Source organism: Giraffa tippelskirchi, chromosome 12 (genome assembly GCF_054371585.1).
Source record: "Giraffa tippelskirchi isolate mGirTip1 chromosome 12, T2T-mGirTip1v1.2.pri, whole genome shotgun sequence".
Taxonomy (NCBI): Eukaryota; Metazoa; Chordata; class Mammalia; order Artiodactyla; family Giraffidae; genus Giraffa; species Giraffa tippelskirchi.
In genome coordinates, this window is record NC_137286.1 from 51,120,519 (window position 1) to 51,192,607 (window position 72,089).

The 72,089-nt window shown below is 41.0% G+C and overlaps 2 long non-coding RNA genes across 2 annotated transcripts; one reads left to right on the plus strand and one right to left on the minus strand.

Moving 5' to 3' along the window:
- Positions 1 to 2,513: 2,513 nt before the first annotated feature.
- On the minus strand, positions 2,514 to 35,166 carry LOC145529177 (uncharacterized). Its single transcript, XR_014070987.1, has 5 exons — positions 34,988 to 35,166; positions 34,802 to 34,901; positions 33,965 to 34,179; positions 23,957 to 24,037; positions 2,514 to 3,505 (listed from the first exon to the last, which is right to left on the minus strand). It is a non-coding gene; the product is annotated as an uncharacterized LOC145529177 (long non-coding RNA).
- On the plus strand, positions 29,900 to 33,184 carry LOC145529178 (uncharacterized). The gene is made up of 3 exons (XR_014070988.1): positions 29,900 to 29,990; positions 32,039 to 32,398; positions 32,825 to 33,184. It is a non-coding gene; the product is annotated as an uncharacterized LOC145529178 (long non-coding RNA).
- Positions 35,167 to 72,089: the final 36,923 nt, after the last annotated feature.

Genomic DNA, 72,089 nt, shown 5'->3' on the forward strand with positions numbered 1-72,089 from the left:
CTTTTATGCATTCCTCCTCTTCTTCCCATTGGTGGGTGGGATTTTCGCTCCAGGGTTATGGAGGTGGCTTGAATACACAACATCTGACACTGGACAGTTGAGATTGGCTGCAGTGTATTAGTTACATGAACTCACAGCCTAGGAGTGGAGGACTTCATACACCATGCAGGGCTATACAGGGCTGTACAGGAGGAGGGGCTATGGAGGCAGACTTTGTAGTATCAAGATGGTGAGGTGCTCCACGGTTCCCACAAGAGAATGAGATTGATTTGCTTGAATAATTCTGTGGGCTGGCGGGGCACTGAAACCTGCTAGTCAGGAACAGGTAGGCTCTGTGCCTGGGCCCCATAATAAGGAGAGGTGTTTGGCAAGAAGACATTATCCATAGGAACGGAATGGGAGGGGAATTGGCTGAACACTGAAAAATTGATGCTTTTGAACTGTGGTGCTGGAAAAGACTCTTGAGAGTCCCTTGGACTGCAAGGCGATCCAACCAGTCCATCCTAAAGGAAATCAGTCCTGAATATTCATTGGAAGGACTGATGCTAAAGCTGAAGCTCCAATACTTTGGCCACTTGAACCGAAGAGCCGACTCATTGTAAAAGACCCTGATGTTGGGAAAGATTGAAAGCAGAAGGAGAAAGGGATGGCAGAGGATGAGATGGTTGGATGGCATCACTGACTCAATGGACATGAGTCTGAGCAAACTTCAGGAGACAGTGACTGACAGGGGAGCCTGGTATGCTGCAGTCCAGGGGATTGCAAAGAGTCAGACACAAATTAGCAACTGAACAACAACCACAACACAAAGCCCTCCCAGTTTTGTCAGATATCAAGGTAGCACAACATATGGAGCCTTAATCTTGGGCCTTACGTCACAGCACAGCACCACCAATGAATGCCAAAAAGTAGTCTCATTTCGATCTACAGAACAGAACCCAGGCATCCCTGGGCCTCCCAATTATAGGATATAAAGCACAATTAATGATGGCATTCTTAGCTGTGTAAACCCATGAAACATTTGGCTTTTTAATGTTCCTTTGTGGCTTAAATATTTCTTTATTGAGATGTAATTGATACTTCACATAGTTTAGATTTAAGGTGTACAATGTTCTGATTTGATGTATTTATACATCATTTATAGATCAAATTTTGCAATAGAATTGCCTTAAGGTGCTAGCATTAGCTAAAACCCTTGTCATGTCGTGTAATTATCAGTTCTTCTTTGTGGTAAGAATAATTAAGGTGTAAGTCTCTTAGAAACTTTGAAGGTTATGAATACAGTATTGTTGCCTATAATCACTACGTTGTGCATTAGACTTCCGGAACTTACTTACCTGCTAGTCGAAAGTTTGTGTGCTAAAATAATTTATTCCAGTTTCCCTTCTCCCATGCCTCCAGTCCCTGGTAACTACCATCCTGCTGTTTCCATAAATTCAGATTATTTGGATTTCACATATGATCCACTGTGAGATCATACAGTACTTGTCTTTCTCTAACTTATTTCATTTAGCATAATGCCCTTAAGGCCCATCCATATTGTTGTATTAATAAATGCAAGATTTCCTCCTTTCTCATAACTTAATAATATTCTATTGTGTATAGATATCACATCTTCTTTATCTCTTCATCCACTGATGGACAATTAGGTTGTTTCCATATCATGGCTGCTGTGAATAAGGCTGCAATATCTAGCACCTAGGTGCACATGTGCTAAGTTGTGTCTGATTCTTTGTGACCCCATGGGCTGCAGCCCACCAGGCTCCCCTGACCATGGGATTCCCCAGGCAAGAATACTGGAGCAGGTTGCCATTTCCTACTCCAAGTGATCTTCCTGACCCAAGGATCGAACCCACGTCTTCTCATCTCCTGCATTGGCAAGCAGATACTTGACCACTGAGCCACCTGGTAAGCCCTACCTACTACTTAAATATATTATTCAAGAGCAAGAAGGACCAGGTGTTTCTTTAAAATAAAACCTTCTGACCTGGAAAGGATAAACTGATAGAAAACTTTGTTGGCATGCTTTACTGTTGATTTTTCAAAGTAGTGAGAGCAATTTGGGGGAAAATACTTTTCATAAAAGAAATAAAAACATATGGACCTAATTGATAATACCAGAATATAGATGAATAGAGAGAAAGTGAGCGCAATACAATAAGGGCAAATTTAGTTTAAACTTGATAAGTCAAAGTTTAAATAACCCATCGATGAAGTGATGTTGAGTTTATTAGACCTTTTGCAGGGAGGGAAAGTAGCACCATGACAAAAGCCCTAGTGTTGACTCAAAATGGAGAAATTAGAGAAAAATATTTAAAGGATTTTAGGGCCTGGGCTGGATAATTTAAAGCAGCTCTGCAAGGTGGGGAACTGGTGGGGATAGGGCATGTTTCATGGTGTTGCAGCTCTGGATTATGGTCATAGCCTGCTGACATGAAGAGATCTGAAATACAAGTTGTAAGTCTTAATAAACAGTACAAACAAAATTAAGAAACTCACTTACAAAAGTGCTCCATAATGTTTCAGTTCACTTTATTTGATTTAAAAAAGAAATAGATCTAAGATCCATGCATTTCTCAAATGTGGCTTTTGGTGAGCATTAGAAAGTGAAAGCACAACTTCCATGCTGAAATAGATTCTAATTCAACTTCATATTCAAAATCATGTGGCTTGTTCACCCTGTGTACATGTAAAATATTTATCGGTGTTGTCAGCTCCATCTTCTTTGTGATTGAGAAAGTATCACTGCTTATCTGGAAATAATTATGGATTATTTTCACCACAGCCAATTCAAATAGGTCCCTTAATTTAGAACAACACTATTTTTTACAATGCCATCCTCCACTAAAATTTGTATTTGTACTATCATTACCTGAACAACTTTTTCTCCCTGTTGAATTTCTAAAATTGAATTTACAGCATATTTTACAGAAATTTCAGGTGTTTCACTTTAGTGACAGGATGAGCTTCAAAATGTTTTGTAACAATTTCACAAAGTAAACGGAAAAATTGAACCACTTATGGAATCAACTTAATTTTTTATTTAAAACATCTCATGTTTGCAAAGTTCTCATCCTGCTAATTGTACTGGCATGTTAAACAGCTGTTACCTTATTTTATTACAAGTAAAAAAAGATTTAGGATAAAGAAAATTATTTTAGAAGTGTCTAAATGATCTAAACTTGGTCATTTTCCTTTGATCTAAATGACAAGTCATGCTCCAGTTGTTGCTCAGTCACTAAATCATGTCTGATCCTTTGTGACCCTATGAACTGCAGCACACCAGGATTCCCTGTCCTTCACCATCTCCTGGAGTTTTCTCAAACTCACGTCCATCGAGTCGGTGATGCCATCCAACCATCTCATCCTCTGTCATCCCCTTCTTCTTTTGCCTTCAGTCTTTCCCAGCATCAGGGCCTTTTCCAATGAGTTGGCTCTTCACGCTTCAGAACAATATGTGGATATAGTTTCCACAGAACAGTATGTTTGACTAGAAAATGAAACCCTTGGAACAAATGCAAAAATAGACAAGATCTAAGGACAACAGAAAATAACTGGAACTGTCCTGGGCAATCCAAGTAATTACATCACCTACCGACAGCTATACCTACATCCATCTCTTTCTATAAAGATCACTCCACCCCCTTAAGACTTACATTCGATAAGCTCAATTTCTTGACTCGTAAAAGCTCAATGCCCTTTCCAAAATGTCTGTGGATACCAGGGCCTTGAATTTTCATGATAACCTCTGGCCCTAATTTTCTGGTTTTTTTGAATTATTGTTCACATATCTGTTTTTTAAATTTACACTTTGGCAACAAAGGAAATTCAAATCCTTTCTTGATTTCTACAAAACAATAGCTTGTATAGCAGATATCATGTGACACATTTAGATGTGAAAAGAGGAGCAAATGACTTACATCCCAGGTGACTTTAAAATGAATATTTTATATCTGTTTGCTCAAATTCCTTGAGTCCTTCTTTCATGAAGCTTGCCCCTTCCGTCCCTTCTGACCCCTCCTTCACAGGACACCCCCTTCCCTCTACCCAATTCATAACATTTTGTTAAGTAGTGTGATGTAACTCATTAGATTTGATTCATGCTCAATTCCAGGTCTCCCTTAGAGTTGAGAGAAATCTTGAAATTAGCACTCATAAGAAAGTCCTAGTTAAATACTGCTGCTGCTAAGTCACTTCATTCACGTCCGACTCTGTGTGACCCCATAGATGGCAGCCCACCAGGCTCCCCCGTCCCTGGGATTCTTCAGGCAAGAACACTGGAGTGGGTTGCCATTTCCTTCTCCAATGCATGAAAGTGAAAAGTTAAAGTGAAGTTGCTCAGTCGCGCCTGACTCTTCGCTACCCCATGGACTGCAGCCTACTGGGCTCCTCGGTCCATGGGATTTTCTAGGCAAGAGTACTGGAGTGGGGTGCCATTGCCTTCTCCAAATTAAATACTAAGCAAAGAATATTTTATTTCCTAATTTTTGCATAGTTGGTGAGAATGGTTTTGTTATTACATATATTTATATAGAGAGCTTCCCTGGTGACTCAGATGGTAAAAAAAAAAAAAATCTGTCTGCAATGTAGGAGATTTGGGTTTGATCCCTGGATGGGAAAGATCCCCGAGAGAAGGAAATGGCAACCCACTTTAGTATTTTTGCCTGGGAAATTCCATGGACAGAGGAGCCTGGTGGGCTATAGTCCATGGAGTGGCAGGAGCTGGCCATGACTTAGTAACTAACCATCACCACCATATACCTATATACAAATATTATATATATATACATATATATATATAGAGAGAGATGTAAAAATGTTTGTGTATATTTATGTACATCTATTCAAAAATATTTCCCTAGTCTATGAGTTTGGATGAAGTCACATTAATATTAATACTCAGGTCTCACAGGCTCACAGTAGCCACTTCTACACAGGATCTCATGTTTAAACTCACTCCAGTTATAATGGCTTCCCTGGGGTTCTATCACACACACTGCTCTACTGGGTCCTACCCTGATTCCATCAGGGAGCCTCATCTTCTGTGAGCTTCCACTGATGATCACCGTACTTTCCGGGCACTGTGGTCCCTCTGGGGCTTTGCCGCAGTTCCTGAGATCATCACCAGAGCAGTGGAGACTGGCCAGGCACAGCACTGAAGCAGGGACACATTATCCCTAGAGGTGGGACAGGAGTTCCTCTCCCCAACTGTGTTACAGCTCCTCACCTGGAGACCCACACGGCATGGCTCAGGGCTCACCCATCTTCCTCTGACCCTGACTACAGGCATCTGCTCAACGAATTTTTCCAGGAAGACTTCTCCCCTCACCCCATTGCCATGTAACCCAATTGACACAGACACTGGTGAGCCCCTGACCCCATGCACAGCTGAATATAAGTTCATGTAAGAATCTGACCCTGGTGCCTATTTTGTTTTTCCTAGATTCCTAGAGGTACAGAAGATTAGAGCTGGAAAGGGTGCATTTCCTTATTAACAAGCTGTGGTCCAGAGATGCTGGTGATGTGGCAAAGGGACAGAAGCTGGTGTGACTGAACAAGATATGCTCAGTTTCCTGCGTCTCTATCCACTACACTGCATCCAAAGGAAAATAACGTGTGTTGGAAGTAGTCATTTTATCATCAGAAGTTTTGCCAAAAATCAGTTTTGCAGTTATTTCATTTACTGAAAGAAGTGAAACAGGTACTTAATTCTTTGGAAGGTGAGCCATCTGTTACTCAGTAAGAGAAGGTAGGAAATATTTTTATCTTACTAATTTAGTAGGACAGCTGTAACCAAAAGCAATATTTTATAAATATTGAGTGTGTCTTACTAACAATGTGGAATTGTTTTTAATAAAATAAGCACATAAATGTTTAGATATATTTTACATAATAAAATAAATATGAGGTAATGTAAAAATCAAAGGCTATTTCAGCCAGATTTATATGAGAAATTAAAAATATTGGATTATACAACATACCTTGGGCTTTTAGCTTTTCATTCATCTTTCTGATGGATTCGAACAGAAATACAATGAAAGAAAATTCACCATAAAATTACTAGTATGAATAGGAGACCTCTGTAATGTAGATGGATGATGCAATAATAAATAAAGGTTAATAATTTTTCTTTTTGTTGTAATAACCAGTTATGAAAAATAGTGAGAAAAGATCTGATTAATAAAATCAATATAAAAATAACTAAAATGAATGTCATACAAGAGGAATTCATTTGGCTGCAAGAAGCAGAAAGCTGAAGTAAGATAAGTTAAATTAAGGAAGTATGTCGCATGTTTAAAACAAAAAATATTTCAGAGATAGACAGTGAAGAGTTAAAGCGGTGGTTCCATAGGCACCCAAATTTCTTTCCCCTTTCTATTTCACCATCTTTGGCTGCAAATTCTGTCTCTACAGTTGCATCGTGGGTCCAGGATAACTGATCAATTTCTTCCCATCACATCACATTTGCACTAATCAGTTTCCAATTGTAGGTAACTGAACCCACTTTAGCTACTTTACATACAAATAGTTACATTAGAGAGTGCTAAAGGGCTTAGAGAATCATAGGTAAGGCTGAAAAAACAAACTCTAGGTTAAGATTTCTGGAATAACTCCCCAAATCACATGAAAGAACTGGGCCATCAAGGGAGCTGCCATCCTCTTTTTTCTTTTGCTATCCCTTCTTTGATTGAGAAGCTGTTTGCCTGGTTTAAAGCTGCCACGCCACTTGCTGCCTCCAGCACCACATGGCTACTGCACAACAAGAGAGGAAATTCAATTACAGGAAGTCATATAATCACAAAGCTGCAATGATTGGGAAGTTTGTACCACTGTTGGTGTCCTCAAAACCAAACTGTTTCTGCTACAACCTGCACCCACGAATTCAGTGACTGGAAATGAGGTCCTTGGCTAGTGCTTCTCCAGCATAACTAGATCCCACACAATTGGGCTTGCCAACAAAAACAGTACAAGCAGCACTTTGCTTTATTTCTGACTTCCAGATCTTCCACTTATGCATTAGATGGGTTGAACATTCACCGTATCCAGAACCACAGCTTCAAGGAGATATGGAGAAAGTTGTTTTCAGATTTCCGGTCTTTGAAATGGAGAAAGACACACTTGAATGTTGTCGTGGTAGACTGTAAGAGCCAATCCATCATTCCACTGAAACATTGGAGTCAAAAGAAATGAAAAAGGAAGGGGGAGGCTCAAAGGACACCCTCCTTCACTACATGAGCTGATTTTAAGATTCACCCAGTGATGTCCATTTTCCTCTCATTATCTACTCCTAGCTTCTAGGGAGGCTGGAAACAGTGGGAAATTAAGGAGTGGTACCCAACTTGAGGGCCTCCCCAGGTGACTGAGTGGTAAAGAATCCACCTGACAAGCAGGAGATGCGGGTTTGATCCTTGGGCCAGGAAGATGCCCCTGGAGAAGGAAATGGCAACCCAGGACAGTATTCTTGCCTGGGAAATCCCATGGACAGTGGAGTGGGGCAGACCACAGTCCATAGGGTTGCAAAAGGATTTGGCATGACTTAGGAATTAAACAACGGCAACAACAACCCAACTTGAGACAGCATAATTCTTAGCCTTCCAGTGCCATGCAGTTTGTCTCTCCTAGTGGATTCCAATCTACCTGGGATTGGGGCACCTCTACATTGTGAGCACTACTCTGTTTACATCAGCACTATCATTCAGACCAAGTTTCCACTACATGCGTATCATAATAGACAATCTTACCACATTTCTCCTTCTAAATTATTCACTTTTTGGAATAAGATTTTTCTTGCTTTTCTTGCACAGTAAGTGGAAGATCCTCCCCAGAGCAGGAGTCCAGGAATATATGAGTCCAGGAATATACCACCTCTTGGTAACATCTTGCCAATCAACTTGACATTCTTATAGATGTATAAGAGCCATCAAAGCCTAGCCTTGGAATATTCTGTGGTTTGACTTTACTGAAACTGGATGAAGCCAAGTGTCATGAAAGACAGAGAGCTTGTCTTTCTCATATGTTACTTGCAGAATAGAACATTAACATTTGGAATCTTGAAAATGTAAGAGAGAAAAAAAGGAAGTGAGAAGCGTACAGATGCAATTATCCCATCTTTCATTAGAGGGAATAAGTAGATACAATCTAAAATTAAAATGTGTCTTTCAATTTATTTGTTTTTTATTCTAGTTTTACAACATATGATTGATTTTCTAAACATTTTTGTTGGTTTTGCGAGATTTTGAACTTCCCATAATTATATGTGTATAATAATACTCTATTATTATTCTTCAGTCACTTGGCTTTTTGCACTGAATAGTGAAAATTTTAAAGTCCATTAATTAAGCATGTTCTTTGTGTTGATGAAAACTTTTGAGTCTCCACTGATTTTTGTTCCTTTGGTCTTTTAGCTACTGAGAGGGTAGCCAAATTCTCCAACACAGTGGCAACTTTGACAGTTCCTCTTGTGATTCCTTCAACATTTTCTTTTATATATATTTTGAAGCTAAATTGTTGATCCATACCAGTTTAAATTTTAAATATCTTCTCCATGAATTTAACCTTTGACATTTTGCAACTGTCAGTTTCACTTCTCCTTAGTACTGCTTGCCTTCGGGTCTCCTTAAGTTGCTATTAATACAGGTAAATTAGCTTCCTACTGTTAGTACTTAACTGGTCTATTATTCTTCATTCTTTAATTTCAACTATTCTAAGTTTTTATGTTCTGTTTCTCTTTTAAACAACATTGAACAAGGTTAATTTTTTTACTTATTTCCTCAATATTTGTTTTTTATCTACCAGGTTTGTTATTGTTATATCATCTATAATTATTGATACATTTGAACCTATTTTCACCATCTTATTTTGTGCTTTTCATTTGCTTCAACCCTTACATGTTTCTTTTCATTTCTTGATTTCTGTTAGACTGAGGAATAATTTTCATCATTCCATGTTTGTTCTTTACTCTGGAAATAATATACTTTATATTTTTTCATCATGTTTCTAGGAATTTTATGTGCACACTTGACTGCTTCTATCCTCTAGTATCCATTAAGACTTTCTTCCTCTTATTACAAGGTCCCCTTCACAATTCTTTTGTATGGATTTACCATTATTAACATTTGTCAGTTTCTGTCTTTGCTAATTACGGCCTTGTGACTAGATTTTGATCAACAGGATATAAGCAGAAGGAGCATGTGCACCTTCAACTTTGTATCTTTAAACACAAAGTTGCTTCATCTTCCTGTGTTCTTTCTTTGTCTTCAATGAGTAAAATGCAGATATGGTGATTTCAACACTGTAAGTCAGGAAAGTCAGAGCAATTGTCTCAGACCCAATGATGGAAATTGTGTTGAGTTTCCATCTCTGGTCACTAGAGGACCTTGTGGAATAAATTCTGTCCCTTGCATTTTATTTGTGTTTCTTTGATACAAGATCTAAACCTCTACTCCTATTGATAGAGAAATATCAGAATGGGGGGTTGTCATAACACAAAATAAAATATCTGCTGTTGATTCAACACTCAGACAATAGGATGCAAGAAAACAGATACTGAAGGCTACAAACTTGATGACTCTTGTTTGTTGAAGGGAAACATTGGGATAAAATACTTGGCAACATTCATCTGGAAGACAGACAACTTAAATTTTCAGATGCAAGAAAGTAGTTGGAAATAGCCACAATGTTAGTGTGTACTCATTGTTCCTTGTTGTTTTCAGCAAGTTTTTATAAAGACAAGTTAAGAGCTGTTATCTCCTTGCATACAATTTCCCTTCTTGTTTTTAGTCATCCCACACTACGATACTCTGGCAATATATTTTAGTTGCGTGTGTGACCACTCAGCTAAGGACTACATTTCCCAACATCTCTTGAATGTAGGTGTGAGTATATCACTATATTTTGGCCAATGGGAGAACAACATAAGTGACATTGGTGAATTCTGCTTCATGCTCTTAAAAATTATGTTGTTTATTCACCATATTTTTTAAAGATTTTTTTTTTATGTGGGCCACTTTTTAAGTCTTCATTGAATTTTTTTACAATATTGCTTCTGTTTTACATTTTGGTTTTTTGGCCTTGAGGCATGTGGGATCTTCCCAGACTAGGGATGGAACCCAATTTGCATTGGAAAGCAAAGCTCTGACCACTGGACTGCCAGGGAAGTTCCTCGCCATATTAATTTACTTTGTTTTATTGGTATGAAGTCTACATAACATAATTCATCATTCTAACATGTTCAATTCAGAGGCATCTTTTGTATTTACAATGTTGTGCTATCAACATCTCTTTCTACTTTCAAAAAAATTTCATCATCCAATAAAATCACCCTACACCCCTAATCACAAATCATTTCCCCCTTTCACCAGTCCTGATTCATTTCTGTCTCAATATTCTGGATATTTCATACGTAAGGAATCATAATATGTGAGCTTTTGTGTCTGACTCCTTTCACTACTATAATGCTTTTGAGGTTCATCCATGTTGTATCAGTACCTCATTCCTTTCTGTGACTGAATTACATTCTCCTTTGCATGGATGTGGTCCATTTGTTTATCCATTCACCTGAATGGATACTATCACCTCGTGCTTGCTAGAATGACTATAATAAAAAGGAAACCAAACAATAAATGTTTGCAAGATGTGGAAGAAAAGGAACGCTTATCAACTTTTGGTGGGAATGTAAATTGATGCAGCTACTATGAAAACAGTATGAAGATTCCTTAAAAAAATCAAATATATTTCCATCCCACTTCTGGAAGTATATCCAAGGCATTGGAAATCTTGATCTTGAGCAGATATCTGCACTTTCACATTCATTGCAGCAATATTCATAATAGCCAAGATATGGAAACAACCTAAATGTGCACGGATGGAGGAATGAGTTTTTTAAATGTGATATATATGCACAGTGGAATGCCCTTCAGCCTGACAAGGAAGACAATCCTGCCATTTTCAACAACATGACTGGATCTGGAAGATGTTATGCTGAATGAAGCAGGTCACAGGAAGACAAATACTGCACGGTCTTATTTATATGAGGAATCTAAAAAAGTCTAAATCAGAGAAGCAAAGAGTAGGATAGTGGTTACCAGGATCTGGAGGAAGGAAGAGCTGAGTAGTTGTGGTCAAAAGGTACAAGCTTCAGTTATGAGAGGTAAGTTCTGGAAGTCTTAGGACCTATGAACTATGATTAACAATACTGTAATCTTAGCACTCTGCTAAGGTGGTACTTTATGTAAAATGCTTTCACCACAAAAGGAAAAACAAAGCAAGCATAACAACAAATAAAGGGAACAGGAAGAAACTTCTGGAGGTGACGGATAAGTTTACGGCAGTGAGTGTGGTGATGGTTTCACAAGTGTATATGGATCTCAAACACATCCAGTTGTATACACTAAATATCTACTGCTTTTAATAGGTTAATTCTACCCCAATAGGGCAGTTTTTTGGGAGAGATATCATTCACAACAGCATAAAAAATAACAAGTGCCTTAGAACAGGTAAGTTAATAGATGCATACAAGATTTCTAGGAAAATTTTATTGAGAGAAAATAAGACCTAACTAATTGGAGACATGAATTGTCTTCACAGAGAGGAATGCTAACTTTTATAAAATTTTCAATTCTCTTTTTAAAAAAGTGTCTGGTCCATGTGCTTATGCAATGATCCACAGGTATGAAATAGGAATGAAGATTCCATATGTACTGATATGGAAACATCTTTAACATATACTATAATGCAAAAGACGCAAGATGCCAAAAACATGTATAGAGAGCTACATTTTATGGCTGAAAGGAGTAAAATAAATATAATTGTTGCATTTACTGATTTCACATAAAGAAATACTGGAAAGATTTTTAAAAACTCACAAAAGTTCCCAAAATGAAAATAGAATAAGATTGATGGAAAAAGTAGTGGAAGCAAAACTTATAAATGGATACCTTTTAATATAATTTAGATTTTTAACCCTTGTGACTATATTTACTATACAAATATAATAAAATTTTAAGTAATAGTATAATAAGTCTGAGTAAGGTAGTAAGATTAGTTTTTCTCAAACAACATTTTTTTTCATTGAAGTAATAGTTGATTTACAATATTATATTCATTTTAGGTGTACAACACAGTGATTCAATGTTTTTATAGATTATACTCCATTTAAAGTTATTATAAAATAATGGCTGTATTTCCCTCTGCTGTACAATGTATCAATATCTTTGTTGCTTACTTTATGCACAGTAGTTTATATCTCATAATTCTTTTAATTTCATATCATTTATGTTTATGGTTTCAATTAGTTCTTATACCATTTTTTTCCTTGCGTGTGTGTTTGTGTTAAGTTGCTTCAGTCGTGTCTGACTCTGCATGACCCAATGGACTATAGCCCCCCAGGCTCCTCTGTCCATGGAATTTTCTAGGCAAAATTACTGGACTGGATTGACATGTCCTCCTCCAGAGAATCTTTCCGACCCAGGAATTGAACTCGCATCTCTTAAGTCTCCTGCACTGGTAGGCAGGTTCTTTACTTGGGTCTTGTTAAACATCGCTCCATTGTTACTTGGTATTGGCTGTTTTTGGTGAAGAAATATGAGGTCAACTTGAACTTTTTTCTCCTTGATGTGACAGGAGTTGTCTATCTGGTTTGTTGGAAAATTTACATTTCATACTCGAAGTTTAGCAGTTTCAAGAAGCTGTGTCTTGGTATTTGGTCTCCCTCATAGCTCAGTTGGTAAAGAATCTTCTTGCAATGCAGAAAGCCCTGGTTCGATTCCTAGGTCAGGAAGATCTGCTGGAGAAGGGATAGGCTACCCACTTCAGGATTCTTGGGCTTCCCTTGTGGCTCAGCTGGTTAAGAATCTGTCTGCAACGTGGGAGACCTGGGTTCAATCCCTGGGTTGGGAAGATCCCCTGGAGAAGGGAAAGGCTACCCACTCCAGTATTCTGGCCTGGAGAATTCCATGGACTATATGTTTAACTCAGATGACCATTATATCTACTACAGTGGGCAAGAATCCCTTAGAAGAATTGGAGTAGCCATCAACTAAACAAGAGTCTGAAATGCAGTACTTGGATACAACCTCAAAAATGATAGAATAATCTCTGTTCATTTCCAGGGCAAACTATTCAATATCACCGTAATCCATGTCTATGCCCCAACCAGTAATGCTGAAGAAGCTGAAGTTGAACGGTTTTATTAAGGCCTACAAGACCTTCTAGAACTAACACCCAAAAAAGATGGCTTTTCATTATAGGGGACTGGAATGCAAAAGTAGGAAGTCAAAAGATACCTGGAGTAAGAGGCAAATTTGCCTTGGATTACAAAATGAAGCAGGTTAACGGCTAACAGAGTTTTGCCAAGAGAATGCACTGGTCATAGCAAACACCCACTTCCAACAACACAAGAGAAGACTCTACACATGGACATCACCAGACGGTCAATACCAGAATCATATTGATTTTATTCTTTGCAGCCAAATGTGGAGAAGATCTATACAGTTAGTAAAACAAGACCAGGAGCTGACTGTGGCTCAGATCATGAACTCCTTATTGCCAAATTCAGACTTAAATTGAAGAAAGTAGGGAAAACCACTAGACCATTCAGGTATGACCTAAATCAAATTCCTTATGATTATACAATGAAAGTGACAAATAGATTCAAGGGATCAGATCTGATAGACAGAGTGCCTGAAGAACTATGGATGGAGGTTTGCGACATTGTACAAGAGGCAGTGATCAAGACCATCCCCAAGAAAAAGAAATGCAAAAAGGCAAAATGATTGCCTGAGGAAGCCTTACAAACAGCTGAGAAAAGAAGAGAAGCTAAAGGCAAAGGAGAAAAGGAAAGATATACCTGTTTGCATGCAGAGTTCCAAAGAATAGCAAGGAGAGATAAGAAAGCCTTCCTCAGTGATCAATGCAAAGAAATAGAGAAAATAATAGAATGGGAAAGACTAGAGGTCTCATCAAGAAAATTAGAGATACCAAGGGAATATTTCATCCAAAGATGGGCTCAATAAAGGCCAGAAATGGTATGGACCTAACAGAAGCCGAAAATATTAAGAACATATGGCAAGAATACACAGAAGGACTATATAAAAAAGATATTCATGACCCAGATAACCATGATGGAAAAAGAGGTGGCAGGAATACACAGAAGAACTATACAGAAAGATCTTCATGACCCAGATAACCACGATGGTCTGATCACTCACCTAGAGCCAGACATCCTGGAATGCGAAGTCAAGTGGGCCTTAGGAAGCATCACTATGAACAAAGCTAGTGCAGATGATGGAATTCCAGGTGAACTATTTCAAATCCTAAAGATGATGCTGTGAAAGTGCTGCACTCGATATGCCAGCGAATTTGGAAAACTTAGCAGTGGCCACAAGACTGGAAAAGGTCAGTTTTCATTCCAATCCCAAAGAAAGGGAATGCTGAAGAATGTTCAAACTAAGGGACAATTGCACTCATCTCACATGCTAGCAAAGTAATGCTCAAAATTCTCCAAGCCAGGCTTCAACAGTACGTGAAAAGAGAACTTCCAGATGTTCAAGCTGGATTTAGAGAAGGCAGAGGAACCGGAGATCAAATTGCCAACATCTGCTGGATCATCAAAACAGCAAGAGAGTTCCAAAAAAACATCTACTTCTGCTTTATTGACAATGCCAAAGCCTTTGACTATGTGGATCACAATAAACTGTGGTAAATTCTTAAGGAGATGGGAATACCAGACCATCTGACCTGCCTCCTGAGAAATCTGTGTGCAGGTCAAGAAGCAACAGTTAGAACTGGACGTGGAGCAACAGACTGGTTCCGAATCAGGAAAGGAGTACATCAAGGCTGTATATTGTCACGTACTTATTTAATTTACATGCAGAGTACATCCTGCAAAATGCCCGGCTGGATGAAGCAAAAGCTGGAATCAAGATTGCCAGGCAAAATATCAATAACCTCAGATATGCAGATGACACCACTTTCATGGCAGAAAGCGAAGAAGAACTGAAGAGCCTCTTGATGATAGTGAAAGAGGAGAGTGACAAGGTTGGCTTAAAACTCAACAATCAGGAAACTAAGATCATGGCATCTGGTCCCATCACTTCATGGCAAATAGATGGGGAAATAGTGGAAACAGTGACAGACTTTATTTTGGGGGGCTCCAAAATCACTGCAGATGGTGACTGAAGCCTTGAAAGTAAAAGATGCTTGCTCCTTGGAAGAAAAGTTATGACCAACCTACACAGCATACTAAAAAGCAGAGACATTACTTTGCCAACAAAGGTCCATCTAGTCAAAGCTATGGTTTTTCCAGTAGTCATGTATGGATGTGAGAGTTGGACTATAAAGAAAGCTGAGTGCCAAAGAAATGATGCTTTTGAACTGTGTTGTTGGAGAAGACACTTGAGAGTCCCTTGGACTGCAAGGAGATCCAACCAGTGAATTCTAAAGGTAATCAGTGCTGAATATTCATTGGAAGGACTGATGTTGAAGCTGAAACTACAATACTTTGGCCACCTGGTGCGAAGGACTGACTCATTGGAAAAGACCCTGATGCTGGGAAAGATTGAAGTGGGAAGGAGAAGGGGACAACAGAGGATGGATGAGATGGTTGGATGGCATTACTGACTCAATGGACATAAGTTTGAGTAAACTCCAGGAGCTGGTGATGGACAGGGAAGCCTGGCTTGCTGCAGTCCATGGGGTCACAAAGAGTCAGACACGAATGAGCGACTGAACTGAACTGATTCAATAAGTTATCCAATTTTGAATTAAAATTGAATGGCCATTTTTATCTTCTGCTAAGTTTCAAGTAGACGTGAGTCTGTTTCTTGGATTTTTAGCTTCATCTGTTGATTTGTTCATCTATCTTTTTGTTAATAATGAGGATGATTTTATTAATACAGAAGTTTATTTTTAAAACACCTTGGCTAATTCTGTGCATTGACTCCTCCAGATAAAAGACAGAGTTATTTAAATTTTATGAAACATCCCATTGGGATTCTTATTATACTTGAATTGAATTTACAAATCAATTTGAACTATATACTTTTTAATATTGAGTATTTCCATCCAGAAATATAATTTGCATCCCATTTTTCTTAATGTTGTTTTATGACTATAGTAGGGTTTAATAATTTTCTTCACATAGGTCTGTGTTACTTTCCTCTAGCTTTATAAGTATTCTCTAGAGATCAAAACAGTCAGTCAGTCCAAAAGGAAATCAGCCCTGAACATTCAGGGACTGATGCTAAAGCTGAAGCTCTCAACACCTGATGGGAATAGTCGACTCATTGGAAAAGAACACGATGCTGGGAAAGATTGAAGGCAAAAGGAGAAGAGGGTGGCGGAGGATGAGACGGTTAGATAGCATCACTGACTCCATGGACATGAACTTGAGAAATCTCTGGGAGATAGTGGAGGACAGAGGGGCCTGGTATGCTGCAGTCTGTGGGGTTGCAAGGAGTCAGATATGACTTCGTAACTGAACAACAACAACAACACAGTTTGCTGTTGTCATGGAATCTTTTCATGTTATATTTTCCAACTGGTTTTTGGAACACAATTTTTTTTCACAATTTCTTCAGTTTATAATGTAAATGAATATAATTGAATTCAAATCAATAAAATATAATAAAATTCTTAAATGGCTACTTAGATAATTGCCACTTTTATAGAGAAGGAAAGGGAGACTGTAAGAGAACAATGAATTTTCTTATATGCCTAAAACCTCCACCAAGCAGCCTCAGGTTCACCTGCAGTTTACATCTACAGTTGAGTAACATCATGATATATACTAAGAGTTTCCAATTTAAAGCATTCATTTAACATTACAAGCACAAGGATTCCTGAAACGAAATATTTGTTTTCATTGTTAACTTTTTCTTTTATGAAAGAGAAAATCCAAAAGAATGAATCTCTCAGTTGTTCTGTTTTTGCTGATGTACTCTCACCACTGGATTACATTTCTGGATCTGGCCTAAAGGTTTTAATTTGAATACATCAGTTTATCAGGCTTGAAGGAAAATAAGCTTAGCCCAAACCTCCTCTCTCCATTTCTAGGAAGCAGCAGCTTCTTATGAAGGAGTGAGCAATGTAAGAATTTAGAAAAACACCGAGGAGTGTGCTTCAGTCAGATTCTTTCTTGGACACAAAGAAACAATGCTGATTTTTAAATGCTGTCTGTTCTCCAAATGATAGTGGTTAAAATTTTCCATTTTGTAGTTTATAATACTTAAGCCAAATACACTTTTCCAGTGTTAACAAAGAGATGAATAGGCTGGGCAATGTCCCCATATGAGTTCCTTTAAAAACACACACATAACACACACACATTTAAATCCAGAAATGCCACCCAATTTTCTACAATGTCTCGTCAGCCTTTTATCCTCATAAAACTCAATATAATGAGGCTAAATGCAATGCAGATGTCAGGGGGAAATGCTCTAACCACTTCCTGTCAGTCATCCAGGTATTCATAAGTCCTCTCCCCAGACCTTCCCAGGGTGTTCCAGGCATTCATCTTCTCCATGGGAAGCCCTTGAATTTGACAGCCCAGTGTGTTTTCTTTTATTTTTAGTGTCTCATGAAGCTTTTCTGAGGCAGGAACCACAGATAATATGGCTAACAATGATTACGACTCTTTATTTTCATTATTCTGGCAGTGAAGGCTGCCTTAATTCTAAATCTCTTTGTCAGAATCAGAGACTGGAAAATTCTCTTGATTTAATGTCCTGAAAAACTCTGAGCTGCTCATTCAGTCTCTCTTTCATATGCTGTCGGGGTTTTATCAATATCATCTTGAATGATTATCAGTCATTACAAATATTATCTTGGGCTCTGACTCCTTGGAGACTTTACATTTTTTAGTACATTTCCTTAATGCCTACTTACTAATGACTTACCAGATTAAGGCAATATAGTATTAATGGTTATATGTATTATCAACTGCGATGTCTTCCTTTCAGTGTTTAACTGATACTCCCTTGGTTTGTAAGTGAAACCTAAAATAATTAACATAGAAGTATTTAGCTCTTACTGTGTGCCAGTCAAGGTCTCTGCCTTCATGAAGCTAAGTCTAGTGCGCATGTGATAAAGTTAACGATGAATTACAAAACAGGGAGAGGAGTGCAAAAGTGAAGATGGGTTTTCTTGGAAGCTGAGGCATTAAAGAGGACTTTCTGAAGGATGTTATCCCCAGGCTAATGCCACAGGATTTATGTTGAGAATCTAAAGGGGTAAAGTTTCCAAACTAGAGAAGTAGGAGTTAAGAGAAGCAGGGAAAAAGGAAAAAGGGTGTTGAAGCAAGAGATAGCTTAACACAAATAAGGAAGATTATGAAAGCTCCAGAGTTGAGCAACTAGACATGAGGTTAGAGAAGTATTTTTGAGCTAGAAGTGCTTAGAATTGCCAGGAAGCCATTTGTTAAGAAATTTCTATCTTGAGTGAAATGTGCATGCATACTCAGTCGTGTCCAGCTCGTTGCGACCCCATAGGCTGTGGCCTGCTAGGCTCCTCTTGTCCATGGAATTTTCCAGGTAAGAATATTGGAGTGGGTTGCCATTTCCTACTCTAGAGGATCTTGACTCAGGGATTGAAACTGCATTTCTTGCATCTCTTGCATTAGCAGGTGGATTCTTTACCAACAGCACCACCTGGGAAGCCTTGAGTACAGTGGGAAGGTGCTAAAAGTTTTCATGCAGATGATCAAATTTGGATTTCAGATCACTCTGGCTACAACATAGAGGATGAATAGGTTAGGGACTCATTAGAAAATGTTGCATTTATAGGCAAGAGATGAAAATTTAATAAAAGTTATTCTCATAGAGGATGGAGAGCAATGGAAAATTTGAAAAATATGAAAAGGTAAAATTGACAGAACTTGAGGAATATTGGCTGTGGAGGAGATGGAGAGTGAAATGAAGGATGAGAGCCATGTTTCTAGCTTTGCAAAGGCACGTTAAGAGCCCAAGGCAGATTTCTTAAAACAAGGGTGTAGTTTCTTGAGTCAGACCTAGATATTCTCTTAGCTCAGCCACTTGCCAGCACTGTATATCCTTGTATTATTTCCTTCATCTTACTGAGTATCAATCATCTGTAAAATGAAGATAATCTTCTAAGAATTAACTGTACATACAAGCATGTTGAAAATAACCAAACAGTACCAGTCACATGGGCTTCCCTGCTGGCTTAGTGGTGAAGAAGCTGCCTGTCAATGCAGGAGATGTGGGTTCAATCCCTGGGTCAGGAAGATCTCCTGGAGAAGGAAATGGCAACCCACTCCAGTATTCTTGCCTGGAAAATTCCCTGGACAAAGGAACCTGGTGCTACAGATCCTGGGGTCCCAAGAGTCGTACACAACTTGATGACTAAACAACAACAACCAGTCATACAGAAATCAAGAATGACTACAGCTAATAAAATTGGTATCTTTGTGATATTAAGTCTTTCTACACACAAAGGTGGTATATCTCTATATTTAGTCTTCTTTAATTATTCTTAGAAAAAAAATCTATGCTAAATTTTTGTCATCCTTTTAAGCAGAATATTCTTTTCATTACATTTTCTAATTGTTCCTTAGAGTGGAATAAAAATTCACTTCTGTGTTGTGATTTTCTGTACTTCCAACTTCATCAACTGTCCTATTACTTCCAATAATTTGTCTATAGTTTTGGGGAGAGGTTATATAGATAATTCTATTATCAATAAAGTAAAAATTTTATTTATTCCTTTCTAATTCCTATATATTTAATTTGTTATTACACTGACTAGAGACTTTATACCAGTGCTGTCTAATAGAAATGTGACATAAGCTTCAGATTAAACTTTTTAAAAAATTAACAGACTTTATTTTTGAAAACAGTTACAGATTTACAGAAACACTGAATGGAGAGTATAGAGAGTTTCCATATATACTTAATTTCCCATCCCACACACAATTTCCATTATTATTAACATCTTACATTAGGGTGATGCTTCTGTTACAATTGATGAACCAATATTGATGCATTTGGGCTTCCCTGGTGGCTCAGAGGGTAAAGCGTTTGCCCACAATGCGGGAAACCTGGGTTCGATCCCTGGGTCAGGAAGATCCCCTGGAGAAGAAAATGGCAACCCACTCCAGTACTCTTGCCTGGAAAATCCCATGGACAGAGAAGCTTGGTAGGCTTCATGGGGTCACAAAGAGTCAGACATGACTGAGCAACTTCACTTTCTATTGATGCATTATTAACTAAAGTTCATAGCTGACACTAGGTTCACTTTTTGTGTTGTACATTTTGTGGGTTTTGATAAATGTATAATGACAAGTATCCATCATTACCTCATATAGACTAGTTTCACTACCCTGTGTTCCATCAGTCATCCCTCTCTTCCTCCTTCTGAACCTCTGGCAACCACTAATCCTTTTTCCATCTCCATAACTTTGTCTTTTCCAGAATGTCATGTAGTTAGAATCATCCAGTGTGGGGCCTTTTCAGACTGGCTTCTTTCACTTAGCAATATGCACTGTTCCTCCATGTCGTTTCATGGCTTGATAGCACATTTATTTATTGATTTCTTGCTGGATAATATTCCACAGTATGAACATATGATGGTTTCTTTACCCATTCACCTATTGAAGGACATCTTTTTTCCTTTTTGGCTGTGTCATGTCTTAGTTGCAACACATGGGATCCTTGTTACATCATGGTGATCTTTCATTGTTGTGCACTGACCCTTGAGTTGTGGTGCACAGGCTCTCTAATTGTGGCATCCAACCCCAGAGCATGTGGGCTGAGTAGCTGCAGTTGCAGTGCTAGGGTTTAGTGGCTGCCTGTTATGTTGGATCTTAGTTCCCTGACCAGGGATCGAACCTGTGTCCCTTGCATTGCTAGTTGTATTCTTAATAAGGTGGACCAACCAGGAAAGTCCTAGGACACCTTGACTGGTTGCAAGTTTTGGCAATTGTGAGTATTTGTTGTTGCTCAGTAGCTCAGTCGTGTCCAAATGTTTGTGACCCCATGGACTGCAGCACACCAGGCTTCCTTGTCCTTCACCATCTCCTGGAGTTTGCCCAAACTCATGTCCATCGAGTTGGTGATGCCATCCAACCACTTCATCCATCCTCTGTTATCCCCGTCTCCTCCTGCCTTCAATCTTTCCCAGCATAAGGGTCTTTTCTAATAAGTTGGCTCTTTGCATCAGGTGGCCAAAGTATTGGAGCTTCAGCTTCAACAACAGTCCTTCCAATGAATATTCAAGGTTAATTTCCTTTAGGATTGACTGCATTGATCTCTTGGAAGTCCAAGGGACTCTCAAGAGTCTTATGAATATAGAGACTGTAAATAGTCAGGGATTTTGTGTGAACTTAAGTTTTGAACTCATTTGTATAAATAACAAAGAACAGTTGCTGGATCATACACTAAGAGTATGTTTAGTTTTGTGAGAACCACCAAACAGTCTTCCAAAGTGGCTATACTATTTTTCATTCCCACCAGCAATGGATAAGGGTTCATATTGCTCTACATTATGGTTAGCATTTGGTGTTGTCAGTGTTTTTGGGATTTTAGCCACTTATAAACTGCTGTTTTAGTTTCTACTTTCTTAATGATGTGATATAAAGCATCTTTTCATATGCTTATTTGCAATCTGTATATCTTCTTTGGTGAAATGTCTGTTCAGATCTTTTGTCTATTTTTTAATTGGATTGGTTATTTTTTACTGCTGAATTTTAATAGTACTTTGTATATATTTGGGTATCAGTCTTTTTGTCAGAAAACTTTAATAAAGTCAGTATAACTTTAATAAAGTTCAACTTCTCAATTTTTAAATTTACGGATCATGCCTTTGGTGTTTTATCTAAAACATCATTGCCAAATATGCAAGTTCACCTAGATTTTCTCTTATGTCATCTTCTAGGAGTTTTATCTAAGTGTTACTTAATTTATGACTGCTTATTTAATGCATGTGTTATTTAGAAATATCTTTCTAAATTTCTACATATATGAGGATTTTGAATTTATTTAAAATTTAACTTCTAACTTTAATACATTTTGCTCAGAAAATGTGTTTTACTTATATGTTATTTACCCTTTGGTATTTGTTGAGATTTGTTTTATGGCCTTGTAGATAAATAATTTTTGTAAATAATCTGCATGTACTGGAGAAGGGTGTGTTTCCTGAACTGATGGGTCAAATCCTATTTATGTTCATTCTGTGCTAAGTTGATTCAGTTGTGTCTGACTCTGTGACCCTGTGGATGGTAGCCTGCCAAGTTCCTCTCTTTATGGGATTCTCTAGGAAAGAATACTGAAGTGAGTTGCCATTCCCTTCTCTAGGGGATCTTCCCAAACCAGGGATTGAACCCGGGTCTCCTGTGTTGCCAGCAGATTTTTTACCATTCTGAGCCATCAGGGAAGCCATAACTCTTTCAATATTGATAGTTGAAATAGCCAAAAAAAAAGCAAATAAAATATCAAAAAACCTTTAAAAACACAGTTAATAATCTCACTGTAAATTAGAGTGAGTCATTTGGCAATGACTCTAAATTAGCATGAGCTTATCAACTGTGTTTTTAAATGTTTTTTGGTACTTTATTTGCTTTTTTTGGTCTACTTCAGCTACCAATATTGAGAGATTTGTGTTAAAATCTCATACTTTGATGATAGATGTATTAATTTCTCTTTGTATTTCTATCAATTTTTGCTTTGAATGTTTTGAGCTGTATTACAAGGTGCATACATATACATTTCACTGGTGAGTTGACCATTTTATGAGAGGACTCTATTTTCTCTAAAAATACTTTTAAAAATTTAAGTCGAATTTTTCTCATTTTATGCAGCTTGCCAAAGTCAAACCTAACCAGCATGTGGCAGAGAAAAATTCGCACCCAGGAAAGCTGGTTCTAGAGCCTAGGTTTCTAACCATTGAACGATGCCTCCACCTCCAGGTATCACCACCTGAACAGCCCTTTCACTTGTCTTGCTGTCTTCCCCAGCATCTCTGCCAAGGACCAGCTGTGCCTGCCAGATGAAATGGGAAAAGGGATTTTCCATAGGTTCCACACATGACATCTACAGATAGAAGAGCTTCTAAAAGTCTTTGGCTTTCTCTTTACCCAAAGCTGAATCTGCAAGTTCCCTATAAAAGTCATTAGTGGCTTTGTTTCTTATAATTCGGAGTTTATTCTTAGCTCTGCATCCATCCTCAATGTCTATACTTTGTCATTTCCCTCCAGCCACCGTTTTAGTTTCTCTTTCATTGTCCTTTCTCGTCTATTCTACCAGCTTCCTTCAGACAATGGATGAGTGAATGGTTTGCAAGGATGGAGCTTTGGACTTTTCACTGGATGACAGTTGGCTAATCATTGTAGGGCAATTCTGTCCCCTGCCTAATGTTTGGTCCAGGCTCAGGGAACGCATAACCTAAATTAGTCTAGCCCTGCAGCTTCTCTCTTTATTGGATACAAAGATGGGCAAGATTTTACCATTAGAGTAGCTCTGTTTTTGCTCTGAAAATTCGTTTCCTCATTCTTCCTATACACAAATTGTTACACAAAATGCTGTGGAAATTATGCAAAAGCTCAGCCATGAAAAGGACAAATTTGAGTCAGTTCTAGTGAGGCGGATGAACCTAGAACCTGTTATACAGAGTGAAGCAAGTCAGAAAGAGAAAAACAAATATTGTATATTAACATATATGTGTGTGTATATATATATAATCTAGAAAAATATGGATGAATCTATTTGCAGGGCAGGAATATGGATGCAGACATGGAGAACAGACTTTGGACACAGAGGGGGAAGGAGAGGGTACAACGAACTGAGAAAGTAGCATTGTAACATACATATTACCATAGGTAGAATGGATGGGCTTCCCAGGTGGTGCTAGTGGTAAAGCATCCACCTACCAATGCAGGAGACTCAAGATCCCTGGGTCAGGAAGATCCCCTGGAGTAAGAAATAGCACCAAACTCTAGAATTCTTACCTGGAAAATTTCATGAGCAGAGGAGCCTGGCAGGCTACAGTCCATGGGATCGCAAAGAGTCGGACACAACTGAGAACACACCTACAATGTAAAATAGATAGATAGTGGGAAGTTGCCTTATAACACAGGGAGCTCAACCTGGTGCTCAGCCTAGAGGGGTGGGTTGGGGTGGGGAGGTGGGAGGAGGTTCAAGAAGGAGGGGACAAATGTATACTGATGGCTGATTCACATTGTTGTAGGGCAGAAACCAACACAACATTGTAAAACAACTAACCTCCAATTTAAAAAAAAACACAAAATGGACTCCCACTCAATACTTGATTTTGATCTCAAGACTGTTGATTCTACACACTCACTAAGAGGGTATGAAAACTTTTATCACTTGCATAATGAGTCTTTCTGGGGAGCATAGGAAATATCTTTCAGATTGTTCTCAAAATGGCCTAAGCAAGAAAAAGAATTGGGTTGGAATTTTTATTGAGGCTAGACAGTGAGACCAGGGTGAGGGTTGTCACATGCAGGAAGAGGCTTACATGGATATTTGAAACTCCCATAAGTGCCAAAGGAGGCAACACCCAGACTTTCTTATCAGCTTTTCAAGATGTAAAACAGAAGAGGGAGAAGGTTGTCAGCAGTCAAACATCAAAAACCAAAGACTTGGTACAAACATTTACAATCTTGAGTTGTATTCTCTTTCAGTTGTTTATTGCAATGAGAGTGTTAGTCGCTCAGTTATGTCTAACTCTTGCATCCCCATGGACTGTAACCCACCGGTCTCCTCTGTCCATGGAATTCTCCAGGCCAGAATACTGGAGTGGGTAGCCATTCCCTTCTCCGGGGGATCTTCCTGACTCAGGGATCAAACCTGGGTCTCCTGCACTGCAGGCAGATTCTTAATCATCTGAGCCATTAGAAAAGCCCTGATTATTGCAATAGCTCCATTTTACTAAAAAGGACCCCCAAACCCAAGAAATAGTTCAGGTTTCCAAAACCAAAGTTAAGGGAAAAGTTGTTCTTCAAGTAGTTCCAACTTATTGGAACTACTTTCTAGTTATTATATCCTAGGTCATTTATGTCCTGAGGCTCCAACCAGGGTTGCAGGGACACGATCAGTCACAGACATGCAGACAGTCCCCAAAGCAGCACCCATAGCTGACTCTAGTATCCTCTCCCTGACGGTGGGATAGGAGCAGATCACACAGGGAATAGACACCAGCCCCTCAATTTTAAAGTGAGCCATACAAAGACATCACAATGAGCCTCCATGTCAGGGACTAAGTTCATATATCATCTCACCATCAAGTGACTAATCTCTGATCTCTTTTCGCGATTATAACCGGAGGGCAAAGGCTGGACCAGAGATGAAGACTGGGATGGGAAGAAAGGATATTGAGAGAAAGAAGAAGAGGGCAATAAGGGGTAACTGAGGCAGCCTCCATCCTTTAATCCATCCATTCATAGGTCATCCAGGGAAAATACTATGGGCAACTTTCCTCCTGGCTGACACACGCACTGTTTCAGCTATAGTAAGTATCTTTCTGGCAAAATGTAATAAATCTGTTCTTGTTTAAATGGCAGGTGCTTGGGGATGCTGTTTTGCTCTTGGCAAACCAATAAAGAGGGAAACTCCATTTCATGGAGGAGGGGATGTGGGAAATTGTAAGACAGAGTCTTAATTCTTTAGCAGCCAGGATGGAGTTAAAAAAGCCTCCAAGTGTTTTTGAAAGGAAGGAAACCTTGCTGTGCCCCACCCTCCTGGATTTAATCCACCTCATGCCAGGGCAGGTGGAGGAGGGGTCTGTGGAGGAGGCCCGGAGGAGAGCAGGATGTGGCCCAGCCTGAACCAGCTACTCTGGATGCTGTTCCACTTCACAGGTCATTGGCAAGGCTCTTGACCCAAGTCTGACAGCAGATAATGGGGGAAGACTGAGACAGAGCATAACAGAGGCAGCTGGATGGCTACTTGCAGGTGATTTCTCTGAGGGCTGGAGGGATCCTTTTCAAAGGACAAGGTTGGGAGACTGTTTCCATGGTAACTCTCCAAGTTCTGAAATGATATAATCAGATAATGCTCTGAACAGCAGAGGAAAGGTGGTGGATTTAGCACACATGAGCAGCTAAATTCTTCTACAAGTTGGGGTTTTTTTTCCCTCTTTAAAATGGTACGTCAGTATATTAAGAAAGAAAGGGAAAAGATAGGAAAGAGGGAAGGAAGGAGAGAAGAAAAGAAGAAAGTAAAAGAAAGGAAAGAAGGAAGAGAAAGGTAACAAGATAGAGGGACAGAAAGGTAGGAAGGCAGGAAAGCAGGAGAAAGATTACTCGAACGTAATTTATTTCAAAGAAATATCCTTGAAAGCAAGAAAGAGCTGCTGGTGAAGTTGAAGTTGAGAGAAGAGATTTGATTGTCTATGACTTTGACCTTTGTGCTTCATGAAGATTGATAAATGAGCTCATTCAGTTACTCTGGATTTCTACTATTTAGCAGCACATCTATAATGTGTATTGTTATAAGACATACTTACCTTGATACAATTGGGTTATTATCAATTTAACATGAGGTTTATGCCATTTTGTCTGAAAAGGCAAGCTATTAATGGCATTGTAAAATGTAACAATTACACATATGCTTGAATATCAATAATGAAACTTATCATAAGCTACTTCTACATCTAGGACAGTGCAGTTTATTCTGAGTAGAAAAGAAAACATTCTTGGGAGAAGACTGTTAAAGATGATTAGAAATTGTTTCATTCTTCCATCTCATAAGTCTGTCAGGTGGGTTATTATCTCAACACTCTTGCCCCTTCATCCTGTGTCAAACTTGCCTGGTAAAACCCCACTGAAATTCAATACAATTCCCTGCCTGTTAAGCACAAGCTAAACATGGTTTGAGAAAAATACACACCCAGGTTGACTGGCCAGGGTCTAGTTCACGAGCTTGCCAAGCTCCCATCACTTCCACGTGATCCTATCCCTCCTACTGATTACTTGCCCTCTTGTTTCCTCAGGTCTGCAATATAAGGGTCCTCATCATCAGCTTCCGGAGAAGGCAATGGCACCCCACTCCAGTACTCTTGCCTGGAAAATCCCATGGACAGAGGAGCCTGGTAGGCTGCAGTCCATGGGGTCGCTAAGAGTCGGACACGACTGAGTGACTTCACTTTCACTTTTCACTTTCATGCATTGGAGAAGGAAACGGCAACCCACTCCAGTGTTCTTGCCTGGAGAATCCCAGGGATGGCAGGGCCTGGTGGGCTGCCGTCTATGGGGTCGCTAAGAGTAGGACACGACTGAGTGACTTCACTTTCACTTTTCACTTTCATGCATTGGAGAAGGAAATGGCAACCCACTCCAGTGTTCTTGCCTGGAGAATCCCAGGGACGGCAGAGCCTGGTGGGCTGCTGTCTATGGGGTCGCACAGAGTCGGACACGACTGAAGCTACTTAGCAGCAGCAGCAGCTTCAACCAGTGACTCGCCCTCATTTTGTTGAGGAAACAGAATCCCTAGGAAGAGTACTTCCTCATTCTCTTAATACCTTAACCTATCTCCATCTGTGATGATACCACCTGCCTCCTCTCCTGTTACCATGAATTACCTGTATCCATGTTCTGGTCCAGGACCAACCGACCACATGAGACTGGATCCCATACCCCAGAACACTCACAACCACTAGTTTCACCATCAGTCCCACCCTCTCTCTCTTACCTTATCAAGTTCTTCCTCTCTTCTGGAACATTTTAGGCAGCATGAAAATGTCATTTTATCTCCCATATTTAAGACAAAAACATCAACAAGCTCTTTCTCTTGAGTCTTCTAACCCCTACCTTGCCTTGCATTTTATTACAAAATTCTTCAGTTCTCTCTCCACTCCCATACTCTCTTGGACCAACCCCACTTATGTTTTTTCCCTCACCACTCTAGGAAGCAAGTTTTCACAACAGTCATCAATGAAATCACATTGCTAAATCTACAGCCCGTGTGAGGTCTTCTTCATTCTTGTCTGATTAGAACCGTTAGAGGAGGTGGATTAGGGCTTCCCTGGTGGCTCAGACTATAAAGAATCCACATGCAATGCACGAGACCTGAATTTGATTCTTGAGTTGGGAAGATGATCCCCTGGAGAAGGGCATGGCAACCCACTCCAGTATTCTTGCCTGGAGAATCCCATGGACAGCGAAGCCTAGCGGGCTACAGTCCATGGGGTTGCAAAAGAGTCAGACTCAACTGAGCAACTAAGCACCATGACCTCAAGGGGGTGGATTACTCCATCCTTCTTGAAATATTTACTTCCCTTGGCTTCTGAAACATCAGTCTCCTGCTTTTCCTTCAACCTCACTTAGCTTACCTCTCAGTCTACTTTTTTTAAGCTCTTTTTCTTATTTCAGCCTCCAAATATTGGACTTATTTATCCCCCTGTTAGATATTCTGATGATTCCCAAATTTCTAGCTCCTGAACTTCAGACTTCTGTATTCAGGTCTCCACATAATATTTCCACTAGCATGTCAAATAAGCAAATCAAAATAGAGCCCTTGAGTTCTCTCCTGCTTACACTAGTTTTTCTATCACAGTTCCAATGACTGAAGGTTTTTGACCCCCCAAAATTCACGCATTGAATCCCTAATCCCTAAAGATGGCATTTGATGTTGGGGCCTTTGGGAGGTAGTTAGATTTAGATAAGATCATGAGGATAGAGGATAGCACATGATGGATTTAGTGCTCTTTCAAAAAGAGAAAGAGACCAAAATTCCCTCTACTCTGCCATGAGTGTGCCTGCTCAGTCACTTCCATTGTGTCCAACTTATTTCAGCTCCATGGACTGTAGCCTGCCAGGCTCCTCTGTCCATGGGATTTTCCCAGCAAGAATACTGGAGAGAGTGCCATGCTCTACTCCAGGGGATATTCCTGACCCAGGGATTGAACCCACATCTTCTGTGTCTCCTGCATTGCAGGCAGATTCTTTCCTGCCGATCCACTGGGGAAGCCCAAAAGGGGCTATCATGAGGATTTAGACCTGTCTTGTCACTGGGATCTTGTCCTCCCCAGGCTCCAGAATTGAGAGAAATAAATGTTTGTTGTTTAAGCCATCCAGTCTATGGCATTCTGCTATAGCAGCCCAAGCTCCTCTTGGTGTTTTGGTGAGAATTAAATGCTATAAAGTAATAAGATGGACAAATCTCATAAATATAATGTTCGGTGAATATACGGTAATATAGGGTTAAATAATGCCATACCTCATGGTGTTATTATCAGATTGAAATGAGATCATTAAAAGCGCTGAACACAGAGTCTGTCTGTTGCATAGTTCATATTCAAAGGCCTTATATGTTATTCAGTCACTCAGTCATGTCCGATTCTTTGCGAGCCCATGAACTACGGTACTCCAGGCTTCCCTATCCTTCACCATCTCCAGAGTTTGCTGTAACTCATGTCGATTGAGTCAGTGATGCCATCCAACCATCCCATCCTCTGTCATCCCCTTCTCCCCCTGCCTTCAATCTTTCTCAGCATCAGGGTTTTTCTAATGAGCTGGCTCTTTGCATCAGGTGGCCAAAGTATTGGAGCTCCAGCTTGAGCATCAGTCTTTCCAATGAATATTCAAAGGCTAGTTATATGTATTAGTGTTAATTGCCACAAGGATACTTCATAACAAACCTCCTCCAAAGTCAGTGGCTCACAATAATTCACATTTATTCTTTTGTTCAAGAGTCTGCAGGCTGATTGCATTACTATGGGCCTGATTGGGCAAACTGGACTTGACTCTCGGATGTTGGTTGGGTTCAGTTCTGTTCTTTGTGTGTTTATTCCAGGGCCAAGGCTAAGAATCAATAGCTAACTGGATCATGTTTTCTCATAATGCGTCAGTTGAGTACCAAGCTAAGCAAAAGACATAAGCACATTTAAGGTCTCTGTTTCCATAACACCTAAAAACATTCCATTGGTCACAGCAAGTCCCATGGTAACCCCAACGTCAATGGGCTAGATTAATCTCCACTTACAGTAAGATAGGAAAAGAAAGGAATATTTGATGAAAGGTAATTTCAACTATCACACTATCCTAATAAGGTTATAGTAACTGATGATAATGCTGCTGATGGGTAGGTGGAAAATTAATTATTAATTCTTTCTACTGCTTTTGCTTGGTTGCCAATTCTGTGCTAAGGTCTACCTTAGCCACTTCCCCAAGTAATATGAAGCTTTCCCAACCATATGGTGACTTTGATGTTTGGTTTTAAAGGATGACTTCAGAGACACCTGAGTTGCTCAAATTCTTTGCATCAGCTTGGGAACAAACACGAATTCAGTTCAGTTCAGTTCAGTCACTCAGTCATGTCTAACTCTTTGCAACTCCATGGACTGCAGCACACCAGGCTTCCCTGTCCATCACCAACTCCCAAAGCTTGCTCAAACTCATGTCCATCAACTCAAGGAGGCCATCCAAGCATCTCATCCTCTGCCGTCCCCTTCTCCTCCCACCTTCAACCTTTCCCAGCATCAGGATTTTTCCAGTCAGTCGCATCAGGTGGCCAAAGTGTTGGAGTTTCAGCTTTAGCATCAGTTTTTCCAATGAATATTCAGAACTGATTTCCTTTGGGATGGACTGGCTGGATCTCCTTGCAGCCAAAGGGACTCTCAAGAGTCTTCTCCAACACCACAGTTCAAAAGCATCATTTCTCAGTGCTCAGTTTTCTTTATAGTCCAACTCTCACATCCTTACATGACTACTGGAAAAACCATAGCTTTGACTAGACAGACCTTTGTCAGCAAAGTAATGTCTCTGCTTTTTAATATGCTCTCTAGAAACGCAAACTAAACATGTGACCATATGTGATTTATTCTTTGCTGTACCTTGTATATTCTTGGCTTTGGTGCCTCCTTAGGCAACTCTGAGTCTTAGTTTTCCTAATCTGAAAAATAAAAGATGCTCTTTTAACTTCCCCCTACTTTCCTGAATATTTTCTATAAATAAAAGGACTTTTCCTTTACACAAGTTAGTCTCATGCATTTCAAGCAACACAGAAAAGAATTTAACGTGGTCACTTGGAGCTTGGCTTCCTGGTGGCTCAGATGGTAAAGAATCTGGCTGCAGTGAAAGAGACATGAGTTCAATGCCTGGGTCAGGAAGATTGCCTGGAGAAGGGAATGGCTACCCACTCCAGTATTCTTGCCTGGAGAATTCCATGGACAGAGGGGCCTGGTGGCCTATAGTCCACTCAAGTATTCTTGCCTGGAGAATTCTATGGAGAGGAACCTGGTGAGCTACCGTCCATGGAGTTGCAAAGAGTTGGACACAACTGAATGAATAATACTTTCATAGTCAGTGACTTCCCTCATAGCTCAGCTGGTAAAGAATCTGCCTGTAATGCAGGAGACCCTGGTTCGATTCCTGGGTCCAGAAGATCCGCTGGAGAAGGGATAGGCTACCCACTCCAGTATTCTTGGGCTTCCCTTATGGCTCAGCTGGTAAATAATCCACCTGCAATGTGGGAGACCTGGGTTTGATCCCAGGGTTGGGAAGATCCCCTGGAGAAGGGAAAGGCTACCCACTCCAGTATTCTGGCCTGGAGAATTCCATGGTCTGTATAGTCCATGGGGTCACAAACTGTCAGACAAGACTGAGTGACGTTCACTTTCACTTGACATTCATTAGAGGGAGGACTCTGATCAAATGCCAGGTTCACTATCACAAAATAATTCATGGACAATGGAGGCAAAAACTCACAAAATTCATTCCTTGGACCTTGAGTGATGAGCGAGGCCACTTAAAGAGAACAATCCAATGTCAAACTAGATGTCATGTCTTAGGAGTTCCCTGCTAGAATTATAGAACTGGAGCACATGGGGTGGAAGTGGGGGAGTTAGAGATGAGATACAAAGGGAAAAAAAAATTTTTGTCTGATGTTATTCAGCAATACTGGAGTAGGAAATGGGAACCCACTCCAGTATTCTTGCCTGGGAAATCTCATGGACAGAGGAGTCTGGTGGGCTACTGTCCATGGAGTCACAAGAGAGTCGGACATGACTGAGTGACATTTGTCTGTTCAGTCTTCTTGCAGTCCCTTTTCATGTTTCATGCCTACAGGAAGGAGTAAAAGACCTCTCAGCCACCCATGCATGGAAGATCTCAAGTCTATGGATACATCAGATGAAAGATTGTCTTCTTGAGCTTGATTGTGTCTGTTCTACAATTTCACTGGTTAATTAACAGAGGAAAAGCACTCAAGCTACAAGGTGAAGAATTTGAGGTGTTCATGAGGAAGGTTTCCCATCCTAGGAGGCCAATCAATATGGAAATACCTTGAAGTTAATTGACAACTTGTCTCTCCTAATCTCTTGGTATGGAGGAGTGAAGGAGGGCTGACTGACATTTATTGTTATTAATAACAAGGAACAGACCATCTCACAAACAGTATCCTATTAGGCACCATAAGAGCCCAGCCAGGTAAGTGTAATAACCTGATATATTCAGAAAAGAATCCAGGATTGTTCAGGTTAAACACATTATTACCCAAGGAAATGCTATTAGGAAATGGTAGAAAGAACCTCAAACCTAGCCTCTGATTTTCCCACCATATTACGTTTTGATCTTCAAGATATGCATGTAGATTCAGAAAATTCTATTGGTTAGAGCTCAAAGCAGGTAGATAGACTAATTAATGTTCACAGAGTCCCTTTCAATCCCAGACATCTGTGAGACTATGATATACAACAAATTATTTTCTCTGCAGACCCAAACTCTAGGGTACATTGTACAGATTTCTTTTCCCCGCATTTTCAGCTGTCAGCTCCTTGACTGCCCCTCATGGTCACTTTGCAAGTCTTGATTGCTAAGCATTTATTTTCTTCTCCCGGTTTGTCTGGAAGACAGAATGCTTCACGAAGAGATTGTTGGGGCTTTTGATATAAGGCACATGAAATATCTGTAATTATGGATTACATTTTTGTACCCAATAAATGGCTGAGAGAAGTCCTGTGATCGAAACTTTTAGAAGATAATTGAATGTGTCAACTGGATCAAAAAATTATATACTTGCTCCACCTCTGCAAACTGTGATAAATAGTCTGTTGTCTGGAGAGTTTGCTAGGCATTTCCTTTTGCATTGTAAAATTACTGTAGCCTTTGTCGCTGAATTTTTGGTTAACAACTCAAAGAAACTCTTGGACTAGGAGTTACCTTCTTTATGCCAGAGACTGCCTCTCAAATAATAAAAATAATAATAATTCAAAACTTCAGTTTATTTCTACCATTATCCCAGTGGAAGGAAATGTGTATTTGGTGTTTTGTTTTGTTTTTAAAGAACATTTATCTGGTTAAAAATGGGGCATATCTCATGTTTGAGTAAAAATTAGCATTCCTCTATCTGAACACTAAAGTGAGAGTAAAAGCACTTATTCTTTATTATTTATGTTTCCAATTGTGTCCTTTGTATAACTGCCTTGAAGCAGAGGCACCTTATTAAAATGGACAATCAATAACAGCAATAGAATTTCCAGGCAGAAGAACAAAACAAAATATAAATTAAAACTTCCTATTAAACCCCAGCAGTACATAGTGTGCCTGACCAAGAAGAATTGAGCTTGTTTAAACATATATAAATCAGAGAAAATAGGAGGTGGAAGTGGAAAGGAGAAGGGATCAAATCTAGACACAAGACTGAGGCGAGAATTTTCCAAGCTCTCAAAGAGTGGCAGACATAACAAAGGAAGAGATCAATGGGAATTTCACATACAAATTACATTTTCTCTCAAAATCGCTTAACAGCAAATAAACCAGGGGAAATACTTGCTCTGAACAGGACAAAGGGTGATATACTTAATAAGAAAAGAGCTCATGCCAGAAGGTAATAAGAAAACCATCAAGTTCTCAATAAATACAGGGGGGAAAGGACAAAGACAATTTAAAACACAGACACATTAGTGGCTGATAAACATTTGAACATTTTTCAACCTCACTCATTATCAACGAAATAGAAATTTGAATAACAATGAGATGCTATTTTTAACCTACCAGATTCGTAGAACTGTAGCAAATGAGAGTGTCTGATACTGGAGATTAAGTGCAGTGACCAAGACACGCTCAACACAGCTGGAAGGGATAACAGAGTGGTTGGAGCCCTCAGGAGAGGAAAGGGGCGCACAGTGTGAGAGCCTTTTGAATACTTGTGATACTTGTAATCCGCACCTCCAAAATGCTGCTTCTGGGATTCTGCTGATGGAAATGATCTGAAATGAAGGCACAGTTTTCTGCCAAAGATTTTCGTCACAATGCTGTTTGTAATATTAAAATTTAGAAACATACTGTTTCCAAAAATGAGGGTTATATCAATTACATTGGAATAAAAAATGTAACCACTCAAAATATCTGTAAAATATTTTGAATACTATCATAAAATGCTTAGGTTTTAGTGTAAAACATAAAAGTAGAGTATAAAATTTTATATGTAGATTGAGATCAAAGACGTAAAATAGGTATGAAAATTGACTGGAATGGATTTATAATAAAATATTAATCATGATTTTATTTGGCCAGTGAGATTACAGGGAGGGTGACCATGCAATTTGTTTTCCAAGTGGGGACACTTGGGAGGTGAGAAGGGAGCTGGTTCAGAGCTTAGAAACTGAATTGTTCCAGTTATGTGGTCACACTTCTCCCAGATCACTTTCAAATGAATTTTTGCTCAGCTCTTCCATTCAAAATTTCCCAAAAATCTTTTTCCCCCAGAGCTCATTGCAGCAGGACATGGAAGCAACCTAAGTGTCCTTCTACAGTGGAATGGCTAAAGAAGAGGTAGTATGTATGTATAATGGAATACTACTCAGCCATAAAAAAAGAATGAAATAATACCATTTGCAGTGACACAGATGAACTTAGAGATTGTCATACTCAGTGAAGTAAGTCAGGCAGAGAAAGACAAACATCGGAAGATATTGCTTATATGTGGAATCTGAAAAAAAAAAATGGTACAAATGAACCTATTTATAAAACAGAAACGGAGTTGTTAGGGAAAGTACACTGATTGAAACCACTCACCCTGGGCAGGCACCATAGTAACCATTTGCATGAGTTGTTTTACGACAGGAGGTCCTGCTAAGGAACACGGAACTAATAAGCCACTACCAACGGGAAGAGTTCGGGAAAGGTCAAGAGGAGACACCACATGTCCGACCACCTCCCAGCATCCTTTTCTCTGGCATCCATCTTGGCTGAACAAGGCGTGCACCACCAGGAAGGACTCTGAGTCAGAATGACTGGCTAAGGACAGCCCGGAAACTAATCCCATCACCATAAACCCCAAGACTGCAAGCCATGTGGCAGAGCTGTTCTCCTGGGTTCCCTTACCCTACTGCTCTCCACTCAGTTGCCCTTTCTCAATAAAATCTCTTGCTTTGTCAGCACATGTGTCTCCTCAGACAATTCACTTCCAAGTGTTAGACAAGAGCCCAGTTTCGGGCCCTGGAAGGGGTCCCCTTTCCTGCAACAGAGTCACAGATGTAGAAAACAAACTTATGATTACCAGGGAGAAAGTGGGGAAGGAGAAGGGTAAAGCGGGCGATTGGGATTGACATATACACACTACTAAACATAAAATGGGAACCCATACCAGTACTCTTGCCTAGAGAATCCTGTGGACAGAGGAGCCTGGTGGGCTTCTGTCCATAGAGTCGCACAGAGTCGGACATGACTGAAGCGACTTAGAAGCAGCAGCAGCAGCAGCAGCATACATAAAATAGACAAGTAATAAGAACCTACTGTCTAACACAGGGAACTCTACTAAATGTTCTGTAATGGCCTACACAGCAGAAGAGTACAGATATATACAACTGACTCGGTTTACTGTACAACAGAAAATAAAACAACACTGTAAGTCAGCTATATGCCAATAAAAAATGAATTATCAGAAAATACAAGAGTTTATAGAATAAAATTTCTGCACAAGAATGAAAACAGTTTTTCTCAAAATTTTCAAGGAGAGTCTTTCTTATTCCTGACTATTAATGCACAACCCGTGAGCCTATGAGAAGGAAGCTGTCAGGGAGCATTTTCTGTTAGTAAAACCTCGGAGTGTTCCTTTCATTAAAGTCTTTATGTATTTTTCAGACTAGTACTACTTTCTTTTACAAAAGGATTTTCTCAGAAGCAAAATGCTGTGTATTCAAAGTATAAAATTTAGAGAACCCAGAAAATTATGAAATTTTGAGAAATTATACAGATAGAAATGCTGGATAAGAGAAGAGCTCAGTAGAAATTCACTTGAAGGTGGTCTGGGCAAAGAGTGGTTTGGAAACTGCTTGGTATGAGAAATAGATGAAGAGAGTGGGAAGATTTTGCTTTAACTTTTTTTTTCATATTGGAATATAAGTGATTAGCAATGTTGTGATAGATTCAGGTGGACAGCAAAGGGCCTCAGCCAAACATAAACATGTATCCAATCTCCTCAAACTCCCATCCCATCCAGGCTCCCACATAACACTGAGCAGAGTTCCCTGTGCCATACAGCAGGTCCTTGTTGCTTATCCATCTTAAATACAGCAGTGTGTACATGTCCATCCCAAACTCCCTAACTATCCCTTCTCCCCAATCCTTCCCCCATAGGCAACCATAAATTCCTTCCCTAAGTCTGTGAGTCTGTTTGTCTTTTGTAACTAAGTTCATTTGTATCATTTCTATTTAAATTCTGCATATAAGGGATGTCTTATGATATTATCTTTGTTTGGAAAAGATTTGATATTGGGCAGCAGGTTTGACCCCTGGGTCAAGAAGATCACCCGGAGGAGGAAATGACAACCCAATTCAGTATGTTTGCCTGGGAAATTCCATGGATAAAGGTGCCTGGCGGGTTACAGTTCATGGGATTGGAAAGAGCTGGAAGCAACTGAACACGCAAGCTTATACTAGGCCAGAAGTAGTTTTGCAAAGTAGTGGGTTCCCCATCACTGGAAGCATTTGAGTTGGGCCTAGCTGACTTCATCAAGGCTGTCCTTAAAGAGAACTGAAGGCTGCCTTAAAGACACCAGCCCAGGGACCTGGGGGTCTTTGGAAGACCACTCAGGTCCCATCTCCGCCCCTAGCTTTTCTCCAAGACTAGGCTCTTCCCAGAGAGGTAAGGAGGTCCAGGCAGGTCACTGTAGGTGGCAGCCACACCTGGGCAGAGTCAGGGTTAGCAGGAAAGGTTAGTGGAAAGTGAAACTCTATTCAGAACCCTACCTTATATTTGAGTATACTCTTTTTCAAAGTAGTTTTACTTACTTTTATGATTTTTCAAAAATTGTGTTTTTTTTAATTGAACACAGAACATTCCTAGAATTCCAGAAACCCTCCAAATCCCTCTCTTGATCACAACCTCCTTCTTTCCCCTGAAGGTAAATGGCAACCTTACTTCTTACTCATCTGGCATGTTTTCAAATCCTAAATGAAATCATGTAGGATGCATGCTCCACATCTGCCTTCCTTGACCCAACTTTATGTTTGTGAGATTTCTTTGTATTATGACTTTATAGCATTTAATTCTCACAGAAACACCAAAAGGTGGGTTCAAAAGATATCCGCAACTTGTTATGGAGATAAGGAAATGAGCCCAAAAGATTAATTGACTTGTCCAAGGTCATGTTAACAAATAACTTGTCAGTAAGTGGTACATGGGTCTTCCCATGTGGTTCAAGTGGTAAAGAACCTGCCTGCAAATGCAGGAGACTCAGGCAGGAGATACGGGTTTGATCCCTGGGTCAGGAAGATCCCCTGGAGTAGGAAACAGCTACCCAACTCCAGTATTCTTGCCTGGGAGATTCTATGAACAGAGGAGCCCGGCGTCCTCTGTGTCCATGGGGAGCCCCTGTATCCTTGGGGTCACAAAAGAGTCAGACACAACTGAGCAAAGTGGTACCTAGATCGGCAGACTACAGTCTAGCTTTCTTCCTCACACCGTGTTGACACTCCCAAGAAGTATGGCTTGGTGGGGACAGTGTGGGAACTGGGATCATTCATATTTGGCTCTCCTACTGACTACCTTTGTGAATTTTGGAGCATCACCTACCTTCTCTGAAACCTGAATGCCTCATTTGCAGAATAGTATGCTGACAGCAATAACTCTGAGATGGTCAGTTAATGTTTGGTAAGTGGATGAATAAATGATTCTGGTTTTTAGGATAAAGTGAGATTGTGTATATAAAATCTCTTGGCACTTTTTTGGCACTCAATAAAAAGTAGCTATAGGTGATCCCGGAAAGAAAGTCTCATATCAGTGGAGGATCCTAGTGAAAGACTAATTGTGATACGTTGGTTAGAATTCTTTGTTAGGATGCACTGAGCTTTCTGGGCTTCCCTGGTGGCTCAGAGGGCAAAGCGTCTGCCCGCAATGTGGGAGACTCCGGTTCGATCCCTGGGTCTGGAAGATCCCCTGGAGAAGAAAATGGCAACCCACTCCAGTACTCTTGCCTGGAGAATCTCATGGACAGAGAAGCCTGGTAGGATACAGTCCATGGGGTTGCAAAGAGTCGGACACGACTGAGCGACTTCACTTCACTCACTGAGCTTTCTGACACTAGGTGATTATCTGGAAGGGAAATGAACAAAATAAAACCAATGATCTAGGTATTTCCAAAAAGCAGAGCCATCACTTTTCTGACAAAAGTTCATATAGTCAAAGCTATGGTTTTTCCAATAGTCATGTAAGAATGTGAGCGTTGCACCATGAAGAAGGCTGAGCTCTGAAAAACTGATGATTTTGAATCGTGGTGCTGTAGAAGACTCTTAAGAGTCCCTTGGACTGAAAGGAGATCAAACCAGTCAGTCCTAGAAGAATCAACCCTGAATGTTCATTAGTTCTGATGCTGAAGTTGGAGTTCAATATTTTGGCCACCTGATGCGAAGAGCCAATTCATTGGAAAAGACCCTGATGCTGGGAAAGATTGAAGTCAAAAGGATTAGGGGGCAGGATGAGATTGCAGATAACATCACAGACTCAATGGATATGCTTTTGAATAAACGGGGAGATAGTGAAGGACAGGGAAGCCTGGCGTGCTGCAGTCCATGGAGTCACAAAGAGTTGGAAATGACTGAGCAACTGAACAACAACAATGAAGCATTTCCAACATCTGAAAACTCGCTTTTATGCAAAAGACCTAGATGCCTGACCATACACCCTGGGTCACCTAGAAGCTCAGGTCTAAGTAACAGCTCCTCTCATTAGCCCTCTTAAAACTCTCAAAATGTTCCTCACACACCCACTTGCTCCAGACTTTGGTGTTATGTACAAAAACATCAGCTTTTCAAAGCAAATCTCTTCCTGAATTTTTAACATGCATACAGCACTGGTGAATTTGCAACAACCTTGGGGATAGCATAGATTTTCTCAAGCAGAATGTAAAAACCATCCAGCTAACAGGCCAAGTTGAGAAATCCATGTTCATCTAAGTTGGTTTGTGCCTAAATGCTCTCTGGGGTTTTACTTATTTTTCAACTTGCTCTTGCTGTGAAAGTTCCATCTTCTAAATGTTAAATCACTGAGCCATGAAAAGATGTTACATGACCACAGCTAGCAAGCAGTGTCAGTTTTCCTGTAATGGTCTGTATGTGTGGTGCTAGCTGTGGGAAATTTTGGAATGGCTTTCTAAATATTGTGGCATCCTTCTTTAATATATGAGTCATCACTGCAATTTATTGAGGACTTAGTGTGCATCAGATTCTGTTAGCTACTCTTTTGGTGTTTCATTTAATCTTTACAGTAACCCCCTTACAGCAACCTCCTTCCATCATTTTGTGGAAAAGGAAGCAGACCCAAATAGTTTTTTCAAGGCTAAGCAACCATAAGTGGCAGAGCTAGAACTGGAGCCTAGGGCTGTCTGATTTCAATGCTAGTTCTTTTTCCTCACTTCTATCATTCAAAGCAGGGATGAGAGGACTCTATTATGACAAATCTGGAACATGGAACCCAAGGAAGAAGATTGACTCTCATCTTACTGATATGCATAGTCCTATAGTAGTAGGTCGGAGAAGGCAATGGCACCCCACTCCAGTACTCTTGCCTGGAAAATCCCATGGACGGAGGAGCCTGGTTGGCTGCAGTCCATGGGGTCGCTACGAGTTGGACATGACTGAGCGACTTCACTTTCACTTTTCACTTTCATGCATTGGAGAAGGAAATGGCAACCCACTCCAGTGTTCTTGCCTGGAGAATCCCAGAGACAGGGGAGCTTGGTGGGCTGCCATCTATGGGGTCGCACAGAGTCGGACATGACTGAGGTGACTTAGCAGCAGCATAGTAGTAGGTGCTGTGGTTTCCCTAAGTCCTGATGACTTGCTTATCAAAGAATGTACTCAGCTTCTCAGTTGTATCTGACTCTTTGCACCCCCATGGAACCCCCAGGCTCCTCTGTCCATTGGATTCTCCAGGCAAGAATACTGGAGTGGGTTGCCATTTTCTTCTCCATGTCAAAGAATAGAGCCCCATTATAACTGGAGAGGATTGGGTACTGGCACACCTTCCAAGAAGGAGGTCAAGTGTCCTTGTGTTGACCCCAGTCTATGTCTGCCCAAAACAGGCTGCCCACAGGCAGTCTGGAGGAGCAGAGAACAGTTTTCCAGACTTTTCTTCCATCACCATGTGAGGTGTTCTCTGCTGCTCTATCATGGTTCTTAATTTAGCAGAGCAATTCTGTTCTGCCAAAATATACATTCCAAATATAAGTGCTTAACATAATGATGATAATATAACCAAAACAACAGATCACTCTTAGGTAACCTCCAATAGTGAGCCCCAGACATTTGGAAGAGGGGGGGAATATAAACATGTTGCTGCCCTTGAGGGTCAGGTACCTTTGAAGGTGAGAGAAATGTCTCTTGCTCATTCTCCTTTGTCTTTAGAGCCATTTAGGTCTTTAAAGTAACTGGAATTCAGCCCCTAAGTCTTGAATTCTTCCTACTTTTTACATACACTCCCTTTACCATAGTCTAAGCCACCATCATATCTCCACAAGCCTGTTTGGGCCACCGGTCTAGGCTTCATTTCTACCCCTGTCCCCCTAAAATTTAATTTACTCTCTTGCGTTTTTGATGATCCAACAGGTGTTGGCAATTCGATCTCTGTTTCCTCTGCCTTCTCTAAATCCAGCTTGAACATCTGGAAGTTCAATCCCCAGTCCCCAGGCAAACAAGAACTAGCTGCTTGTGTCCACACATAGAGGGAGCCATTGTCTGTTCTTGGCAGTGCACAGGCATTTGCATCAGGAAGGCAGGAAAAATCTCTGGGGGTTAGGCGAGCCGCAGCGGGCAATGCCATGCAGACTTAGCAGAGGGGCTACTATAGATGCAAGGCCTGGAGCACACAGCACCTGAGATGGTAGCCCTTTGGGAAACAGATTCGACTACTGAGGCTGCTGGGTGTCCAGGCAAATACCAAGGGGTGTTAGAGAGGTGTCTCCCCACAGGTACTAAAACACCCATGTATGTGGCTTGGGCTGGTCCACATCCAGATGGGGCCACGGGATCACTAGGGCAATTCTTCAGGTGTTAGGACATTTCTTTTACTCTCCTGTTTACCCATCAGATGAACCATCCCAATTTCCTTTTTTTCCCATTAATATTAAACATTAAATGTTTTTAAATTGGACTACAATGGCTTCACAATGTTGTATTAGTTTCTGGTGTACAAAGCATGGATCAGCTATATATTTACATATATCCCCACCTTCCCGAACCTCCCTTCTCCCCCATCCCACCTCTCTAGGTCATCACAGAGCACCAAGCTGAGCTCCCGGGGATACACAGCAGCTTCCCACTAGCCATCTGCTTTACAGATGGGAATGTAAACATGCCAATCCTCCTCTTTCAACTCAGCCCACCCTCTCCTTCCGTGGCTTTGTCCACACGTCCATTCTCTACATCTGTGTCTCTGTTCCTGCCCTGCAAATAGGTTCATCTGTACAATTTTTCTAGATTCCACGTACATAGTTAATACATAATATTTGTTTTTCTCTTTCTGACTTACTTCACTCAGTATGACAGACTCTAAGTTCATCCACATCACTAAAAATGACCCAATTTCATCCCTTCTTATAACAGTAATATTTCATTGTATCTATGTACCACATCTTCTTTATCCATTCATTTGTTAATGGACATTTAGGTTGCTTCCATGTTCTGGGTACTGTAAATAGTGAGGCAATGAACACTAGGGTACACATTTCTTTTTGAATTATGGATTTCTCAGAGTACACAGCCAGTAGTGGGATTGCTGGGTCATATGGTAGCTCTATTTTTATTTTTAAGGAACCTCCTCCATACTGTTTTCCACAGTGGTTGTATCAATTTACATTTCCACCAATAGTGCTAGAGGTTGTCAGAAATCCCAATTTCTGACAGCTCTTCCTTCTGTAGCATTGTAACCCTGGTCACACTGACAGAGCTCTCTCTGGCCATTGTCTGTGGCAGTATTCCAGATGCCATCATACTGGTAGAGAATACACCAAAAACATTACTTCCTGTGCCTGGCATCCTAGAGAAGAGTTTCCTGGAATTTTTGTCGCTTTTTAAGCAACTATACAAGGGTTATATTTAAATTAATGCACTGTGTCCCAAGCAATAACCACTTATGTGTGGTATATAATTGACCTTACTTATAGTTATTATAGTGGATATAGTCTTTCAGGCTATCATCAAGTATATTTTGCATTTTTATAATCACAATATTAAAGACTAGAAAATGTATTCCCAGGTAGCATTGCTGTGAGTGACATGCATTTTCTGTCTCATTACCAGCAGGGGTCATTAGATAATCTTCTGATGGCTTTGGGTAAATCTATTTCTTGAAACTGTTCTCCTGGGATAAACAGATAAAGTTGTCATTTTGTTCACTGTGGTGTCTCTAACTCTCAAGATGACTGATGGGCCATAATGGTATTCCATGGGGATAGGATGCATTGACTGTGGGGTTGGCTTTCAGTTTCCTTAGCAACCTTTTCCTAGGGACTCCATGGCAGCCACATTTATTCAAAGTCAGGATTCTAAAAAAAAAACAAACAGTTTTTCAATTGAGATTTTATACACCTAAATTAACTTTGCTCAAGAGACATGCATTTTGCATTGCTATCATGTTTTAGTTTGCGTGTTATTTCTCATTAGAATAGCAAATTCTGCCCTCAGAGGAGAATTGGCTGGGAGGGGAGAATGCTGAGGGTAGATGAGATTAGAAAGGCTTAATAACCCGAGTCCCAAAGAGGAAGTGGTTTTCTCTCAGCTCCATTTTCCAATATAGCCCTGAGGGGAACTAGCTTAGAGTCTAAGCAAAGGCTGTCAAATACATGGTCTCCTTAGCACCGTGTTATTCAATCTGAGTAGAAATAACGTTGTGTTTCCAATTGTTTTTACCAAAAAAAGCTGGCCTCTGTGGGAAATGTGTTAACATTTCCTATACCAGGGTTCCCCAAGCTTGGTGCCATTTGTATTTGTATTTTGGGCCAGGTGATTCTTTGTTGGGAGGGAGGTTGCCTTATGTGTTATAGAATATTTAGTATTTAATATTTAGTATTAGTATTCCAGATCTCTATCCAGTAGATGCTAGCATATCCTTTCTCCCACTGTAGCAATTAAAAATCTCCGGATATTACCAAATAATTCCTGGGGGAGGGGGGCAAATAGCCCCCCTCTACTTGAGAACTATTGTTCAAAACAAAGGTGTCATGTGATCCTGTGAATACCTCTGCCATTCTTCCTTATCTGTCCTTACTCTCCATGTCCAGAATGTTGATTAAAAGGAGCTATGTTGTATTTCCATATTGTTTTATAAGTATGTATCATTATAACATCGTTGTCCTGGTTACCCTTGAGAAGAGATGATTTGATTGATCTTCTGGCCTCAGTGTGTTCTCATCTCTGTCAAATTATCTACTCACATTACAGTTTATATTTCTTACACGGCATGTCAGAGGGAAGATGCCACTACCAACACTTCCAAACCCCCAAATATGAAACCTGAAAGCATAATAAGGGACTTGCATGGTGGCACAGTGGTTAAGACTCCACGATTCCAAGGGGGCATGGGTTCGATCCCTGGTCGGGGAACAAAGATCCCACATGCTACACAGTATGGTCAAAAAACAAATAAATAAAATAAGAGAATAATAAAATAAAATAAAACTAAAGAAAGAGCCATGGAGGAATCTACTATGAATTTCACAGGACACAGTTTTATAGAATATTGATCCTACTTGGCCCTACGAAATTAGCCACAAAGTTAGACACATACGGCAGAGAGGGGATTTATATAACATGTTTAAGCACTAGAAGATTTCACAAGAATTTTTTTCCAACAAGGTCTACTAGAACAAAAATTCTTAATCGATAAAAGAATGTGTGCAGCTCCTTACACTTCCATATGACCAAAGCCACATTTTAAAGATATTCCACTGTAAATCCTCTAGGTGGAGAAACATTTTTGTCTGATCTCAAAAAAGTTAGACTTATCAAAAGTTTTTCTAGATGCTCCCCAATGCAGTCAGAATTGACCTACGCTGGAACTGAGGAAGCGCTTGAAAACTCTAATGTGAGCTAGCACCAACGTCTGCCGTGATGCACCCTGGCACATATTCAGCAGTTGCTGGGTTTTGTTGGAACTGGTTTCATTCTTAGAGATGAGGTCTGTGTGTCAAGGAGATGGAAAGATCATAGAGTTTTGCATCTGGTTGACTTGAGTCTTAAACCCAACACTGGCTCTGAGATTTCAGGCACCTTGTTAACTGTTTGCGCTTCAGTTTCTGGAAAGTAAGAGTATAATTCAACAATTGCCAGGTCATCACAGGAATTAGAATATACACAAATCCCTGAGCCCTTCCCCTGTGGGATAGTTACTCCATGCTGACAAGATGTCTGATTCACATGGCCTCGGGCTAACACATCTAGTCCCTCCCTAAGTAGATGACTGGAGCCTTCATGTTTCTTTGAAAAACAACAAATTACCATCTACCTAAGGAAGACGTTACCTTCCCTGTGGCTCAGATGGTAAAGAATTTACCTGCAATTCAGGAGACCTGGGTTCTATCCCTGGGTCAGGGAGATCCACCGGAAGAGGAAATGGCGACGACCCACTCCAGTATTCTTGCCTGGGAAATCCCATGGACAGAGGAGAAGCCTGGCGGGCTATAGTCCACAGGGTTGCAAAAGAGTCAGACACGACTGAGCAACTACTACACAAGCCAACATGAGGGGTTTCCAAATGGCAATGTCAGCCTGACTGGGAGCCTGCTGAAACAACGACCCCTGGCTCATTTGCTAGAGATTCTGATTCAGTGGTCATCTCAATGACTTGGGAGCTGGGCCTTAGAAAGCTCTTCAGGAGGTGGTAATGTGGAAAACTTTGACTTTATGAAACATGTGAGTTTTCCCTTTATGAAAACTCACTTATTGGTTCACTTTTCTGCATGTATGTACGTCGTATGATACTTCTTTAAAAGTTTAATTAAAATAAAAGATTTCCCCAGGTGATTCTAATACACATCCAGGATTGAGAGCCACTGGTTTATATCTTATCCACGTTCTTTTAAAAGTAAAAAATGATATATATCATTTCCTCATCTTTGATGAAAGAACCATTGGACCAGTATGCTTGGCCACTGGAAGAGTCACTTCCCAGAGCTTCAGAAGAACTGATCTTGACAGTATATAAACAGCATCTGGTCTGGGATTTTCATTTCATAGTTGAGGAATCTGAGAGCTAGGAAAAGAACGTGATTTCTGTAAGTAACCCAGTGAGCAGCTGGCAAATTAGATAGGTGTCCAGACAACCATTCCCATCCTGCCTCTATAAAATATAAGCTGCATTTGAAAATGTACCCACCTTTCAAACACAGTACCAGATGCACAAAAATGTTGGCCTTGGAAAGCTGATATCTCATTACTGATGGAGAGCTTTGACCAGGGCCAAATGCCTGGAGATAGAGTAATGAATCTCGCCTTCCTTTTAGCATCTTATACTGGCCCACATGTTTTCTTTTCCTTAAAACTTCAAGGAATACAGAGAAAACTCTAATTTTAAGAGATACATGCACCCCAGTGTTCATTACAGCCCTGTTTGCAATACCCAAGACATGGAAGCAATCTAAATGTCCATCAACAGATGAATGGATAAAGAAGATTTTTTACACATACACAATGCAATATTACTAAGCCATTAAAAGGAATGAAATAATGCCATTTGCAGCAACATGGATGGATCTAGAAATGATCATATTTAGCGAAGCAAGTCAGACAAAGTCAAATATGATATATCACTTATATGTGAACTCTAAAAACATGATACAAATGGACTTATTTACAAAACAGAAATAGACTCACAGACCCAGAAAACAAACTTATGGTTACCAAGGGAGATACCGGGGTGGGAGGAAGGGATAAATTAGGACTTTGAGATTAGTATATACGCATTACTATATTCGGCTTCCCTAGTGTCTCAGTCAGTAAAGAATCCACCTGCAATGTGCGAGAACTGGATTCAATCCCTGGGTTAGGAAGATCCCCTAGAGGAGCGCATGGAAACCCACTCCAGTATTCTTGCCTCAAGAATCCCTATGGATAGAGGAGCCTGGCGGGCTGCAGTTCATGGGGTTGCAATCAGACATGACTCAGCAACTAAATACAAGCACACATGACTATATATAAGGGTGGTGCTTATTTATACTCAGGTGGCACTAGTGGTAAAGAACCCGCCTGCCAATGCAGGCAGATGTAAGAGATGAGGGTTCAATCCCTGGGTCAGGAAGACCTCCTGGAGGAGGGCATGACAAGCCACTCCAGTATTCTTGCTTGGAGAATCCAATGGACAGAGAAACCTGGTGGGCTACAACCCATGGGGTTGCAAAGAGTCAGTCACAACTGAAATGACTTAGCACCCGTGCACACACTACTATATATAAAATAGGTAAATAACGAGGACGTACTGTATAGCATGCGCAACTATACTCTATATCTTGTAATAACCCAGAAAGGAAAAGAATCTGGAAAAAAATATGCAGATATAAATATATATATAACTGAATCACAAGGCTGTATACTTGAAACTAACACAACATTGTAAATTAACTATACTTCAATTAAAAAAAACTTCAAAGACTAAAAAGCCACAAGAATAAAATGCTATCAAACTTCTAGCAAAGCACTTTCACTTATGGCAACTCTCTTTCTGAAATCAGAATAAGACCCCTCAATTACTGAACCCTCCCTGAACCTCAAACACTGAGAATGTGGAAGATGCACAATTAATTGCTCCTATTTCCACTCTGCTCAATTAGAAATTAAAAGCATTAATACTGTTGAGCCAAAGATTGCAGATTGTGCACAAAATGGCACATTTCTATTTTCCTTCTTGTCAAGAGTGGTTAATTTTCTCCTGAGGAAGTCTCACTGTGCACTCTTTTATCCAGCATTGAATAACAGAAAGAAATTGCATATTTCAAGCTTGGTAAGTATGGTATTTATTTGTAATTTCACTTAGGAGATGAACCAGTTAAGACTTACACAAAACGTCAATGTGTCTAAACACAGGGTGTCCAGAGGCAATTGCTGTGATTTTGAGTAATGGTTTCGTTTCCAATTTGCTACTTTTACTTATTTCAGTTGTGGATAAATTGGGTAAGCTAAGTTCACAATACTGAGAACTTTTTCCCCAATGATGACGAATTAAAAAAAAAAAGCCACCAGAGGTGCACTGTCATTGTCTTGGTAAGACAGGAGAAATATTAGTCTTAATGAGATAAAATCTTGGATTTTTTTTGTGTTTTTAGGTAATTGAAATCTTGGAAAGATGAATTCTTCACTCAGGAGGACAAATTAATGAAAAATATGCATACTGTAGATAGGCAGGTTGAGAGTAATAAGACTGAGTCTAAAGTGATGTAGTAAATAATATCAGTTTGATCCTCACAATAATTCTTCAAGGTTAGGATAATGCACCCATTTTTCAGATGAGGATACTAAGGTTCAGAAAGATTTCAGAGCTGAGATTCACTCAGGTCTGCTTAAAAGCTGTATGCTTCTCCTCACACGTCAGTTCAGTTCAGTTCAGTTGCTCAGTCATGTCCGACTCTTTGCAATCCCATGAACCACAGCACGCCAGGTCTCCCTGTCCATCACCAACTCCCGAAGTTTACCCAAACTCATGTCCATTGAGTCAGTGATGCCATCTAACCATCTCATCCTCTTTCATCCCCTTCTCCTCCTGCCCTCAATCTTTCCTAACATCAGGGTCTTTTCAAATGAGTCAGCCCTTCACATCAGGTGGCCAAAATATTGGAGTTTCAGCTTCAATATCAGTCCTTCCAATGAGCGCCCAGCACTGATCTCCTTTAGGATGGACTGGATGGATCTCCTTGCAGTCCAAGGGACTCTCAAGAGTCTTCTCCAACACCACAGTTCAAAAGCATCAATTCTATGATGCTCAGCTTTCTTTATAGTCCAACTCTCACATCCATACATGACTACTGGAAAAACCATAGCCTTGGCTAGACAGACCTTTGTTGACAAAATAATGTCTCTGCTTTTTAATATGCTGTCTAGGTTGGTCATAAATTTCCTTCCAAGGAGTAAACGTCTTTTAATTTCATGGCTGCAATTACCATTAGCAGTGATTTTGGAGCCCCCTAAAAAATAAAGTGAGCCACTGTTTCCACTGTTTCCCCATCTATTTGCCATGAAGTGATGGGACTGGATGCCATGATCTTAGTTTTCTGACTGTTGAGCTTTAAGCCAACTTTTTCACTCTCCTCTTTCACTTTCATCAAGAGGCTTTTTAGTTCCTCTTCACTTTCTGCCATAAGGGTGGTGTCATCTGCATATCTGAGGTTATTGATATTTCTCCCAGCAATCTTGATTCCAGCTTGTGCTTGTTCCAGCCCAACGTTTCTCATGATGTACTCTTCATATAAGTTAAATCAGCAGGGTGACAATATACACCCTTGACGTACTCCTTTTCCTATTTGGAACCAGTCTGTTGTTCCATGTCCAGTTCTAACTGTTGCTTCCTGACCTGCATACAGGTTTCCCAAGAGGCAGGTCAGGTGGCCTGGGATTCCCATCTCTTTCAGAATTTTCCACAGTTTATTGTAATCCACACAGTCAAAGGCTTTGGCATAGTCAATAAAGCAGGAATAGATGTTTTTCTGGAACTCTCTTGCTTTTTCGATGATCCAGCAGATGTTGGCAATTTGATCTCTGGTTCCTCTGCCTTTTCTAAAACCAGCTTGAACATCTGGAAGTTCAGGGTTCACGTATTGCTGAAGCCTGGCTTGGAGAATTTTGAGCATTACTTTGCTAGCATGTGAGATGAGTGTAATTGTGCGGTAGTTTGAACATTCTTTGACATTGCCTTTCTTTGGGATTGGAATGAAAGGTGACCTTTTCCAGTCCTGTGGCCACTGCTGAGTTTTTCCAAATTTGCTGACATATTGAGTATAGCACTTTCACAGCATCATCTTTTAGGATTTGAAATAGCTCAACTGGAATTCCATCACCTCCACTAGCTTTGTTCGTAGTGATACTTTCTAAGGCCCACTTGACTTAGCATTCCAGGATGTCCGGCTCTAGGGGAGTGATCACACCATCGTTATTATCTGGGTCATGAAGATCTTTTCTGTACAGTTCTTCTGTATATTCCTGCCTCTTCTTAATATCTTCTGCTTCTGTTAGGTCCATACCATTTCTGTCCTTTATTAAGCCCATCTTTGCATAAAATATTCCTTTGGTATCTCTAATTTTCTTGAAGAGATCTCTAGTCTTTCCTATTCTATTGTTTTCCTCTATTTCTTTACACTGATCACTGAGGAAGACTTTCTTATAACTCCTTGCTATTCTTTGGAACTCTGCATTCAAATGGAGTGGTTTGTTAATGAAAAACATTCATGCATGAAAAAATATTGGTAGGGGACCTGATACAATAATGACTGAAAAAAGGCACAGTCAGGTAAGGAAGTCAAGCAGCATGAGGAACAGCCAGAAAGTGAGATGGGTATTGAGACAGGAAGAAGAGAATGAAAACAAGTAACCAATGTAGTTTAGGAATAGTGGTCCCCAGAAAAGTGTGTATCTGTGGAATATATGGGCTTCCCAGGTGGCACTAGTGGTGATCTGCCAATGCAGGAGACATAAGAGACACGGGTTCAATCCCTGGGTTAGAAAGAGCCCCTGGAGGAGGGCATGGCAACACACTCCAGTATTTTTGCCTAAAGAATCCATGGACAGAGGAGCCTGGTGGGCTATAGTCCATAGGGTTGCAAAGAGTTGGACAGGACTGAAGTAACTTAGCACACAGGCACGTGGAATCTACAGCAGACTTCGGAGGGAAGCATGCACCATGACCTCCATTCAGCTTCATCAGTGAAAGACCCAATTCTCCCTTAAACACATTTTACACGCACATCACTGAAATTTCACATCTTGTTTTTATATACTCTTTCAGGAGATTGAATGATGGCTCTCAAAAAGATAGGTCAACACCCCAGAATTTGTGAACATGACCTTATTTGGAGAAAGAGTCTTCAGAAATGTAATCAAATTAAGGATCTTAGAGATGAAATCATCCTGAATTACCCACTGTGGGCCCAAAATCTTACAAGTAGCCTTAGAAGAGAAGACAGAAAGAGGAGGAGAAGCCATGTGAAGACACAAGGCAGGAGCTTCCTGGAGTCCCCTGGAAAAGGCAGGAAGGATTCTCCTCCAGAGGGTCTCAGAAGAGATGTGACTCTCTTGACACCGTGGAGTCAGACTTCCGATCCCCATGAGTCTGAGAGAATAAATTGGCTGTTGTAAGTCAACAAGATTAAGCAACTTATTACAGCAGCCCTGTACTCTCATGATCCCCATTTTACAGATGAAGAAACTGAAGCCAAAAATGTGAAGTAGATTCCTCAGTTTGCACAGTTAACAAGACAGAGACTGTCCTTAGAACCCCACACCAATGCAACCTTCCTGTGTCTGAAAACAAGGCCAGATTCCTCAGGCTGGCCAGGTGGCCCTTCTCAGTGAGGCTCAATCCACCTTTCTGGATCCTGCTTTAAACATCGGCCAGCCCTCCCACTCACCACACCCTGGGTTCTAATGGGCCACTTATAAAGTATTTGTTGGTGGTGTTCAGTCACTCAGTTGTGTCTGGCTATTTGCGACCCCATGGACTTGCCAGGGGGACTTGACTATTTGCAACCCCATGGACTTGACCTCTTAGCCTCAGCATGCCAGGCTTTCCTGTTCTTCATTATCTCCCAGAGTTGACTTAAACTCATGTCCGTTGAGTTGGTGATGCCATCCCACCATCTCATCCTCTGTCACCCCTTTCCCCTCTTGCCCTCAATCTTTCCCAGAATCAGAGTCTTTTCCAGTGAGTCAGCTCTTCATATCAGGTGGCCAAAGTATTGACCACCTTCAGCTTCAGCATCAGTCCTTCAAATGAATATTCAAGGTTGATGTCCTTTAAGATTGACTGGTTTGATCTCCTTGTAAAGTATACATTGATAATAAAAACAACTACCATGTATTGAAGCTTACTGCGTACGAGGCATTGTCTTAAATTCTCTATATTCATATTGTATTTACTCCCCCAGAACCTATGCATCTCCTTTTACAAATGAGAGCACTAAGGCTTGTAAGGTCGGTGGGCAAATAGTGGAAGTACAGGGCCTAGCTCAAAAGCTGCTTCCTCCATGAAGCTTCCTGGGTTTTTCTTACTGTGGTGGGAAGGTCCTACCTCCTCCACCATCCCACATCTCTTGGAACCCGCTTCTAACTTTACCAATCCTTCATTCCTTCAACAAGTAACTAGTGAGCAAGTACTTTTCACCAAGCACTGAATTTGGAAAAGATTTCATGAAGAGGGAAAAAACACAAGCCCCGCCTTCAAGGAGCTCACAGCCAGGTGGTAAAATAGATGAGGAACGTATACAGTACACCCCGAGGAGGGATGGGTACACTGCTCAGGATGCCACGCAAACCCCGTTCGCTCCCTTGCAGTCCTCATGCGCCTCCTTCTCAGGCCTGTTTCCTGCAGGAAGAGTTGATAGCTCCTGGGGCCCACTTGCCCCACCTGTTATAAAGTTATGTCCTGGAGGGCCTGTCCTTCTCCATCTTACACACAGTGTTCACCTGACTTAGCTACCTGGAGCAGGCTGATGCCCCTAGACACGTCTCTCTTCTCTTCTAGACTTCTAAACGTTTGCTCAGGCAGTCTTGCCTCATCCATGTGCTGTTCAGTGAAACCTACTGAGGGAAGGTCATCAAATTCCAAGACGCAAGTAGGGTCCTTTTGCATTGGCCTTGGCCATCTACTTCTGCCCAGATTCCCAGAGAGTTCATCAGAGGTGTTCGGGCCACAATTTCAGCTCACAGTCCTAATAAAACAGTATTTTGGTTCCCCATTGACCGCTGTTCCTGGCCCATGTCACTCCCTGGAAACACAGTTTGGTCTGTGCTGCAACAGAATCCCACCGCAACTCTACTTCCAGCCGGTGTCACCAGCCTCCGCCGGATGATCTGTTAAATGAAACCCAAGCCGCATCTCCTCCGTTCACATGCGCGGCTGTAAAAAGCTCCAGGTTGAAGGCCCAGTGTTGGCCATGCTGTTCCACAGGAGCTGATTGTGCCATTTGCCTGGTAAGAGGGACAGAGGGTGGTCACAGGTCTGGGTCCTGGCGGTGGGGCTCTGCACAGAGGGACCGTGGAGAGAGAAGACTTGCAAAGCTTGGCGTTCTGCCCAGTCTCTCCTTTCTGTAACACCACAGCGATTTTAATTAAGTACTCTCACTATGAACTCGGCTTCCCTGGTGGCCCAGATGGTAAAGAATCTGCCTGAAATTCAGGAGACCAGGGTTCGATCCTGGACGAGGGAATAGGTTAGGGTTCCCTGGAGGAGGGACTAGCTACCCACACCAGTATATTTGCCTGGAGAATCCCATGGACAGAGGAGCCTGGAAGGCTACAGTCCATGGAGTCGCAGAGCAGGACACTGCTGAATGACTAACACACAGACTCAGCAGTGGCTGTTAAAGCCAAGTGCAGAGCCAGGAGCCTGATGTATAGAGCATCACTGGTGGTAGTCAGACTGGAAGGCCCTGATGGAGGCTGCCAACCCCCACAGCCTATGACAGCCCGACAGCCTCAGTCTCCCTTCCCCAGCTGGACTCCCTGGGGGTTGGTTGGAGGCAGGCAGCTGCGCATTGTCAAAGCCTCTTGGAAGATGCTTCCTTGGACTCCACTGGTCTTGGTTTTGAATTGTTTACCAAATTCCTATTGGAAAAGCTGCTTCATTCACCCCATTAAGCTTTCCTCCTCGTTTCTGCATAGCTGTGGCTGGAAGTTGACTTCTGAAAGAGCTCAGCAGCTGTGGGAGAAGACAGAAGAGGACAGCTCTCGAAGAGAGGAGACCTGGATTCACAGGCCACAGCACAGGGCAGTGGAAAGACACAGGCTCTGTACCCAGGCCCATGGGCATCCTCATACCAGTTCTTCTGGTTTTTACCAGGGCTAAGGACTCAACTTTCCTAGTCTCTGCCTTCTTATACACAAACCAAGAAGAATAAGATCTATTTTACAGGATGATCAAAAGGATTAATTGAAACAAAAATTGCACACACCAAGCCTTCAAAAACTGGTAACTATTTTGTCAAACGTGTAATGTCCAATTAAAGGCTGGATAAACCACAGCCTATGGCATAGCTGTTGTTGTTTACTCGCTAAATTCTGTCCGACTCTTGTGAGCCCCTGGTCTGTAGCCCACCAGGCTCCTCTGTCCATGGGATTCTCCAGGCAAGAATACTGGAGTGGGTTGCCATTTCCTCCTCCAGGGGATCTTCTTGACCCAGGGATCAAACCTGGGTCTTCTGCATTGCAAGTGGATTCGTTACCATCTGAGCCATGTGGGAAGCCCCATGGCATAGCTGCCAAGAGAATGCAAGTATGTATGAGCACTTACAATATTTCAGACATTGTACTATGTAATTTTCATAATTATGTGGGCACAGAGGAAAGTATTTTTCTTCTCCCTCTGTTCAGGGAAAAGATTCAAGGCCTCCGAGAGATGGCCACCGTCCCTTCTGCTCAGCACCCCCTGCAACTGAATGATAGTGTTTCCCGTGCTGGTTGTAGATTCAATTATTATTCAGCAGATCTTTACCCTATGGAAGTAGTTTTCCTCTGAAACCCACCAATGTTGAGCTTCATCCTGTATTCTTTTAACCAAATGGAACTTAGGCAGAAGCAACAGTGTCTGAGATCTGAATCTAGACCTGAAGGGGTGTGCCTTGTTTCTGCTCATCATTCTGAAAAATTCTTACCTCCCTGGTAGATTCATAGGAAGTCACTACCCCTCACGCCTGGCCCCCAAAGAGGACTCATGAGGGAGACTCACAACCTGAAACAGGCAGCAAAACCAATCTGCAAACTTTTGAGAAAAGATAAATGCCTAGTGTTTTATATCAAGATTCTGGGGTGTTTATTACACAGCAATAGCTGATTTATTCAGTTTCCCAGGGAACTGGATGGAAGACTGGACAGAAATCTCCTCTATCCTTGGATCCTCTAATCTATCTGGGAATGCTGCCATTTCCCTGTATCAAGTACCCAACCAGGGAGGAAAATGACCACTTTCCTTTCTGGAACAACTCTCAGACATTCTTTCCCTCCTCTCTGCCCATGTCTAGGTTAGACAGAAGAGAAGACATTGATTTAGCAGTGATTCTTTCCCAGCTTTCCCCTCTTACACTTGAACATTTACCTTTTATATTCTCTGATTCCACTGGGAAAACTTGCCAGTGGGGCAAAGGTGGACATCTCTAGCAGCCAAGGTAAGAAAGGGTTGGTACTTCAGATTTAACTGGCTGCCCTGTATTTTCACTTGTTAAATATAACAACCATGTTACTATAATTCAGGCATTGTATGCATGCTAAGAATAGAGTGGTTGTTTTTGTTGTTCAGTCACAAAGTTGTGTCTGACTGTTTGCCACCCCATGGACTGCAGGGGTCATGCCAGGCTCCCCTGTCTGTCACTATCATCTAGAGTTTTCTCAAATTCACGCCCATTACGTTGGTGACACTATCTAACCATCTCATCCTCTGCCGCCCTCTTCTCCTTTTGCCTCCAGTCTTTTCCAGCATCAGGGTGTTTTCCAACATGGATTTCTCTTAGCCAATGCTTATCTGGCTACACCCTTGCTGAGTGGTCAACTTTCCAATAGCAACAGCTAACTGCAGTTCTGTAGTGTGGTATTTTGGAGGATCATTTTGAGACCTAGTGGCTGATTGATTCTATAAGCCTCCTTTCATAATAGAACAATTCCTTCTTAGTGAAAGAGATACATTCTGAATTTGAGTTTGCTTTCTTTGCTAATGATACTTCTGCTAGCTACCTGTACATGTCATATTAAATATTATGTGTGTATTGAAAAATCAGTCCCCTGGCTCAACTAAGGGAAAAAACCTTCCTTGGAAGGGATGCAGCCTTGTAGAATAAAGGATATGCTCAGAATCAGTTTCTAGTGTATCATTTTGTGACTCTCATAGTCATATTACAAGTGTCCATTACAGGGGCTAGAATTGGGGAGCATGTCATATAATTAAATCTGGTGACTCACTAGCAAAAATGTTGCTTTCCTGCCTGAATCTGTAGACTCCTATTAGTTTAGGAATTTGAATATCCAGTAACAGAATGCTCCCACCCCTGAATCCAACAATGATTTCATAGAATTGGAACCTAAGAATACCATCTGTCCACTTTGAGTTCCTCATGACATTCAATTAACCAGCAAAACAGGACACTGGATTGTTGGCCGGGGCACTTAATCCCACCAAGGGGAAATGGTGTTGAATCAAGCAGTGGGCTAGAAAGGACTATAAGTGGAACACAGGTTCCCCTGGGTGCCTTTTAGTTCAGCCATTCTTGCGATGCTAATTGGCAGGACCACCAAGCTCACATCCTCCCGGAAGGAAGGTTTGAGCTCACTAGGCAAGCATCCGCAATCACCACGGGTGCTGGCTGACAGCCTAGAGAACAAGGGCACAGGGGAGAGTCCTATACACCAGCTACGACCTTGAGACCAGGCGCAGTACAAGGTATGGCCTTCCCTCGTATTTTCTCTCTCTCTCCCTCTCTCTCAAGTTTTTCTTTTATTTCTCCCATTTCTCCCTCCATCATTGTCTACAGGTTGTGTTGGTTCATAAGCTTCAAAATATTGTGACTGGTTCAAGAGAGAGCCAGGGAGAGGGATAGATGTTCCTCAGAAACCTGGACTCAGACCTGGGTGCATTTGCTGAGAGATTCGCAATGTATCCTTGACTGGGAGGTAGCACTGTAAATGAGTTTTCAACATATAAGAACGAACTGCAGTAGCTAAATGAAGGCTTTATTTTGAAAGGTGATTATGAGAAGAAGAGTATATGAGGATGTAGGATTGCCAAGCAGATTAACTGTATAGGAACATGTCAATTTTGACTTCCTAATATCCAATACTCTTCCCATTTAACATAGTCCCAGAAGAATCCCAGAAGAAGAGGCAGTTAGTGATTACTTACAGTAGATGTGATGTTAGGGCCAAAAGTCCGGTGGTGTGGTGGTGGGTGGGTGTCTAGGGCCAGCAGTGCCTGCTGCAGTGGCGGTGGTCTTGGGTCCCAGGACCACAGGTCAAGCCAGGCTCTCAGTTGTCCACACTTGCCTGACCCCTGTCTTCTAACTTGGAATTCTGGTTTTCCCTGTCATTCATAAGCTAGCAGATCTCTTCCATTGGATCCTCTGTCTGCTTTAGTAGACAAAACTGATTTCTGTTGTTTATGACCAATCACCCTGCCTTGAATAAATAGTTTGTGCAATAGGAAAGTTTGAGGGCATAGTTCTACAATGGATGGAAAACATGCTGTGAAGATGCATCTCACTGGAGAAAAGATGGTCAAAGAAGAGCCAGAGCTCTGGATGTGCCATGTGTGGGAAGCTGGTGTCATGCACGATGGTGGTAGAACTTTCAGAAAAGAAATGCGGTAAACCAGATGTCCACCTCTTCAGGAAATGCGGGGATGTGACCATTTGGCTAGTTGGAAGAGAATGAGGAGGCTGACACAGAATGATTTAGCCAAATAGATCAAGTCTCAGAGGAGCAGAAAATTTTTGACACAAGTTAGAGAAGTTAGGGTGTCAAACAAGGAAAATTCAGACCCATATCCTGTGTGTGGGAGAGTTGTATTTAGCTGGGACAAAACATTACAAAAAACTAATCCCCCCTTCACATGGACCTCAATAAGGTCAGTTATATGGCTGCTTAAAGAGACCGATCAGACAAACACAGGCTTTGGGCATGAAAACCTGAGTTTTAGTCCCTTGATGGCCACTATGCAGTTTTTATTTATTTAGGTCATGCCACATGGCATGTGGAATCTTAGTTTCCTGACCAGGGATCGAACTCCTGCCCTCTGCATTAGGAGTGCAGAGTCTTAACCATTGGACTGGGAATGGTTAGTCCCTGGGAAGCCTCCACTATGCAATTTTAAATACCTTATTTTGGTATCTTCATTTGTATAATGGGAATCATAAACCCCACATTACTTGATTGTTGTGAAGGTTAGAAAGACAATGTATACAGTGCTTTTAAAGAATAATTTTTTCAAACTTACAGAAAAGTTGCTGGAATAAAAATAATACAGTGAACATGTATACTTTTTCTGACCTTCACTTTTGTTAATATTTTCCTGGTTTGTTTCATCATGTATCATTTGCACTCTGTCCATTTATACAGACATAGATTAAATATTGGGCTGGCCAAAAAGTTCATCTGCATTTGACCATAACATGTTACAGAACAACCCCAGTGAACATTTTGGCCAGCCCAACATATTAAAATATACAAATATAACAGGACATTGTAAAGCAATTATACTCCAATCAAAATTTAAATAAATTTTAAAAGTAAAACATAGGTACATATAAAATATTATATACATATATATGCAAATGCATATATATACAAATGCTCAGAGCTGGGGCAATGGGATGACCCAGAGGGATGGGATGGGGAGGGAGGTGGGAGGGGGGTTCAGGATGGGGAACACATGTAAACCCATGGCTGATTCATGTCAATGGATGGCAAAAGCCACTACAATATTGTAAAGTAATTAGCCCCCATCTAAAATAAATAAATTTATTTAAAAAAATATTATATACATATATAATAAATGCAATGCAAAAGTACATTAAAATATATATATTACATTATATATATAATCTAAAAGCACATTAAAAAAATCACAACAGAGGAACACAATTGTAAAGCATGCAAATTAGGAAATATAGATACACCAATGGAAAAAACGCCCATAAACCCAGACCTTGAACCAGTTAAGGTGACTGTGTCCAGCTTCCCCCCTCTCGCGGTGAGCACCCAAACAGAAACACCACCTGCCTTTTGTCTCCCCTACTTTGTGCTTCTTTGCCCTTCAAAGGGGACTTCCCTGGTGGCCCAGTGGTTAGGACTCTGTGCTCCCAATGCAGGTGCCCCAGGTTTGATCCTAGGTCAGGAAACTAAGATTACCCCATGCCACATGGCAGCCAAAAGAAGGACAGCCTCACACTACTCTTTTCTACAGTGAGTGTGTGCGTGTGTGTGTGCTTGCACCCATGCCCATGAATGAGCTTTCAAACCTCAGAGTCCTACACTAGTCTAAGCGCGAGTAATCAAACAACAGAGCTAGAAAAGCCTTTCCTGCTGCTTTGCTCCTCTCTCGGGCTGCCTCTCTTTGCTGCTCATTCCTCTTCTTTCTGCCATGTCCGGGATTGTCTTCCTCATGTACCCAGAGCACTATAACTGTGCCTTATTGACTCACGCCGCTGTCATCTGCTGACAGGTCTGAATGTGTCACCAGACTCATTCTAGCCGTAGGACTTAGTAAGTCCGTGGCACACAATAGGCGGTTAACAAAGAGATACTGAAAGGAATACAGGAGTGAAAGAATTCCAATTTCTTTAAATACACTTCTGTGGTGTGCACTGTTTTACTATTCAATCTTGCTATGCAGGTGAGCTATTGAGTCTTAGCATTTGTATAACTAGGAAGAACATTGGCTTATTGAAGACAGCACACCTGTTCTATTATCTACAAATTATTAAATCCACTTAGGATTATGGTCAACACGATGGTACCTAAGTGAAAACAGTAATTAAATGAAATAAAATCATGTGTTGGGATAAAATTCGATCTTGCTTAAATTAAGATAGATGAAAAAAACTGGTGTGAAATTGGAACACCAGATGGTATCAATACATTACACTAATTTTCTATTCACATATTCAATTACAGTTTAAATAAAAACTAATATGGGTAATTTATCTTTTGGTGTTTGTATGTACCATCTGACTATAAATTCCCATAATGTCCAATTTATCCACCAATCTCCCATTGCACAATTATTGAGCAAGCGAGGCATGGTCTATGGGGCATTTCAGAAAGTTTTGGCTCCTCTGGGTCCTCGGGGGGAAGATGTCATAGGGCAGGAGGTCAGTACAGATTTCTGTTTCCCAAGAGTGTGGGTGCCAGATAAAATACAAGATGCCTGGTTCAGTTTGAATTTCAGATAAACAAAGGACAATTTTTAGTACAAATATGTCCCAAATAGTGCATGCGTGCTAAGTCACATCAGTGAGTCCGACTCTTTGCAACCCTTGAACTGTAGCCCTCCAGGCTCCTCTGTGCATGGGATTCTCCAGGCACGAATTCGGGAGTGGGTTGCTATTTTCCTCTTCCAGGGGATCTTCCTGACCCAGGGATTGAACCCACATCTCCTGTGGCTCGTGCATTGCAGGTGGGTTCTTTACCACTGAGCCACCGGGGTGATCCAAATATTGCATGAGATACAGACTCAAAGAATTCACATAGGTTACCATTTGCTTTTCTGTGCATCCTTTTATCTTTGCAACAGATCCATGAACCAGGATCTCAGGTTCAGTGGGAGGTGGAGGCCCTAACAGAACATTTGTTCTTATCTTGTTTAGTCACTAAGCTGTGTCCAACCCCTTTGCGACCCCACGGACTGTAGCCTGCCAGGCTCCTCTGTCCATGGGATTTCCTAAGCAAAAAATACTGGAGTGGGTTGCCATTTCCTTCTCCAGGGGAACTTCTCAACCCAGGGATTGAACCTGTGTCTCCTGCATTGGCATGTAGGTTCTTTACTACTAAGCCACCAGGGAGCCCAGCATGGTCTTACTAAAATTAAAAATTTGTTGTTGTTTAGTCACTAAGTCGTGCCCAACTCTTTTGTGCTCCCATGAACTGTAGCCCACCAGGCTTCTGCACCCAGGTAAAGTGGACAGGGCTGTGTCCAGCAGCCAGAGTCAGGGGCCCCCTGAGGAGCCAAGATGAACTGGCGTGAAGTGAGACCAGGTCCTCTCACCCTGTCTGATGCCACAAACTGATCAGAGCAGGCTTTCCTTCGGGTCAAGCCTAGAGGAAGGTCAAAGTCAGACTTGGGAGAAGCCCTGTTCTCCTACTCCTTGAAAAATTATGTGAAATAAATCTTTGTGCCTCTTTTGTGGTGTCAGAAATTACTTTAAAAGGGAGGAGTCCAAATCTTCAAAATCTTAAAAGATGTATAGCTTTAAAATAGTCATAGGGGGACTTCCCTGCTGGTCCAGTGGTTAAGAACCTGCCTTCCCATGCAGGGGACTGAAGTTCCATCCCCGGTTGGGTACCACAGGGTAATTAAGCCTGCACCCTGCAACTCGAGAGCCTGTGCACTGCAACGAGAAGTCCTTGCACTGTAACTAGAGAAAGTCACTGGCTGCAACAAAGACCCAGTGCAGCCAAAAAATAAAATAAATAAAATAATCGTATGTAAATTTAGTTAACAAATTTACATCTGTTGTCTCAATAATGAGCAAATTAGCAAATTATTTTTCTCTACTTGATCATCTTTATGTCTCCCCCCATTTACTCCTTATTTAACTCTTCCTTGGAGGAGGAAATGGCAACATAATGCAGGAAACATAGGAGATGATTCAATCCCTGAGCCAGAAAGATACCCTGGAGGAGGGCATGGCAACCCACTCCAGTACTCTTGCCTGAAGAATCCCATGGACAGAGGAGCCTGGCGAGCTACAGTCCATGGGGTCACAAAGAGTCAGACATGACTAAGCATGCACTTGGTTGGTTGGTTAGAGCTCGGATACCATTCCCGTTTTATAGCCTGCCTGAACTCTAACAGCCTGAAGGGATTTTCCCCTTTTCTGCATCCAACAACACCTCATATTTAACCTTCTTCAGATGCATCACTTCTCTCTTATATGAGGATTTGTGTATATAACTTATTTCTCCTTTAAGATAGAAACTCCTTGGGGTAAAGAATCGCAGCTTGAAGTTCCAGAGTACCACATTCGCTGCCTTAAATATAATGGATAGTCAGTTATTGCTGAAAAAGAAAAAGAATAAACTGCACTTTACAATTAAATAAAACACATTCCCCAGTAAAAGGGCTCCTTGGAGAAATGGCTGATTCCAGGGCTGGGCATAGATAACGCAAAACGAGGTTCTTGTGAGAAGAACACACGCTAACTTGAAGGGGCTTCCACTAATCAAATACAGAATAATTTGAGCAACAAGATAAAAAGCGTAGTAACCTATAGAATAAAAAAGCACCCTTGAGTTTTCAGTAAGACAAACATGTAAATGAAAAAATAAATTAATGTTGCAGAATAAAAGCTCTCCCTTACAGAAAAATTTCTGCTAAATATAGAAGAAATTGAATTAGAATATTGCTATTTGGCAAATACTATAGTAATAACTGCTCTAGATAAAAGTCACCAAGGATGCTAAAACAAGTGGGCAAAAATGTGATGAGCAATGGCACTTGTTCAGTCTTTTAATATATCTCCTCACAAGATAGCCATTCATTGTTGTTGTTCTTGTTTAGTCACTAAGTCATGCCTGACTCTTTGTGACCTGGTGAACTATAGCCTGCCAGGCTCCTCTGTCCAGGCAAGAATACCGGAATGGGCTGACATTTCCTCCTTCAGAGAATCTTCCCAACCCAAGAGTCAAACCTGGGTCTCCTGAATTGGCAGGTGGATTTCTTACCACTGAGCCACCAGGAAAGCCCATTCGTTCACTATGAATAGGAAAAGTAACTTTTCAGTGGAGAAATCTGGCTGGTGTAAGTCTAACAGAGTGGTTGGGAAGAAAGAAAGCATGACCAAGTGTTTCCTGATATCACATTATTGACTACACTCCTATCAATATGTCTTTCCTTACGTGAACCTTATTGATTGGAGACCTATCAATATGCTTTCAGAGAGAGAGATACAATTAACACCACTGTGTGAAGTTGTTAGCGCTTAAAATTGATCAAGGGTTCATTATACAACTTATGATTGTTGTTCATATTTTAGGTTAGGTTTTTGTTCCAACCTTGTGTCTATTATAAATGTAAAATTTTCAAAAATAGATGCATCATAAGATCTTGAGTAAAGAAGCACTTTTCAGTGAATTTTATGAAAATACTTTCTCTGATTGTCTGAGCAACACATATAATAGTGTCTCAGAAGATGATAGTTTTTCAGAATATGGTTCTGAGTCAGACAATGTGAACATTAGACCAACACAAAAACGGAAAAATAACCTTAGTGATTGACTCTGATATGGAAAGTGAAAATGAAACTCACAGTGCTGAAGAATACTCCTTAATTCTATAGAAGAGAGGATTGAGGTCAACATTTCATGAAAATTAGAAGACTTGACACGTGTGTCTGGTGTACCTCTTGAATGGTAAAGCCACAAAGTGTTAGTGAAATAACAGAATTAGTTTTTGGCTGGTCAAAACAAAAATCCCCAGCGTGTGCATTAGTTTCTGCAAAAATTCCCTGGCCAGTAATGAGATATGATGCAGTGAGCAGAACACATCACCACGTCTCTGTAATCCTGACAAAAGTGCACATCACAAATCTAACCACAGGGAAGCATCAGACGAGGCCACATCGAGGGACGTTCTGCAAAATGCTGGTACATATTCTTCAAAAATTCACTCTCCGTGAATGACAAAGAAGACTAGGATAGAAAAAGAATGTGGCACATGGTGTGTAAATGCAGTGTGTGATTCTGAATTGAATTCTGGACCTGATAAGTGCTTTTTTTTCCATAGAAGACATTGGTGGGACAATGGATAAAATTTTAATATCTATAGATGGATAATATGAGTGTATCAAAGTTAACCTCCAAATTTTGGTAATTGTACTGTGGTTATATTACAGAATATCCTTGTTTTAGGTATGATGCTGCTGCTGCTGCTAAGTCACTTCAGTCATGTCCAACTCTTTGTGACCCCATGGATCGTAGTTCACCATGCTCCTCTGTCCATGGGACTCTCCAGGCACGAATACTTATGTGGATTGCCATGCCCTCCTCCAGGGAATCTTCCCGACCCAGGGCTCAAACCCATGTCTCCTGTGTCTCCTGCATTGTCATCCAGAAAGCCCTTTAAGTATGATACTGGGACTTAAAGGTAAAGGAGTATAATGCTTTCTACTCATCCTCAAAGAGTTCAGATTTTTTAAAAATATAACTAGATAGAGAATAAAGTAAAGGTATTAGAATATTAACACTCGAGAAATCATAGTAGGTTATACAGGAATTCTAAGTACTACATTTGCAAATTTTAAGTCAGATTATTTCAAAATTTTAAAATGGAATAATAACCTTTGATATATAGAAGTATATATTTATTATTTCTAAATTAACTAATCTTTTAAAATTATGAAAAGCACATTGTATAATTTTATAATTTTCCCAAATTTCTATTTTTTGCCCTAAACTGGCCAAAAATTTTTATATCAGATTTTTATGATTTCTGAATTTATCTCAATTTTTTATGGTTTTTGAATTGGAGGGAATTTTTTCTTCTAATGGTTTCGGTAACTCTTCTGGACCATTGATTTCCTTTAATGGGTGACCAAAATTCGAAGTCAAATAAAAATGCCCATAGAGTTCAAGGTGAGTCCTCCATGACCTCATGCAACTTAGCTGTTCTTGGTGTGAATGAATTTTATCACCCCTGTCTGAACACTGCAGTTCTAGTCTCCCCACCATGCTTGCACAACCCCTTTAAAATCATTACCTTCTAGCTTTGTGGCTGCTATACTGACCTCTACTCCACTCCCTACACCCTCCTGCCTTTACTAGAGGACTGAGGTCACGGTTTTCCATGTTGTCTCCACCGAGCCTAGCAGTCTAAAAATGTGGAATGCTAAATAGTATTTATTATGATCTCTCATTTCTAGACATTAATAAAAATGTCTTTAAGTCATTTTCTACCTGCTGTATTTACTCACAGAGATGTTCTTTGAGCAAAGGACATTGACATTTATTGAACTCCCTTCATGACAAACACAGAACATACACCATCTCATTCAGTCCTTAATATGATCATATGACACAAGTATAGTTATACCCATTTGGCAGATGGGAAAACTGAGGTTCAGAAACTTTAAGTTGCTGTAGCTCACATGGTAGGAAATGGCAACTCACTCCAGTGTTCTAGGCTGGGAAATCCCATGGACAGAAGAGCCTGATGGGCTATAGTCTACGGGGTTGCAAAGAGTGGGACACGACTTGGTGACTACACAACAACAACAAAGCTCATATGGAAAGTACGTGGCAGAGCAAGAATTTGAACTCAGCCCTGTCTAATGCCAATGTTCATATATCCTCCTTCTATCCTCCTCAGTAATCCTCTCTTTCAATTAATTCTTCTGTTTCACACCTTAAGGAAACAGCCCATTGCCCATTGACAGCACAGCTGATCTTTCAGATGCTCTTCTCCGGTCCCCTGCAGATTTGGGGATGGGAGGGGACATAGAAAATAAAAACATAAACATGAAATACTAAATGGAAAGTGAAGTTCACAGCCACATAGAATGAAGGGGGAAAGCAAGTAGCTCATTATGCTCTCTATGATGTCTGCACTGGAAAATAATTTATAGGGGGCATGTGTTTTCCCATATTTTATCTTTGAAAAGAAGCCAGAGCAAGATGCCAAGAAGAACTGAGGGGCATCCAGTTCCAGATTCATATTTGATGTCATTTATCAGAATGGTTGGTTTGTCCAGAAATAATGATAGCCTGGACTGTTGCATTCCCTCTACACCTGCCACCCCTTTCCACTCTCTAGCAAAAAAAAAAAAAAGAAGAAGAAGAAGAAGCTATGATCCTGGGAACTGCACAGTGCAGAAATGCTGGCTGGGATGGCAGGGCTCCAGCTCACTGAAACCCAAACCCAGAGTCTCTTACTTCCTTCTGACATGATCACATGCCAAGCAAAACAAATGCTCTAGGGTCCTCCATCCACCAGGAAGGAGAGACGGTACACATGTTGCAGAAACCAGTACTCAAGAAACCAAGCACCGCACTCGGAGAGTTGGAGAGCTCAGGTTTATTACACCGGCGGGCCCAGAGGAGTTAACACTCCAAGCTCTGAGCCCCAAACAAAGGGGTTACAGAGCTTTTTATACATGGACAGTCATGATTAAGTGGGTTTGCAGGTTTGCAGAGGCTAGGGCAATTGCAAAGGGCAGGACAAGGGTGAGTGAGATAAGCTCCAGTCCCTAGCATTGTGAGTCCCCACTTTCTGAGACCTACGTGATCCAGACTTTGCAAGGAGCAAGCTGGGTTACAGAGACAGAAGGAGCAGGAGTTTATGTAAAATTTTAACTTTTTGCCTTCACACATACAAAGGAATTACGGGAAAGTAACAACCAAACAGGTAGGAGGTCAGAGATGCTGATCTGCTTTAGTAGAGAACTTGATACAAGATCTGGTACAATATAGAACTGAAGGCAAGAAAAATGTCCCCTGACACCTTTGTTGACATACCCCATGATGTAGCTTGGATCATTGACAGATAACTTTGGGAAGCAGTTTGGAATTCTCTAAGTTGACCTCCTTCCTATCAGGGGAGATGCTCTGGGACTAAATGGGAGATTTCTGGTTTGAAATGTGTTGCTATTGTTTAGTCTCTAAGTCACGTCCAACTCTTTGTGGCTCCATGGACTATAGCCCACTAGGCTCCCCTGTCCATGGAATTTCCTAGGCAAGAACACTGGAGTGGGTTACCATTTCTTATTCCGTGGGATCTTCCTGACCCAGGGATCAAATCTGTGTCTCTTTCATTTCCTGCATTGGCAGGTGGATTCTTTACCACTAGTGACACCTGGTTTGAAGTTTAGAGAGAGGAAAAGCCCCTCCACCAGTCAAATAACACCTGGCAGTCACAGCTGTCACCACATAAGGCAGAGGAAACATCCAGCTGAGCCCTCCCCAAATTCATCACACACTAAATTGGGAACTATAATAAAATGATTGTTGTTTTAAGCCACTTAATTTGGGAGTAGTTCATTACACATCAACTAATAACTGGACCACTTGGGCCTCAGTATCCTCATCTGTAAAACAACCCAAATGTCCATCAGTGGAGGAATGGATAAAGGAAGTATGGTACATATATACAGTGGAATATTACTCAGTCATAAAAAGGAACAAAATTAGGTCATTTGTAGAGAGACATGGATGGACCTAGAGAGTCATACAGAGTTATACGGAGTGAAATAAGTCAGAAAGAGAAAACAAAGATCATATATTAATGCATGTATGTGGAGTCTAGAAAAATGGTATAGATGATCTTGTTACAAAGCAGAAAGAGACACAGATATAGAGAACAAATGTATGGATACTAAGGGGAAAAGGGAGGGTTGGGAGGAATTAAGAGATTGGGATTGATACATATACACTGTTGATATCATGTATAAAATAGGTAATTAATGAGAACCTGCTGGATAGCACAGGGAACTCTGCTTCGTTCACTCTGGTGGCCTGAATGGAAAGGAAGTCCCAAAAGGAGGAGGTATAGGTATACGTATGGCTAATTCATTCTGCTGCACAATAGAAACTAACACAGCATTGTAAAGCAACTAGACTCCAGTAAAAAACTAATTTAAAAAAAAGGAAGGGACTCCACTGGACTCCATGACCTTCAAGATTCTTGACAATCCTCAAGGAATCTCTTGATAGGTGCCTTGAGCCTTTCCTGGCTGAGTGGTAAATGAATGTATGCCGATGTGCTGTTGTGCTGTTCCCTTCAGCTCTCAGATTGCAGTAAGAAATACATTTTTGTAAAATGGCTGTAGCCCTGCGATTTTGCTCTGGAATTGGAATGCTTGACCAGATGGGAGCCTCAGAGCACCCCGTGAATGGAGGTTCACTCAGGCAATGCACAGGCAACCTTGCTTACTATGCTCTCCTTTCATTCAGAATTCTACTAGCGACAACAATAAAACCAGGGGAACAAAAGTGTCCCCATGCTCATTAAGAAGCCGGCAGAAGACAAAGATGAACCATTTCAGAAATGATGGAATGAGAAAACGTACAAACTAGACAAAAATCCCGTAAATAGGATGAGTGTATTTTTCATACATACTAATTTTCCTTAACAACGTCTAGAAGGGTTGTCATTTACAAATTTATCTCAGCCATCTTTGAACCTATTTACAGTTTTATCATCTTGGGATAACAAGCTCCATATCATCTTTATATTTACTTGACCTAAATTTACCTCCTATAAGCTAGTTTTAAACTACCACCTCCTTCTCTCTGTGTGACCAGGTTTAGCAAATTCAAAAATCTAAGCTGTGAAGCAAAATACACTGAAAATTAGCCATGTTGAATCTTTGTAAAGTAAACCTAGATGTAAATATAGAAATGCATAACAATGGAATATATGGAATTTTCTCATCCAACAGATTCCTATGAAAATCTGTCAGAAAAAGTATGACAGAAAGATGAAAGAAACAAGCTTTTTAAAAATAACCTAAAGAGTTGCCTGGTTAGGACTTCAGAGTATAGAGTGGAAAGGCCTTATAGACAGGTAGTTCTGGGAGTGAATCTGTTTCCACTTGCTATCAGCATGTCTTTCATAGGTTCCTTGACTACTGTAGGACCACATAATTGCACATGAAGAAGAAAGACACCCTAATGGTTAAGATTATGACCAAGGGAGCCAGCCTGGTTGAATTACATCCTTCTCTACCATGCATAGCTGTGTGACTCTGGAAAAGCTACTTCACCTCTCTGTTTCTTATTTTAAAAATCTGTAAAGTGTGAAAGTAATAGTATCTACTGCATTGCATTTTCATAAGGTTTTATGAGCCTTAAGTAGCGAAAGCTCTTAGAACACGTCTGTGTGTGTGTTAGTCACTCAGTTGTGTCTGACTCTTTGCAACCCCATGGACTGTAGCCCGCCAGGCTCCTCTGTCCATGGCATTCTCCAGGCAAGAATACTGGAGTGGGTTGCCATGCCTTCCTCCAGGGTATCTTTCTGGCTCAGAGATTGAATCACCTCCTATGTTTCCTGCACTGGAGGCGGGTCTTTACCACTGAGCCAACTAGGGAAGCCACAATAAGATGCTAAATAAATATTTCCTCATTTCCTTTCCTTCTTCTGCAGATTTTATAATAAAAATGAGGTTCTGCTGTTTTCTGGTTCCATGGAGGCAGATACTTGTGCAATGTGAATAAAAATTACTCTCATACACGTAAGCCAACTTAACTGTTAATAAATAACAACACAAATAAATGACATTAAAGTAAGAAAGATTTTGGACAATAGAAAGAGTTTCCAGACTGCTAAGCTCACTAATATATACAAGTGATGGGGGAGCTCTGATACAGTCTTTTCCATCAGCTTTTTTTTTTTTAAGAAAAGAAAGGATAATTTTGTGTCCTGGTCACCTGACAAGCACATAGTAGTCTGCTCATATATTTTTAGAGAAAGAATGACTCTGAATGGCAGCTGGAATTGGTGCTTCATGTGTTATCCTCCCAATTCACAAATGCTTCGAAGGTTTTGAAAACATAAAGCACGAGGCAGTTGATTTCTTTGGATGAAAAGTTTCATTGCTTTTACCATCTCCCTAGTTTCACTCTGTCTTCGATTCATTGCTGGAGGGCTGATAGCTATACACTGGGCAGCCTGAGGCAGTCACCCCTGAAACATTGGGAGCATTCAAGCATTCTTGCCCAGGGTCAGTGTCCAGGCATACTGAGCACACATGCCAGTGAGAGCACACACACAGACACACACACACACAGACACACACACACACACCACAGAGCGAGCAGATTCATTCATAGCCCATGTCTCCTTAGCCTGCTCTGGTGTTGACCTTGTTACTGAACACAAGTTCTTGTGCCCAATGTACAGTGAGGCCAAACAAATCTAAACGTCAGAGTTTGGAGGAGAGAACAATTAGTTGCAAGGCCAAGCAAGAACAGTAGCTCATACTTTAAAAAAAGAAAACAAAACAGAAAAGAAAACGTGAACTCTTTGAAGGGTTTCAGCAAAGCATTTTTCAAGGCAAGGTGAAGAAGGGAAGTTGCAGGGTCCGTGATCAGCTTGTGCACAATTCTGATTGGTTGATGGTGATCAATCCTTAGGCTCCAAAAGGTCTGGGGGCTCTGTACTCATGATCAATAAGTAGTTAATTTCTTCCATTTGGTGGTGGTTTTTGCATCTGAAAAACTCAAGAAATATGCATCATATACTATTATCTAGGTACTTCCGAGAGCTAGAGCGGAGGATGTGAGGGAGGGACTGTCCCAGGAAGGATGTGGGGGAGGGGCCTGCCCCAGGAAGGATGTGGGGGAGGGGTCTGTCCCAGGAAGGATGTGGGGGAGGGGTCTGTCCCAGGAAGGCCTCAGAGGGCCCTGCCAGATTACAACCTGATGAGAATTGTTCAGCTTCCTTTGGGATGGGGGCTGGTGGAAAAACACCGCACTAAAATCACATCTTGTATTACAGATGGAATATGTGTGCCCCTGCCCCAAATTCCTACATTAAAGCCCTAACCTCCACCCCTCTGTTGGAGAAGGAAATGGCAACCCACTCCAGTGTTCTTGCCTGGAGAATCCTAGGGACAGAGAAGCCTGGTGGGCTGCCATCTATGGGGTCGCACAGAGTCGGACACGACTGAAGCGAGTTAGCAGCAGCAGCAGCACCACCACCACCCCCGTGCCCCTCCAGTGTGGCTGTATCTGGAGATCTGCTAGGATTCGTGTCTTTATAAGAAGACAGCAGAGAGCTTGAATTCTCTCTCTTTCTGTGACTGCACCGAGGAAAGGTCGTGTGAGGACACAGTGAGAAGGCAACTGTCTGCAAATTGGGAAGAAAATTGAATTTGCCAGCACCCTAATCTTGGACTTCTAGTCTTCAAAACTCTGAGAAAGTAAACTTCTGTTGTTTAAACTACTCACTCTGGTGTATTTTATTATAGCAGCCTGAGACAACTAATACATCCTGTATTCTCCATCTCCCAGAGAGTCCCTAGCAGAACTGAGTTCGGTTACCCACGGCAGAGATAAACTCATCATGAACCTACACTCCATTGGTTTTCCTCCACCCACCGGAGGTCACCTCTCAAATAAACAACCTTTACTCAAATCCACTTCGCAGGCTTCACTTCCGGAGGAAGGCAAACTGGGAAATATATCATCAGTGTATATTGTGAAAGGCTTCAGTATGCTGCTGCTGCTGCTGCTAAGTCGCTTCAGTCGTGTCCAACTCTGTGCGACTACATAGACAGCAGCCCACCAGGCTCCACCGTCCCTGGGATTCTCCAGGCAAGAATACTGGAGTGGGTTGCCATTTCCTTCTCCAGTGCATGAAAGAGAAAAATTAAAGTGAAGTTGCTCAGTCGTGTCTGACTCTTAGCGACCCCATGGACTGTAGCCTATCAGGCTCCTCCGTCCATGGGATTTTCCAGGCAAGAGTACTGGAGTCGAGTGCCATTGCCTTCTCCAGCTTCAGTATGCTAGGGTTTCACTAAATGCATCCTATATAAGGGCCAGGGTGTTTGTGGAAAGGAGAAGGGAGAGATCCTTGGTAGGGTTCTTGGGCTGAATGTCCCACAAATGAACCTCAGATTTTATTCACCATAATTGAGGACAAACCTCCTCTTTTCATTCTCTGCCCTTCTTTGGGTAAGAAAGAATTACTGGCTTGGCCAAAAATTTTGTTCAGATTTTTTGGTAAGCTCTTACTTAGAATCTCCTTCCTACTATGTAGAAACACTCAGTCCATGTCAGGGTGTTGTAGCCACACGTTCCTGGAAAAAAACTCACTCAGAAGGACAATGCAGATAGTGGAGTGCAGTTTATTACACCAGCAGGCCCAAGGCAGAGTCTCCTCTTAGCCAAGGACCCCGACCAGTTGTTGTGTGAAAACCTTATATACCCTAAGTGTACCTGCACAAACCTGCCTCCCCAAATTCCCTGAAACTAGTCTGAACAAAGGAAAAGAAAGATACAATCAAAGTTAACCCATGATTCATATGTCTTAAGCCTAGGTAGGTTAGCAGCGGACAATTATCAATAGGCCTGTGGTCATACCTCAATAAGCATAATAGAATTTATGACTCTATTCAGTTACACAGATAATTAGGGTATTCTTTTAGGCTTCGGAGAGTCTAGGTACAAGCCCTGGGGCTCTTCCATGGTGGCGGGTGTCTGGTTTTCCGGTTGGTATGTCGTTTCCATAGATACTGGGCATATAGCTCAAAGTCCACAGTCCAGCTCAAGATGGAGTCCTGCTTTCAAGATGGAGCCTGTTCTATCTGTTTCCTTCTTCAAGGGTACAGAGTAATTGTTATAATTCACTGGGTACCAGGGAAGCGTCCTTGAGAGCCCTTCAAACTCAGAGCTTCTGGGATTCTCTCAAAATTGCCCTGCATTTAGATATTACATCATTACCCCATGAAGGGAAGAACAGGTGGGTTTACTAGTGTCTGATTACAGAAGGTGATACATCCAATTTGAAGTGATGGTTGGAGTCTGGCATGGGAGGACATGTCAGTGAGCAACTATGGAAGGTGTACTCACCTGCTTAGAATTTGGCAGCTTATCCTGTCTCCTAGTGTTGTGGATCTGGATTTATTGTGTTGAGCACTCAAATGTAACTATATAATAAAGTCAGTGGGGTTTACCTTACTTAACAGCATGCGTAATGTGCCAACTGTTCTGTAGAGAAACGTTCCCCAAGAAAATGGGTGATTTTTGTCTCCAACACAAGAGGAGCCTGGGCCAATTTCCCTGCCAAGCGTAT